This window comes from Arachis hypogaea, chromosome 15 (assembly GCF_003086295.3).
Source record: "Arachis hypogaea cultivar Tifrunner chromosome 15, arahy.Tifrunner.gnm2.J5K5, whole genome shotgun sequence".
NCBI lineage: Eukaryota > Viridiplantae > Streptophyta > Magnoliopsida > Fabales > Fabaceae > Arachis > Arachis hypogaea.
The window spans coordinates 152,594,180-152,666,268 of NC_092050.1; the positions used below are offsets into that span (position 1 = coordinate 152,594,180).

The 72,089-nt window shown below is 29.7% G+C and overlaps 4 protein-coding genes across 4 annotated transcripts; 3 read left to right on the forward strand and 1 right to left on the reverse strand.

Moving 5' to 3' along the window:
* Window positions 1-29,154: 29,154 nt before the first annotated feature.
* On the forward strand, window positions 29,155-33,638 carry LOC112751415 (mitogen-activated protein kinase kinase 3). The gene is made up of 9 exons (XM_025800551.3): window positions 29,155-29,632; window positions 30,067-30,324; window positions 30,728-30,946; window positions 31,027-31,164; window positions 31,254-31,421; window positions 31,919-32,032; window positions 32,188-32,295; window positions 32,535-32,626; window positions 33,090-33,638. Exons 1-9 carry the CDS (start codon window positions 29,525-29,527, stop codon window positions 33,448-33,450), a joined length of 1,566 nt encoding a protein of 521 aa, XP_025656336.1. The 5' UTR covers window positions 29,155-29,524; the 3' UTR covers window positions 33,451-33,638.
* Window positions 33,639-36,225: 2,587 nt separating this feature from the next.
* Window positions 36,226-41,701, reverse strand: LOC112751416 (uncharacterized). The gene is made up of 17 exons (XM_025800552.3): window positions 40,886-41,701; window positions 40,695-40,807; window positions 40,485-40,593; window positions 40,346-40,410; window positions 40,197-40,235; window positions 39,765-39,861; window positions 39,569-39,665; window positions 39,107-39,170; window positions 38,951-39,027; window positions 38,774-38,852; window positions 38,252-38,328; window positions 38,072-38,156; window positions 37,917-37,985; window positions 37,763-37,830; window positions 37,634-37,682; window positions 36,993-37,448; window positions 36,226-36,393 (listed from the first exon to the last, which is right to left on the reverse strand). The coding sequence occupies exons 1-16, from the start codon at window positions 40,950-40,952 to the stop codon at window positions 37,089-37,091; spliced, it is 1,515 nt and encodes a 504-aa protein (XP_025656337.1). The 5' UTR covers window positions 40,953-41,701; the 3' UTR covers window positions 36,226-36,393; window positions 36,993-37,088.
* Window positions 41,702-41,929: 228 nt separating this feature from the next.
* On the forward strand, window positions 41,930-43,322 carry LOC140179022 (uncharacterized). Its single transcript, XM_072217254.1, has one exon. It carries the CDS (start codon window positions 41,930-41,932, stop codon window positions 43,064-43,066), a length of 1,137 nt encoding a protein of 378 aa, XP_072073355.1. The 3' UTR covers window positions 43,067-43,322.
* Window positions 43,323-58,425: 15,103 nt separating this feature from the next.
* Window positions 58,426-59,601, forward strand: LOC112751417 (cyclin-dependent protein kinase inhibitor SMR6-like). The gene has a single exon (XM_025800553.3). The coding sequence runs from the start codon at window positions 58,903-58,905 to the stop codon at window positions 59,227-59,229; it is 327 nt and encodes a 108-aa protein (XP_025656338.1). The 5' UTR covers window positions 58,426-58,902; the 3' UTR covers window positions 59,230-59,601.
* The last annotated feature ends 12,488 nt before the right edge of the window (window positions 59,602-72,089 follow it).

The following is a 72,089-nucleotide window of genomic DNA, read 5'->3' on the forward strand; positions in this document are numbered from 1 at the left end:
ATGAATATGGTTCTGGCTAATGGGAGAATATTTCAACGGAAAAATTTCAGGGGGTTAACATTTTTTTATTATTTTTGTCTTATATTTAAACTAATTTCTTTTTTTTCACTAAAATATTAGTCTCCTAAATATTAGAGATATATATAATTATTTATGTTATCTCTTTTTATCAGTTTAAATTTTTGAAAAAAATAATTTCATGATATAATATTAAATCTTTATGTCCGAAAAATTTAGAATTTAATTCTTAATGAATTTTAAAAGTAAAAAAAATAGCATAAGACAAATAAAAAAAAATTATGTAAAAATAATTAACCTTAAAAAACTTTTGTTTAAACAAAATATTAAAAATATAATAATTTATGTTGCTTCTTTTTATCGACTTAAATTTTTTAAAAAAATAATTTCATGACACTAAAATTATCTTCATAAAATTGTCAGAATTTGAAGTGTCAATAATATAATATTAAGAAATTAAGTCTATTAGTAAAAGCCTGCTTGTTCGTCAAGAATTATATGAACTTTTTACACCAATAACTAATTTTTGAAGTGTGATTATATCATAATATAAAGAGAGGGTACGTATGTAACTCCTTACATAATAAACATATATACACACAAAATTTTGATTAAATATATCTGATGGTCTAATAATAGACATCGCTCTACCTTTAGCAAATAAAAACGGACTTATTCTTTTTAAGACTTTAAAATCATCAAAATAGACATGTGTGTCTAATATACTAATTTTTTAAATATGCTTCACAAGAAAATAAACCGTACCTTTAACTAACTAATTAAGTGCTAATTAAAAATACAGATAAATAATTAATTAGAAATTATATACGTATATACACCTAATTTTGAATCTTCTTAGTTAATAAAAGAATTTAGGTGATCAATAATAATTTTTAGTCATCATATAATTAAAAATTCTATTTCACTGCCTTTTCTTCAAAAATTAAAGTATAGTGTAGGATCATATTCGATTAATTAATTTTATTTGTTTTTTCTTTGGTTGGGTATATATTATCTATAAAATTGTTGGTAATTTAACATGACTCTATATATAAATTTATGTTTAAATTAAAAAATATTTTCCTAATTTTATAATATTATTTGAAATAAAAAATGAAAGGAGGAAAGCAAAAAAGTAAGGTTTATTTAATATATATGTAGGACAAATAATAGGAGTAGCCGAGTAGTGCTAGTGGAACTTTTATTAAAGTGGTATTTCCTTCCTCTTTAATTATTATTATATATATTCCTTTTTTGCTTTCCAAATAAGGTAATATAAATATATAATGAAACCTTTTAAGTTGCTTTGCTTTTGAAGTATATAAATTTGATTAGTTCCCAGATATACTTATTAGATATAGGTATCTAAGCTCTTATAAAGAAGAATAATATGATTAATAATTTATTCACGCTAATGATGCATTTCTCTTATAAGCGTGGTGTTAGTTGTTATATATGTATGTTCTTATGATACCCTAATTTATGAAACAAAAATATAGCTAGCTAGGAATCTAGCTCACTCAAGCTAAGGACTACTCCCAAAAAACTTAGAACGATGACATTTTTTATTTTTTATCTTTTCTTTTCATACTTCTACCTTTTAAATATGCCGTTTGATTGACTAAAAAAACACACTTTAGTCCTAACGCTTTTTTATTTCCTTTTTTTTTTTTTTTGTCATGTTGGAGGAATTGTAAAAATAACATGCAAATTGCAAAAATGGTATAGATTTTTCTACTAATTTTTCTAAAAAAACCGTTCAAATTAGTAGAAAAATTGGAGAACAAATGAACTGAGTAAACACCAAAAGAGTTTTGGTTTAATTCAGTTCAAAGGGCAAATATAGGGAAAAATTTCAAAAATATTTCTATTTCTTTAATTTTTCGTTCATCCCTTAATTTATTGGTTGATTATTAAAGATAGTTTTCTAGCAAAACTTGGGAGCTAACTTTTTTTCTAGAAATATCAATTAATTTTTTAAAAATTACTTTATTTATTATAAATTCTAGATCTTGAATAATAAATCTTTAATTTTAAATTTTAATTTTTTCAAAAAAAATTAAATTAATAAAATTAGCTAATATTAACTAATAACTAAAAGTTAATTTTCTGTAACTTATTATATATGTCATCTTTAAAAAATAAATTTGAAACGTAATATTTCATCAATTGATGAGTACAATTAGGGAAATATATTCATTTATTTGTGATTCATACCGGTACACCAGAAAAAAAATGTAAATCATACTACTATAAATTAGGGTGGAAGTAGGTCAAGCGGTCTAGCGGAAATTTTCTATTTTTAATCAAAATTTTAACCGTCGCGAAATGTTTTGCGGCGGTTTAAAATCGCCGCAAAACGGCTCCAAAAACCGCCACAAAGTATCAGTTTTGTTGTAGTGGGATGAGGAATTGAAATTGGCACCTGACTCATTTTTATCATTCATGAAGAGAACTGGAATGCCGTCAATTTTAACTCTCTCATTACCCTTAATTTCCACTTCAAGCGCTTTATCTGCAGCACCTTATTGCTATTGACGGAAAAAGAGAGCTTAGAGGAGACAGAGTCGTTTATCTTTGGAGGAGCCACAGTTGATTTAAAATGATGGTGGTGGAATAAAGGGTGTTGATGATGACATGTTCTTTCATGAGGAGGAGAGAATGGGGGATTGTTAGTGTAAAATCTGCAAAACTAATAAATAATTGACCAATAAATTATTATTATTTAAAGAAATTATAAAATTAAATTTTATAGTTTAGAATAGAAGAAATAATTAAAGTACGAATTTTGACACTAATTTTAAAGATTTTGGCTCAATATTGGGCCAAACGGGCCGTACCGGTTGAATCGAGTCCAAACCGAATCCAAGACCCAACCCATTTCAGCCCACACTTAAATGAACTTCAACATCTCCTTCCTTCCCTTAATGAAACACACTGAGAACTTTGGGGGAAAAAGAATATTGATTCCAAACCCTTGTTCTTCATTCAATTTGTCGTATCTTTCAATTTGGAGTTCTGATCGCTGCATCGTTTGCGACCACACGATCATCATGATGAACTCTACAAAACTCATAGAACAATTTGGTAATTAAGTACCTCACTATTTGTTGCTCAGTCACTTTCTCCTAATTTTGAAATTAAGGTTTTTGTTTTTGAGATTTTGTTGAATTTCAGTATTTAGGATCGTTTTAGCTTTGTGGACTTGTCGGGTCTCGTTCCAAATTTTCGTTAGTAAGGTGAGAAACCTCTAACTTTTGTGAATCCTTAATGACTATGAACCCTAATTTTATTTTGAGTGATATTATTTAGTATTAGATTGGATTATATGTATTGAAAACCAAATTGGTAGTGTTGAAATCTTGATTTTGGGACTTTAGAGACTGGGTCTTCTGTTTTGGTGAGTGTTTGGCGCCTTGGGCGTTGGTGAAACAGTGGTATTTGTGGCGTTCTAAGCTTAGGAAGGAATCAACCAAGGTATGATTTTAGTTTCTCGTAGATAACGTATAATGTAACGTGAAAACTTAGGCTAGTTGACCGTAGGATAAGTTGAACTAGGTGTGATTGTTGAGATTTAATGATTTCTAATGAATATGTTGAGTCTATTATGAAAATGTGAAGGTAATTGTTATTTATGAGGTTGATGATAGCTAATGATGATTGTAATGATTGATGAGGATAATAAATTATTATTGATCATATTTTAATGAATAATGTTTGAAATTGGGTTAGAGATTGTTGGGGAAAATTGATGAGATTGAATGCATTTGACAATGGGAAGTATTTGAAAAATAGATGAATAAGACTTTGGGAGCATTGGAGAGGTTCTAGATGTATAACAATGATATATGAGTTGAGGTTTTGGAAAAATAAAGGTTTTAGTGATTGTTGGTAAAACTTGATTTTTAACTAACTTTGGCTGTCCATATGTCGAGTCTTGGATTTTGGATTTGAATGAAATTAGTTTTAAAATGAAGATAATTTCAAGAGTTTTAAAACAGTTTAAAGTTTGTGAAAATTGGAGTTTTGTAGAAAAAGTTATGGACGTCGAAAGTTAGGTGCAGAAAACTGAAATTTCTCTAAGTGCAGAAAACCAAGATTTCTGGTGTGTGTGCTTACGCACAGAACAGGGAGTGCATTTTGGATTGTACGTGCGCACACTATGATGCATACGCACAAGCACGGGAAGGCTTGCTGTTGCGTGCGCAGGCACACCTTGGTGCGTACCCACACCACCATGTTTTACACTAAAGCCTCTGTTTTTCACTATTTGACCTTCTCGGCAAGCTTGTAAACCTCTAAAATCCACGGTTTTGATGAAAATTCATTATTTTTGAACTATCAACTATTCTTCTAATTTTTCAAACCTCTAAAATCTCTGTTTAAGTTTATTAGTGAGGTTTTGGGTTACGAAATAACGGTTAATGAGTGGAAGAAGATATAATTGCTGGTACCGGAGGAGTTGAAAAAGGGGATATTTGATTTGATGAGATGATAAAAGTAATGAATGGGGCAATTTTGAGAATAATGCCATATTGAGAATGATGAATGAGACAATTGATGATGATAATGATAATTGATAAATGATGAGTTAAAAGTCTATTTGGCTTGCATATTTGAGACAATTGTTGACCCTCTATACATAAGATGTGACCGGACACTTTAACTCTCCGAGTTTTTCTATGGGCATGCACATATATATGAATTGAGCTTGGGGTGTTGTCTTCCCCATGTCAGCTTGAAATTCTTCCCATGGATATTTTTTAGCTTGGGGTGTTGTCTCTCCTATGTCATTTTGGGATTCTTCCCATGGTTAATTTTGAGTTTGGGGATGCGCGTACAAAGGGACTGTCCACGGTTAGCTACTAGGACATGTCGGGCTAGGTATGCAGCTGACAGATGATATCATTAGCCATAGAACAGACATACATCATATGCATTTGAATGATATGCTTGAGTGTACATTATCTTGGATTGCCTAATTGTTCACTTATGTCTAATTGCTATTTGCCTAATTGTCGTACATGTACTCTATATGTGTGTGTTTTCTCTGTATTGATTATGTTTGAACAACTAATAGGCCCCTCATTTGGCAGAGGAGTGACGAAGGTAGTTCTACTAGAGTTTCGAGGGGTTGGAGGAGGTAAAGGTGAAGTGTTGAGTTAGTATTAGATTCGGAATTGGAGAACCTTAGACAGTTTACCTAAATTCTGGTTTAGCTTATTCCTTAAGTTTTAAATATGAGTGTCGGAGTTCTAGGATTGCCTCTGACTTTCCCGAGACCTTATATATTATTTATGTGGACACCATTACCATGCTGAGAACTCTCGGTTCTCATCCTATACATGTGTTGTCTTTTTCAGATGCAGGTCGAGATACACCTTGGTGAGCGTCTGGAGGTTTCTATGGCAAGCGAAACTGGGATATTATATTTTGGGCTATTGGTTATGTATTTATGTTTATATATTCTCCTATGTATATATATAACTTATGTTTAATCCTCCTAGAGGCTTATTTTATATCTTTTGGGATACTCTGGAATATGATTATATGTATGTGTAGGCCTTGGCTTCGCAGGTCGAGTTTGGAGCTTGATATCCTATTATTTTGGTACTTTATTCTATATATATATATATATATATATATATATATATATATATATATATATATATATATATATATATTCATGTTTTATCCTTCTCTGTTTTATCCGGTTTTACGTTTTCGAAGGCGATGCGCTTTTTCCTTTTTGCGATTTTGCTTAATTTTTCTTCAAGGTTCCTAGTTACAAACTCTTTCAATTATATCTATGTATATATTTTATTTTTAGAGGTCGTAATACCTTACTATTTTTGTTTTACGAACTTAAGCATAAAATTCTGTGTGGTAGGATCTTACAGTTAGTGTGAATATGAACAGGAAGAGAGAAAATGGAGGAAGAAGAAGAGTGGAGAGTTCTTTCTTGACGTGTTCTTTCAGAATATGAAAGACTTTTATGTGAAGCTGAAAGGAAGAGGAAAAATGAGAAATATGTGGTGAGTTTGGGGTTGGATGACGACGGCCGTGGTGGAAGAAAATTACAGTGGTGTGAGTATTGTGTTATGATTTTAAAGAATGGAGATTTGGGTTTACTTCACGATCGAGGAAGAAGACAAAGAGAGAGAAGGGAGGGGAAAAACAAATGTGTCACATCATTTTTCCGATGATGAAGTTAGACGAAATGACTAATTTGAGTCACGTCTTAAAAATTCATAATACAATTTAAGTTAATTTAAAATTAAAGAACCAAATTAGATTGAGGATTAAATTTTAGAGATCATTTTGAGTATTAACTCATACTTTATTAATTTAAGCTCATTTAAGTTTTCAACAATTTTAAATTTTTTTGTTAACAAACTCGTCAATGAATTTTGTATCAAGTTAGATTTTTATACAGAATCAAGCTCATACTTCTAGAAACTTTTAATAATCACAAATCAACAGGAGAGAGAAGGAATAGGAAGAGATTACTCCATACTCATCGAGAACTATCAGAAGACTGAGAGGTATAGAACTACTCGAAATTCATTTTAAAGAAAAGCTAAGGGGTCGAAGTTGATATTTAATTTAAGAGTAATGCTACGAAATTAATTTTTATTAGTCAATATCCAATATCAATTAATTTTTTAAAATTATTTTATTTATCTTAATTTATAAACCTTAAATCATAAATCTTAATATAAGTTCTAAACTAAAATATTTAACCCTTAAAATCGACTAATGTTTACTAATTAAAAACAAGTTCCCACTACTTTCTGTTAATTTAATTAGGAAGAATGAACTGTATATCAACCACATTCCATGTTAAACAATTGGAAAATGTTATAAAATTAGCTATTTTATGAGATTTTATTTTTACACACAATTAAATTATTGGAGCGTTTAACTTACTCACACTAATTGAGAAGAAAGCATGTGTGCTGATGGAGCAACAAACCATGGCCACTACCAGATTACTAATTTTGTGCTATTTTCTTGTATTTATAGTTTTATTTATTTTTATTAGCATTTGATGGATACGGAAAGGGTATTTCTGCCCCGGGAGGTTTTTTTATTTAGTTTTTTTTTTTTACTTTAATTTTGTTGTTTATAAAATAAAATATAAAATAAAATAAAATATTATTTCGATCCTTAATATTTGGATTAACTATTAATTTAGTTTCTAACGTTTTAAATATTTTATTTTAATAGTCTCAAAAAATTTTAAACGTCTTCTTTCAATTTTAATAAATATTGAACAGTTTAATACTGTCTTATCGTTAAATTTGACATGAACAATTAGCAAAATGAAGAGTCAATAATATTTTATTTCAGTACATAAATAAAATTGACCTATTAATGATCATTTATGTAATTTTTTTTTTAATTCTAAAACGTTAATGATAAATTGATACAATTTGAAATTTTTTTTACAAAAAAAAAAGATCAACAAAAAAATGTTATAACTTATAAAAAAATTTTGTTTATATTTTTTAACACACAAAAAAATATATAATTTAAAAATAACATTATGTTTATATTTATCATTTTATTAATTATTAATATCAAATTTAATGATAACACAACATTAATTCTATTTAAAATGTATAAATCATAAAGAATCAAATTACCATTCAGCTCAAAAGTAAAGAACCAAAATAAAACTTTACAGCAAAAAAAAAAAAAAAAAAAATCACTTTCACCGTCTGATGCATGTTCTTATTAGCTTCTTCCTCTTTATTCCTTTCCTTTTTGCAGAGATCACGGTTTGCTTTTAAGGATTAGAAAACATATCCCATGCAAATCTCTGTCCTCCGAAATTGTGTACTTACTATTGACCCTCAATTATTGTGAAAACCCTTATTTATTATTTATTTATTATTATTTATTCACTGTTTAGCTTCCATTATTGATTATCATGCATGCACCATCATCATCATCTCTAACTAACTATGCATGGTTCACGGTTCATATATACACATACAAACAAGAGGCTGCATAGTTCAAAGTCAAATTAATTAACTCGTACCACATTATGCCACTTGGATAGTCAATATGATTGAATCTTTTCGTCCCCTCCAAAATTTTATTATTTTCTCAGTTTTTAAATGTTGATACATTTATTATAATTTAATGCATTTATTTAGTTAAACATCTAAATAAATGCGTCAAATTTTTTAAATTTATCGAACTTCTAAAAATTAAAACGATGTAATCTTTTTATAAAAATAATTAATGTTCCATAAACTTTAATTTATAAATAGTAATCAATTATTTGTATATATTTGTAAATATTATTTTATATATTTTTTAATAAAATAATAAACCATCAGAATAATCAAATTTAATTTTATAATAACATAATAAAAAAATTTATAAACACAATACATATTTTTACATTACACTACTTCTCGCAGCAGTAGTTATGGAATCGGATAGCGACAGTTTTTAACCGTCGCAGAACGGATAGCAGCGATTACTATACCAACCCACTTAAAAATAAGGTGTGACAAAATCTTTAGTGGCAGTTAATAGTAACCGCTGAAATAATCGCTACTAGTTGATATTGTGCCGTGCATTGTTTTAACGGCGGTTCTAACCACTACTAAAAATATAACAAAACTTATTTGCAGACTATCAAAATACTATGTTTCTATTATAGTTACGAATTTATAACCGCTGTCAAATAACATATTATAATTTTTTTTAATCTAAATTTTTTAATATATGATAATTCTTTAATTCTTTTTACATTTTTTCACTACCTAAGTTGCTTTGATTTAATAAAACAAACAACAATCAATTAAATTAAAAAACAAAAAACAAAACAAAAATATATACGCAAAAGTCAATCATTATATTAATAATTTATCATAAGTGCATCAATAACTGTAAACTAAAAATAAATAATTCAAAAATAATTAAACAGTAAATAATTAAAAAGTGATCAAATTTAAATATATCTATTTTTGTTGAATAATATTATCATCTAACTTTTAAATTGGATCTAAAATTACGGTCGAATGTAAATGGAATAATTGTAGAAGGATTTTTGTGAATATTCTACATTAGTCTATCCAAATCTTCTCTAAATCTATTATATCTATTATCTATTATATCTATTATATATCTCTAATTTTACAACTAAAATATGTTATATGTCACTTTTTCATTATAATTGAATTAAATTTTTTCCTTCAAAATTAAGGAATTCTCATCTCCTCCTTACTAATTTTACAACCAAAATGTGCCACATGTCATTCTCTCATTGTAATTGAAATTAAATATTTCCCTCCAAAATTAAAGAATTCTTCCCTCCTCCTTACTAATTTTACAACCAAAATGTGCCACATGTCACTCCCTCATTGCAATTGAAATCAAATCTTTCCCTTCAAAATTAAAGAATTATCCCCTCCTCCCTCTTCCTTTCTCTATTTCTCTCATTCCTTCAACCACCCTATCTATTTTATATATCATTATCAATATCAATGACTAATTACTAATTTGACAATCAAAATGTGCAACATGACATTCTTTAATTATGTTAAAATTAAAATTAAAATATTAAAATTGAAATTGAAATATACCTATATTATGTATCATATATTACTATCTAATTTAATAATCAAATGTGTCACATGACACTCTTATTAAAATTGAGAGAAAATATTTTTTTTCAAAATTAATAAACTCCCTTCCTAAATTCACTCAATCTACCTCTCTCCATTTTTTATTTTTCTCTATTATTTTTACTCTATATATAATTTATATTTTATATTAGTAATTTGACAAATCAAAATATGTCATCCGATATTTTTTTACGATTAAAATAAAATTTTTTCTTCCAAAATTAACAAACTCTCACTCTCACTCTCATTCTTCATCTTTTATTTTTCTCTCTCTTTTCTCTCATTCTCTATTTTTTCTATCTTTCTCTTCTACAGAAAATAAAATTAATAAAATAATATAATTTAAATAAAAAATATTATTATTATTATTATTATTATTATTGTTATCATATACATAGTTTTTATTTAGTTTTAAATTTTCACCGCTTATCTTTCTAATCTATATTTTCATTTCTCTTCTTTCAAATATTTATTACATATAATTTGAAGAGAATACTACTGTTATAATTAAAAGTTAGAATCAAGATTCAATTGTTTTAAAAAAATTAATTTTGAGTTAATTTTATAAGTATTAGTATAATTTTATTATGCTAATATTTAATTATATTTTTTATATACACAGGAAGAAAAATATTATTTTTAAATAGCAAGTATAAAATTAACTATTTCTATTTGTGCAACAAACTTAACAGTTAACACATAATTAAATGTAAAAGTATACATGTTAAATTGTTTTAAATTTTAAATAACGAATATTAAAATTAATTATTAATAAAAAATAGATTTCTTCATATAAAAATAATAACTAAAAATCTTATTATTTAATTTTTATCTACCTTAGCCAAAAACTTTTGTCAACCTACAATTTTTTTGTTATAAAAGTAGTTTAATTTTATAAATCTTTTGTGCCATAATAATCTATACTGTTAGAATAAAGTAGACCGTAATTTTAAAAAAAATTATATTTCCATAATGTTATTACGGATAAAAATACTAAATTACTTTCTAAACACTATAAATTAAATAAACGGTTTAATATTTGGCAAATGTATATTTAATCTACCATAATCATAATTTTATATTACGATTGACTTAAAAGTCGGAGTATTCTCTTGCAAGTATACGCTCTCACCATATGAAGATGCCAAATCTAAACAAAAAGATTCGTCTCTTATATCTCAATCTTACAAATTTGTATTCTACAACTATGACATATGATCTAAACCTAACAATAATATCTAATTTTGTGTGTGTTTATACAATACATATATAATTTTTTATTAACGTATCCCAATTATAATGCGTAGAACAATAGTTATTCAAAAATTTTAAGGCTATTTATTAGGGATAGGTCGGGTGAAACTGAGTTTGATGTGATTCAGATCCGACCCGAAATATATACCGGGCCTATTTGTTAGACCCGAACCCGACCCTAAATCCGATGAAACCTATACACTTTCGGGCCACGATTATATCGGGTGAAAACCGGGCCGTTAACATTATATTACCTTGATACCTTCTTGTAAGTTAGCATGTAAAAATATCCAAATTTTCAAGACTCCAATCATTATTTGACATGGTAAAATTCACTTAGAAAAATATAATAAGAACCAACTCTTCTCTAAAATTAAAGCATAACCATAATCAATACTAATATTGTCTAATAACACCAAATATTTAAATCAATACAAATAATACAAGATTATGCATTAGTCTAAAGTCTTATGCATTTTAAACATAAAATATTAACTTATAGTCTTATATATAATGACTAATAATACAAAATATTAAGGTTTACAATACTTAAATTTCACATAATAATAGCCATCATCCATCACTAATAACACAATATTAATTATGTATGATGACCGGGCCACCGGACCGATTTCGGGTGACCCGAGCTATGGCCCGGATCCGACCCGAAATAATAACCGAGTCTATTTTTGAGACCCATACCCGACCCTAGGCCCGATGAAATCACACCAAATTAGCCCCTAAAGTGTTCGGGCCGGACCAGATCTTCGGGCCGGACCGGACCATGCACACCCCTACTATTTATGTCTAAAACTAACATTAATTTATAGCTAAATAAAAAAAATGGATTATTACTTCGCTCATCAATCACACACTCGCGTTAAAATTACATAACTTGAAATGAAAAAATATATAAATAAGAACAACTATGTTATATATATATAAAATATTAATTATTAAATTAGTTATTTGTATACAATATATATTAAATATATAATAATTTATTTAATAATTAATTTTTGTATACAGATAATATTTTTAAATGCGAGTCTTTTGGAATAAGGATGAGTTGCCGACGTAGAAAACTTTTGTTCCGATGAGAATCATAATTAGCATCTCTATCTTTAACGATGTCAGCATATCAATTAATCCATGGGGAAGAGTCAAGTCCATCATTTCTATTACTCCATATATAATAATTATATATACACACAAGAATATCCCTCTTTTTCTTTTCTTTCCTTTTTACCATAAAATAAATTATTCAAGAGTTATTTATCATACTCCACATAATATAATGAAGAAATTTCCTCCACCAAAGAACATGCATGCCGGGTCTTTCTCAAAGGTCACGCATCATGCATTTTCCACAGGACAATACCCAAATGAGAAAGGATAGGCTAACACGTTTTTTTTTTAAACAACGTAAATAATGAATTTAAAATTTAAATCAATTAAGTTTATTCATATTTAGTAGATCTGATGTGTAGTCTATTATTCACATTGATTACGTTTGTTTCTAAAAATCACACAAGACAAGACATTGGAAACAAAATATAAAAGATAACGACATAGAATTTAGTATTTTTGTATTATGTTTAGTGATAAAATAAAATAAATTATAAAAATTTAATTTATTCTCATTTTTTTATTTAAAAAATGTAAAAAAATATATTATAATAAAAAGGTGAATGTTACTCAACTTCTTCTAAAATAACATGTAAGTTACCCTTTATTATGTGTCACATTGCAATTGGTCCTTATCTTAACCATAGTTGGAGTGCCAATGTCATCGCCATCTACTGCCCTCCCACACAACATCTCTTCTCAGTATAGCCAGCGTCTCTTTTTGCCATGGATCACTTCTTACCCACATAATTAATGGTTAATTTGGTTATTAAATTTTTTTATTAAAAAAATATATCTTTATTTAATTACGTGATGAAACATATATTTATATGTAAAATATAATTAAATAATAAAGTATGAATAAATTAAAAATTAAAAGAATAAAAATACTATAAAAAATACTTGTAAGAAAGTTAGATTTTATCATTTTAAACTTGTGTTATTAATTTTAACAATTTATTTTTTTAAAAATAATTTATGTACGATAAAAAATATGTTTTTTCTGATTTTAATTATACTTTTAAGTACTCTAAATAGAGTTATTATATTATATTTTACATATGAATATATGTTCTATCGTGTAATTAAATAAAGATTTGTTTTAATAAAAAAATTTAATAACCAAACTAAACATTACTTAGGTATGTATTTCATATTTATCTCTTAAATATTTATATAATTTATTTTTTAAACTGTTATATTGGTCTCTTCTCTAATATAATACAAAAAATAAATTTTCATAAAAATAATTTGTTTAATTATTAATTAAATAATAAAGTACTAATAAATTAAAAATTAAAAAAATAAAAATACTATAAAAAATACTGTAAAAAAGTTGAATTTATCATTTTAAATTTCTGTTATTAATTTTAATAATATATTTATTTTTTAAATAATATATGTATAATAAAAAAATATGTTTATTTGTTTGGAGTACAAATTTTATTATTATATTTGTATGTTCATAATTTTAATTATATTTTTAAATATTTTGAATAGATTTATTTTATTATATTATATTTTACATATAAATATATGTTCCATCACGTAATTAAATAAAGATATATTTTTTTAATAAAAAAATGTAATAACCAAATTAACCATTAATTATGTGGGTAACAAGTGATCCATGGCAAAAAAAGGCGCTGGCTATACTGGGAAGAGAGGTTGTGTAGGAGGTAGTAGATGGCGATGACGTTGGCTTCCCAACTATGGTTAAGATAAGGACCAATTACAATGTGACACATAATGAAGGGTAACTTACATGTTATTTTAGAGGGGGTTGGGTAGCATTCACCAATATAATTACGAAAAATTAACAAAAATAATAAAAAAATAAAAATAAATTATATTTTTTATTAGTGTCTCTGTATATTTTCTATCAAAATGAACACAAGATATACTAATTTAATGTTTCTAAACATAATATCTTTATCTATATCTCTTTTTTCAAACACATTTTTATATTTTTGTATTTCTCTTGTTCACAATCTCTATTATCCACCTAGTAAAATTGTATCCGAATTCGTAAACTCATAATCAATAATAATAAAGAAGAGTTCAATCAATTCAGTTGCTTAAACTATAGTTATTAATTTTTATAATATATTAAAAAAATTAGAGTTATTAATGAAGCCCAAAAAGAGAACCTAATCCAAAAGATTAGTTTATTGGGCAGAAAAATATATGGGTTAAGCACTAATCATTGGCCCAATAAAATCTTGTTATTTATCTTAATCCACCCTACCAAGAGTGTTGGCATATATGGACCTAAAAAATTTTAAATATTACGTGTATATTAAAAATTAATTATGATATATTTATATATAAATATATATTATTTAATTTATTTTAATATATATTTTATATAAATAAATAATTTGATAATTAATTTTTTATTTACATATAATATTGTTGCTTAAACTTTTATCTATCCAAAAAAATCTTAATTAACAAATATTTTCATACTAATTAACAATAATGATTCCATTGGCAACACTACTTATATATCTAAATCAGTGTAGCTAGTCTCTACCTATATATTCCAAGTCCTATACCTTCAACCAAAATAAAAAAGAAAATATTTTTCATTTGCTTTTTCTGATCTTTTGCCACGGCTTGACGTAAATTGACATTACACCCAATCAAAATAAATTAAGTTGAACTTATTGGCAGCTATATATATAATAATTTGTTTCCTTTGATTGAAAATAAAGAACCCTACCTATTCGACTTGATAACCTTGCCGAAAGGCCTAAAATAAAGTTGCAAAGATTATCATATGATCATCACAATCATTAGAAATTAAATATGGTTACACAAAAATTGTATATGATGATGATGGATTTGTGAACTCACTTGATAACATACTAAATTAACAAATAATACTAAATTAACAAATAGCGATGATGCATCATTATTCTTTGCTATTATCATCCCATTCTTAAATTGAGATCCTTTTCAATGGTAGGCGATTTTTTATTAATAAGCTGCAATATTACTTTTAGGGTAATATAGTTTTTGTATTTTTTTTATAATATCTCCTAATTCTATAAGCTAAAAATTAATCTATCACTATTAGTTAATAGATTATTACAAATATAAGATAGGATTCAAATTTCCATACTTGATCAAAACTAATTTTTAGGATAATAGCTGAAAATACAAGGATTTTGAGAAAATTTACTTTTAAATGATATTATATTATAATAAAGTCTACTAGCAGGCCAAACAACATTCCGTCACCTTATTTATTCATTCATTCGTCATTAATAATTTACCACTCTTTTTTTTTTATATTCTCTAGCTATGAAAAGATTGACATCAATAATATCACTTGTTTTAAAAGTTTTTTTTTTATAGTCATGCTGCATGTTTAATTTTTTTAGCGACTAAATTTAATTAAGTTGGCCCAAATCCAATAAAATTCATTCACATGACATGCGCATGAAATTACATTGTTCTTTTTTTTATGTTTCTTTTTCATATTTTTTGTACGTCTCATTTTTGTTCTTCTATTGGTGATGTTGTTACTGCGCTTTATTTTTTATTTTTTTTTCTTCTCATCTTTCTCATCTGATATTATCTTCTTTATTTGATTTATTTTATTTTATTTCTCTTAAAAGAGTAAAACAAGAAAAAATATGAAAAAATAAAATAAGAAAAAGAAGATGGAAAAAAATGAAAAAGAAAAAAAAGCAGCAAAAGATGTGGAAAAAAAAGAAAAAGGATTTTGAATTATGCAGAATTTATCAAAACAAAAGATACCGAAATTTTTTAACAATAACACATAAATTTCTAAGTTTTGACACCAAAATTTTGCTATAAAAACACAAAAACGTCTTCTTTAATACTGTAATTTTTTCTTTCTTTTTATTCTTTTTTTCTGTTGCTCTTATTTCTTGTTTTAGGAGCATTGCTACTCATATTAAACTTGAATGAACATGTATGTATTATATTGTAATCTTATTTAGTTGAATAAAAGTAGGTTCTTCCTCTTCCTACTGATTTTGCAGCCTTATATGTTTTGAGTTATTATTAAGTAAAATGTGGTTGTTTTGTAGTGAGTTTGTTTGTGTGTCATCATTATTAAGTAATTTTGGTACGTTCTAGATTTAAATAAGGTGCACTTTTGGTTTGAACTTACTTTAAATTGAGTTTGTTGGTGTATCGTCATCATTAAAAAAATTTAGTGCATTCTAGAGATTTGAATTGTTATACATATAAGAAGAAGACGATGATGATGACAACAACAATAACGATGATGAGAATAATCATGACGGAGGAGGAGGAGAAGGAAAAAGAAAGAAAAGATCGGAGAAATTCAAATGAGAAAAGGAAGAAGAGGATGAGGAGAAGATGGAGGTTGTGATGTGGTGGTAATAAAATTGTGAAAGAATAGAAAAAAAAAAGAAAAGATGAAGAAATTTTTATTGATTGTTGATTGATTGAATTATGAAGGTAAAACTAAATATATATAGAGTATTGCCTATGAAAGATAAAAGTAAAGATAAGATAAGATAACATAAAGATAAGATAAGATAAGATAATAAAGATTAAAATTGTAACTGAATTTATGTATTTTGTTGGGCTGAATTTGTGAGTCGCAAGACTTCTTTATTGTTGTCATAGGTTAAGGTGGAAGAGTGGTTTAATACGCCCCCACAAGCTGGTGGATGAAAGATGTCAAGAACACCAAGCTTATTGAGATTAAGGGCTTGTTTGGGTGAGTTTTTAAGAAAAGATCTTTTTTCGAGTTATCTATTTTTAAAAGATCTTATGAAAAAGTAAAAGTAATTTTATGTTTGGATATGTCATGCAAAAAGATTTTTTTATCTATCAATTATGTTTAGGTATAACAATATAAAAGTACTTTTTTGTTTATTTATTATATGAAAAACATCTTTTTTTAAGGAAAAAATATTTTTAAAAAAGACGTAAATTACAGCTTCTCAAAAAAGATGTTTTTTTTTTATTTTTCTAGTGATTTTTCTAATGATCAAAATAACGACGCCCAAACAAGCACTAAGATGGAAGGGTTGAGAAGATAAAGGCTTGGTGAAGATGCCAGCTAGCTACCCAGAAGAGGGAATGGGGAGAAGTTTCATCACTCCAACTTGAGTTTTTTGTCGAACCAAGTGGCAATCAACCTCTAAATGTTTGGTTCGTCCATGAAAAACCGGGTTAGCAGCAATATGAAGAACACTCTAATTATCACAATATAAAACTGGTGGGCGGATAGGAGAGATGCGTAAAAATTGTAACACATTTAGTATCCATTGAAGTTCACAAGTTGTGTTGGCAAATGCACGATATTCTGCTTCAGTGGATGAGCGGACAACGGTGGTTTGTTTCTTGGTCTTCCAAGAGACTAAAGAACTGCCTAAGAAGAAACAATAGCCCGTTAAATATTGTCGAGTGTTAAGACATCCGATTCAATTAGAATCATTGAAGTCGAGAAGCTGAATTTCTAATTCTCTTGAAAAAAAAATTTCTTTACCGGGGCTAGTTTTCAGATATTGTAACACATGCTTAGCAGCTTGAAGATGAGATTCAGTAGGAGATGTCATAAATTGACTTAATTGTTGAGTGACATACATGATGTCTGGTCGAGTAGTGATGAGATAGATAAGACGCCCAACCAAACGGCGATATACAAAAGGGTTAGATAGCAGGGGACTTTTGCATGTCTTGATATAGTCTTGTGGTACTATCCATTGAAATAGAGGCATGTTTAGTACCTAATAAACCAGAATCCTCCAAAAGATCAAGACAATATTTTCTCTGAGATAAGCAAATTTCCTTCGTTGATTGAGCAACCTCAATACCCAAAAAATATTTTAATGGACCTAAGTCTTTAATTCAGAAGTGTTGGTGCAAAATAGACTTAATGACAGCAAGTTCAGAAATGAAATTACCAGTGAGAACAATATCGTCAACATAGACTAGAAGGATAGAAATTTGAGTACCAGTGAATTTAATAAATAGACTATAATCAAATAAAGTCTGCTGATATCCATGAGATAGCAAAACATGAGAAAGTTTATCATATCACATACGACTAGATTATTGTAAATCATACAATGACTTTAGCAACTTGCAGTATTGATTCGGTCGAGGAGATGTAAACCCGAATGGCAGAGTCATATAAACATCCTCAGAAAGATCTCCATGTAAGAAAGCGTTATTGACATCCAACTAATGTATGGGTCAATGCTTCATAGAGGTCAATGTCAAAACTAATCTGATAGATAGTGGCAGGCTTGACAACAGGGGAGAATGTTTTTCAGGAAATCAACACCTTCAGTCTGAATGAACCCTTTAGCCACAAGGTGTGCTTTATATCGATCAAATGAACCATCAGACTTGCATTTGATGCGATAGACCAATTTACAGACAACCGGCTTAACGCCTGCAGCGCAATCAACTAGACGCCAAGTTTTGTTCAACTCAAGAACATCCAACTCTTCTTTCATAGCACTACGCCAATTAGAGTGTTGATTGGTATCCTTAAAAGATTTTGGCTCAACATCAAAATGTAGAGATAAAAGAAACTTATGATGAGAAGATGAAAGAAAAGAAAAAGGCATAACTAAAGATAGAGGATAATGACACTTTGAGGGAGAGAGATTTGTGGAGGTGAAAGAGGAATTACACAAGTAATCAGAAAGATGTGCTAGAGGTCGGTGAGGTCGGTCGGAATGACGAGGACGGGGTTGCTCAGGTGACGAGGAAGGTGACGTGGGATGAAGAGATAATGGTGGGTTAGTGTCTATTATGGAAAGAGGGGGAGATTGTATGACTTGAAATAGATTCGAGGGTCATGGGTTCAAGTTGGTCAGGACACGACAGTGAGAAAGAAAGAGGGGTTGTTGGAGAAGAGAAAGAATTTGATGGAAGTGAGTCAATAGGTATGGGTGAGGGTCCAACTGGAAGACTAACTGAATCTTGTTTTTGAGAAGATGTGTTTGGCAATGTTGGGCTGAGTGTATGGAATTGGACATTTTTTGTGACTAAAGGCAAGATCATTTCATAAAAAATCACATTTCTAGAAATCTCAATTCTTTTATCTTCTAAAACATAAACAATATATCCTTTAAAATCATGTTGAAAACCAATAAACACAGACTTTTTAACTCTTGGATCAAATTTTGATCTGTTTGCTATTAAGGTAGAAACAAAACATAAACATCCAAAAAATTTAAGGTCGTAATAATTTGCTGGATGATTAAATAAAATTTCAAATGGTGTTTTAAAATTAATTGCGGATGATAGAACTCTGTTAAGTAAATAAACAGCATGTTTAACAACATACGACCAAAAAGATGATGGTAAATTAGATTGAAACATAAGAGCACGAGTTATATTCAAAATATGTTGATGCTTGCGTTCTACCCTTCCATTTTGTTGAGGAGTTTCAACACAACTACGTTGATAAATAATGCCCTTTGAAGCATAAAAATCATGTAAAATGAATTCTAGTCCATTATCAGAATGAATAGCTTTGACTTTAGAGTTGAATTGTGTTTCAACTAAAGTAATAAAATTTTTTACATGATTTTGCACTTCTCCTTTTGATTTTAATAAAATAACCCATGTAAAGCGATTAAAATCATCAATATTAGTAAAAAAATATTTATAATTATGAATAGAATTTTGTCGAAACGAACCCCAAATATCAAAATGTAATAAATCAAAACTTGCATTGGCTTTATTAAAACTTTGAGAAAATGAAAGTTTCTTTTGCTTAGAAAGATGATAAACGTCACAAGCCTCATCATGATGCATAGAGATAAAAGGAAAATGTTTATGTGAATGATTAAGTCTTTGTCCAGAAATGTGTCTTAAACGAAAATGTCATATATTTAAAGATGTAATGGGTGGGATTGGATGAGATTTATGGAATGTGTAATGGATAGATTTTTACTGAAATTGGGTTCAAGAAGATATAATTCCTCTCTCATTCTGCCCAAATCAATCGTCTCCAAATTGTTGCTTTGTAGAGTGCAAGAAGAAAATAAAAAAGTGAGTATATATTTGAGTGCCGAAGTAATTTTTGATATGGACATAATATTAAAATTGAAATGAGGTAAATAAAGAACATCATGAAGAACAAAGCATGGTGAAAATTGAACAATGTATAAAAAACAGTAATTTGAGAACTATATGATAAATGAACAATAATAAGAGAAATTTGTGTGTAAAAAATAAACCAAGATAAATTTGATGCAATGTGATCTGTGGCACCAAAATCAATGATTCAAGTATTCAAGAATAAATCTCTATTTGAAAAATTGTTAACAGTAGAAAAAGTACTGAAAAAACAAAGATAATGAGTAGTTGGACTTGACAAAAGTCCAAGTTGGTTTGAATGACGAGTTTCTTTATTGAAAGAAAGTGCCATGAAAGAAGAGTGCTAGGCTGGCGAGAGGTCCAAAAGAGGCTCCTGGTGAAGTTGCTGGTATACCTTTTCTCCTTGACCTAGGACAGAGTAGGGAGGCAGCTCAGCAATTCGAAGAAGGTCTAAATTGGTTGGTTTATCCATGGATGTCAGCAAAGCTTAAGAGGAGCTCTTATACCATAATAAAATTGTAAAAGAATAGGAAAAATAAAGAGAAAAGATGAAGAAACTTTTATTGATTGTTGATTGATTGAATTGTGAAGGTAAAACTAAATATATATAGAACATTGCCTACGAAAGATAAAAGTAAAAGTAAGATAAAATAAGAAGATATCACAAAGATAAGATAACATAAGATAATAAAGACTAAAATTGTAATTGAATTTATGTATTTTGTTGGGCTGAATTTGTGAGTCACGAGACTTCTTTATTATTGTCATGAGTTAAGATGGAAGAGTGGTTTAATAAGTGGTGGTAACAACGATGATAACGAAAGAGAAAGATGAGGAAAAAAGAGAAAGAAGAGGAGAAAAAGAAGAAGTAGTAATATCAATGGGGGAGGAGAAGAAACGCGAAAGAGAAGAAAAAGAAGAAGAAACGCAGGATGTTAAAAACGGTTATAACAACTTAATTACGTATTTTGCTTGATTATAGAACTTTATTCTTTTTTTTAATAAGTCAATAAAAAACTAACTCCCAAAAGATAATGGTTATTTCATATTTATAAACTTATAGAAATTTTATTTTTAATAGATATAAAATTTATAACTTAATTCTAATATAATATTACCAGAATTTGTTCTATCCAATGATATGAGATTATCCATCCATAAATATTTATTTCAAATAATATTTTTTGGCACGAAAATTATATATTTATAGTTCTCATAAATGAGCTGATTTTTGTAATGTTTATAACTTCTTCCCTTCTTAAATTAGTTTTTAAAGTAAAATTAGATTCGCTGCTTAATTATAAATTTATAATATTCTCTCCTATGGTTTTTACTCACAATTCTAATAAATTTAGATCATCCATATTAAATCACTAAAAATATATGATGTGAAAGTATATATATATAAAATTACGGAATCGACTTTGATATATTAGGGACCGAAATTTTGAAATTACTATTTATATTTGAGTGTGGTACCTATTAAATCTTAAAATCTAAATAAAATAGTATCTCTAGTTTTATTCTCATTTAATTCTAAATAAAAAATAATAACAATTTATTAAATTTAATATTAATGACAATAAATGAAATCATTGTTATATAAATCATTTAATGTGAAATAACTTAATTTGTGATTATAATATATATATATATATATATATATATATATATATATATATATATATATATATTGCTCATAAATAAATTAAAAAATTAATAATTTCCTAACACATACTACTAAAAAGGTTTTTTATATCTTCGTTGGATTTTTTGTTATGATAAGATGGAAAGAAAAAAATCCAAGATAAACAAAATTGACTATAAATTCGCAATTACATGTGTAAGGTTACATATTACAAATGTAACTCTTTCTCCATGAGTTAATATTCAATTTGTCTTTTGAAATTTGAAGTTAGATTTTAATTTCACTCTTAAAATTTTAATAGGCTAAAATTAGACTTTGAAATTTATAATTATAACTCACATTAACTCTTGAACTAATTTCTGTTAATGGCGTGTTAACTTGGTATATTAATTTGTTACGATTTGGATTTTTCGTCCAGATTTTATAATAAAAATTTATTAGAACTCTAGAAACTTGATTGTTGCTTTCAGAACCGCAAAATTTTCAAATTGAACTTGTTATTGTCGTCTTTGTAAGAATATTAGGAAGCCAATCAAACTTTTAGGAAGTCTAGTAGGTCTCAATCACATAAAATTTAGTCGAAAGGAGTCCAAATCTTAACAAATTAACGTACAAAATCAACACGTCGTCCACAAAAATCAGTTTAAGAACTAACGTGAGTTACTATTATAAATTTTGGGAGCCAAATTGAGTCCATCTTAATTTTAAGAGTCAATTTAAGTACAACGTCAAATTTTAAATACCAAATTGAGTATTAACTCCTCTCTCCATCTCTTCGGCACTCTCTTCCAAACTTTGCTATCCTCTCCATTCACACTACCATCTGTTGCTGTCGCCACCCTTCGTTCACCGATTAGGGTTCTTTAAATTTTCGATTAGAATTTCTTCTAATTCTAAAGCGGATCCTCTTTAAATCCGTGATCTCTAAATCAAATTTAGTTAATCTGAAAATCGTTCCTTTTTTTTATGTTCTTCAACTTCAAATTTGATAACCTCAAATTTAGAGTTCTCCATGTTTGTTCAACTGTCGCAAAAAATTTAACTAAAATGAATAAGTATAGGTCCTTTTTTGAGAGTAACTCACATAAAAAGATGTGAGGAAACAAATCAATTAAAAATTTTGAAATTTTTTGAATTGAACATTTAGTTTTTTTTTTTTTACCCTTTGAAAAAATGAAGAAAAAATTGAAAAAGAAAGAGAAAGAAAGAGAGAAAGGGAAAGAGAGAGATACGAGCCTAACTTCCTCTTGGTTCCATGATTTTCATATGCTCTGGATGAAACTGAAGGTATGAAATAAATTTCATAGATGTTCTTTATAAAATGGTATGATAAGAAAATTTTGTTTTAATGTTTCATTCATTGTTTTTGTCAACATTGTAACTCTATTTTTTATATCGTCATTTGTTAAGCAATTTCGACATTAAAACTTTGAATTAGTTGTTATTGGAGTTTAGAATTTAAAAAAGGTGGGAATGATTTTCATTATTGATAATAGAATTGGATTGAAGGTTTTAAAGTTGATGATGATAGTTTTGTAAAAAAGATTGATGATGATAGGAATAATTTAAAAATTTTAAGTAATTTTTTAATAGAATTAACAAAAATTTTATGATCGAATATTTTTATCAAATAAAATTCATCTTCATGAGCATATTTTTAATTTAAATTTTTTGTGATTAATTTTATCAGTATTTAAATTTTTGATGGTTAAAAATAATTATTTACTAAAAAATTTTCTCATTAATTTAATAGAGAACTATTACCAGAAAAAAATAATGAAACTAAGAAAACGGAAAATTTTGTAGCATAGGGGATTTGAAGAAAACGGTGACTGTGGTCAAGCCATAGGTCTGGGAACGTATAGTTGCAATCTCCGGCACCAATCTTTTAATACAGGTCTTTCTCTAAGAGTTTTCGACCTTCGAGCATACTCCTCCATCTTTAAAAAAGTGAGTTTTCTAGTCCTGCATTTAATATAGGATAATACTATATATCTAATTTTTTTTATTAATTAAATTTAATTAAATTAATCTAATAGAACAAAAATAAATTATGATTAGTATTATTCTAAATCTTATTATTTAACTTGATTGAATTTGATTCATAAAAAAATTTGAGTATATAGTATTACTTTTTAATATATTGTTGTAGCAATATTTTTTTTTTTTAAGAATTTTGACTAGTAGCTAGTGTGGTTGAGTTGATATTTTTCCGCACTATTTTATAAGTAATTGACCCTGAGGTAAGTTAGATAACATTTAGAAGAAAGACAAAAATTAAGAGATAAAAATTAAATTAAATTTTTGTATTGTATTTAGTATAATATTTTTTTTTTGGTGACTGAAATAAATTAAACAAAGAAAAACAAAAGAAACAAAACAAGGAACTGCTTAAATAGAGGGACAGTCTCGTTTAAGACTACTTTTAAACTCCTCCCAAGGTGAAAGAAGCTCCACATGCGAAAGTTGTAACTTCATCGCCATCTTTGCCATAGTATCTGCCACCGTGTTTGCATCTCTCATAATCAAACGAAAGTCAACACGCCAATTCCAATGCATGATATCTCTTATTTTGAGCACCAGTGGATCAATAAACCCAAAACCATCTTGAGTAACAAGATTAAATGCTTCCACACAATCCGTCTCACAAATAACATCTCGTTGACCCACATCCCAAGCTAAGAGATATCCTCTCCAAATAGCAAACAATTCTCCTTGAAGAATACTATTACTCTCAATCATTCCCAAACACCCCCTTTGTCAGCTCCCATTACAATCTCTAATAACACAAGCAAAACCAACACTATCACCCGAACCAAAATAACTAGCATCACAATTAATCTTAAAAGTACCAATGGATGGGGGATTCCAAAAACCATTTAGAGTAGAGGGAAGGGACATACGTTGTAATTCAAAAATATTTCTAAGCTCCTTTTCTGAAGTTAATGCCAGACAAATGACTTTTTTCGGAGGCCAAGTTTCATGGGGATTAAAGATGTCGTTATTCCTTGCTCGCCATATCCACCAAAGTCCCGAAAAGAACTTGAACGGGTGCTCTCTGCTATGATACAAGAACCAGTTCTTCAAATCCAAAGGATGACAAGGAATATCCAACCTTTGCCAGACAAGCCGAGCTTTTGGACAATCCCGAATACAATGTATAACCGATTCCTGGCTAGAAAGACATCTTGGACACCTATCCGATGACGACATCCCTCTTCTAAAGCGAAAACTTGCAGTAGGAAGAGCCTCCTTAAGACACAACCAAGCTAAAAACTTATGCTTTTCCGGAACAAGCTGACGCCAAAGCCAAAGCCAATTCTCCCTCTCCTCCCAACCAAACAGCTGCTTACACAACCACAAGTAACCATTGCGTGAGTCATAGACTTTGGCAGCAGACCCACTCCAATACCAACCAACTTCCGGACCTGCTTGTTCATCTGGATTGTAAGAGAGAATATTATCTTTCAGATTTTGAGATAAAGGAGAATAAAGAGTATCCAAATGCCACCTACCAACCAACCAAATATCCTGTATCCGGAGATTCGAATCAGAAATGTGGACATAATCCATCTCATTAGATAACCGTCCTTCTCTCCTCCAGCTAGAAAACCAAAAATTTTGGTTCAAGTCTCCAATACACCAAGCAAACCCATCCTTCAACACTTTCCAAGCCTTGCAAAGACACCTCCAAATGGGAGAGTCCTTGTTCTTAGGATAACTAAAACAGTCATATAGAGATGATCGGTATTTGGCATCCAATAATTGGACCCATAGCTTGTTTGGCTGCTGGAAAAAAGTCCAAACTAGCTTCCCAAGAAGAGCAATATTTACACAATAAGGATCTCTAATCCCCAAACCTCCATATTTTTTTGGAGTAACCAGTACCTTCCAACTAACAAGATTCAATCCTCTTCCATCAACTTGTCCTTTCCAAAGAAAATTCCTCATCATAGACTCCAATTTACTAATGATTCCTTTGGAAAAAATAGAGACCTGCATCTGGTACGTGGGAATAGCAGCGGCAACAGAATTAACCAAGCAGAGTCTACCAACCCAATTGAGTAAACTCCCTTTCCAGCTTGCTAGCCTACTCCGAATCTTATCCAGGACACCATTGAAAGCTGAACGAGTCACCCTAGAATGGCTAAGGGTAACTCCAAGATACTTGCCCAAATCCTGGACAAATCTGATAGAGGATACCCCAGTGAAAACCTCTTTCCTTGTTGCAGAGACATTCTTGGAGCAAAGCGCTTTAGACTTCTCCACATTAATCTTCATCCCAGATGCTTTGCAAAAAGTCTCTAAAACCAACATCACATTTTGCACTTGTCTCTTTGTAGCTTTACAGAATAGAAGCAAGTCATCCGCAAACATTAAATGGGATATTCTTGGTCCCTCTCTAGAAATAGCAACCGGCTCCCACAAGCCCAAATCAACCTGATGACTAATAAAGCATGCTAGTCGCTCCATACACAACACAAAAAGATAGGGTGACATAGGGTCTCCTTGTCTAAGACCTCGGTTAGGAGTAAAGCCATTCAGACGACTCCCATTCCAAAGAATAGATAAGGAAGAAGCAGTGACACAATTCACAATCAAATTAAGTGTAGGAATAGGAAAACCAAATCTCTTAAGGGTATGAGCTAAAAACCTCCAGTCAACTCTGTCATAAGCTTTCTCCAGATCAATCTTAAAGGCCAGTGTGCCTTTCTTTGATTTAGTCTTCTTCATAAAGTGGAGGACTTCTTGAGCAATAATGATGTTGTCAGGAGTTCCTCGTCCCGGAATAAATCCTCCTTGAAGCGGGCCAACAATCTCCGCAAGATGAGGATGAAGTCTATTAACAAGGACCTTCGTGATGATCTTGTAAACTACATTGCAGAGACTAATCGGCCTGAAATCTTTCATAGATACCGGTGATTCAACCTTTGGAATGAGAACCAGTAAAGTCTCCAACATTCTCGGATCAAGAGTAACACCGGAGAATGCCTGCTTAACCATCTTCCAAACATCAAGACCAATGATCTCCCAATATTCTTTGAAGAAGAAAGCTTGAAACCCATCCGGACCTGGAGCTTTAAAAGAGTTCATGTGAAAAACAGCTGTTTTGACTTCTTCCATAGTAACTGGTGCCGTAAGATTATTGCAAGCTTCCTCATTCAGAGAAGGAAGAGGCACATCACCAAGGCAACCCAAATCAACATCATCCAAATGACAGAATAAGCTTTTATAGAAAGACTCTGCTTCTTGACTCAGAACCTCTGGATCAGTTTTCCACACTCCATCCTTGAGAAAAAGGCCATGAATCTTATTATGCTTCCTTCGCGCAAGAGTTTGAATATGAAAGAATCTTGTATTCCTATCCCCGAACCTTACCCACTGCTCTCTGGACTTTTGGAACCATAGGAGCTCTTCTTGCACTAGAGTATTATTATAATCATCAAGCAACTGTTGCTCTTTCTGACGCAAATAAATACTATCCACCACTTCCAAACGCTTTTGTAAATAATTAATCTGCTGCTCTAATTCACATTTCTTAACAAAAATGTTACCAAATACCTTCGAGTTAAACTCTAGTGAATTCTTCTGTACTTCTGAAAGCTTGCCATGAATTCCTCTATTACCAGACCACCATGACTGGTTCACAATATCTTTATACCCAGGATGAGTAGCCCAAGCAGCAACAAATTGGAAAGGTCGATTCCCTTTAGGCTGAGGACGACCTTTACAACGCACCAGAATAGGGCAATGATCAGACTGAAGCCTATTTCAGTATAATATACAAGATTGAGTTATGTTTTAGTATTTTATTTAATTTAACATAAAAATAAAAATTTAAATAAATAAAATTATTAAAATATTCTTACTAATAAAAAAAATAAAACAAAATCATACTCAATCACTCCTTTTTTTCTTTTCCTTCGTGTTCTTTCTCTTCTCCCTCTCTTTCACTCATCTAAATCTTTCTCCTGAACTTCAAGAAGATGTGATTTTACTCTAGTAAGTTCTGTTGTTATTGTCACCTTCACTTTGTACTAACCTTCACGTGAGTTCTGTCGTCATCGTTACGCTCGTCTTCCAATTACAGTCGTCGTTGAATGTTTCACCTACATAACAAAAATAAATCAAATAAACTCTCAACAATTAATTTAAAGTAAAAGTAAATTAGTCGATTATTAATTAAATAAGAACAAACTTTAACGGTGAGAGAAATGGATTACAATATCATCGTTACTTCGTTAAGTGGTGGTGACATTAAGATGCCATATTGTGATTTTGTGAGACGCATGACTTATGGGAGGTTGAGGAACATAAAAAAAGGCATGACTGGGATACGGCGTGACTGAGAGACGAGGACAACGAGAATTGCCGTGAGTAGGATGAAGACGTGATTGAGACGAGAGGAGGATGCGGCATGACGGTAACGAGAAGAAGATAATGACGCACCTAAGAAGCGGATGGCAGCTTGACTGAGAAGAGAAAGAAACAACGATGTTACTGTGCTGCCACCGGAGAAAGAAAGCTCGCCGACTGTCTTGCCAGTCCAGCTTTGTTTTGTCTTGTGGGTTTGGAAAAAAGAAAGGGGATAGAGTTGGACATTAAAAAGTTAAATGAGGATATTTTAGAAATAAAATGTTATTAAAGTTTCAGTCATTGTCTTCAAAAATTTCAGTCTTTACTTTCTGGAGATACTAAAGAAATTGAAATTTTGTGTCCTAAGATTGAAATTTTAGTTTCAATTACTATCAAATACAATACTAAATTTCAACTCCTAGTCTCAGTCCTAATACTCCAAAATAAACGTTACCTTAGAGTGTTCAAACTTCTTCCTTTCTGTTTTGTTAGTATCGGTCTTCACTTTTCTCTTTTTCAAAACTCATCAATCTCTGTTCACATCTTCATGAACTGTGATTCGAAGTTGAGCATTACTCTATATAATTCATTTTAGCAATTAATTATTAATGTTTTAGAATTAAATAAATTTCTTTATGATGTTCATCGTTAGTTAGTCGATTTTATTTATGTAGTAAAATAAAATATTATTAATTCTTCATATACTAATTATTCATATTAAATTTAATGTTGAAGCACATTAAATATGCTTAAAATATTTTTAAAATTAAAATAATTCAAAATTCGTCTTGTGCATGTAGTGATACATTAACTAATGATAGACTTTTAAATAAAGTTCAGTAATGGATTGAAAAATATAATAAAAACCAAAAAATAAATTATTTATAATTTTTTAAAAAATTTATCTATTTTGTACTTTAAAAATATAAATTAAGATTATAAATTTAAATTTTTTATTAAAATATTTAAATTTTTTCACTAAGAATTTATGTGTTAAAATCACATGTTAACTAAACTTTTTTAAAAACTGAAATAAGATATTTATGTCATTAAGAACCAAATTAAGACAAAATAATACTTTACCCTGACATATGAATTTAACCGCCGAAGATCTAAATCCACAAGCACGATGGAAAAACAAAAACCTTGAACCGCACGGGCTCGATCTTTCTTTTCTTGTTTTCACTTTCCATTTCCACCATAACTCACACAAGCCTTAAATTGAACAAGAATTCGTGAAATTCGATCCCCTTTTCTTCTTCTTTCACAGAATTATGCTCTTCCTAGGTAGCTTTCGATCGGTCTATTCTGTCCCCAATAACATCGGGCACCTGGGTCCTTTATTTTTAATGTTTTTTTGAAACCCATTCGTTTTTTTTTTTTTTTTTGCTGTAAACTCATGTCAATGACTGGGTTGGAGGAATTGAAGAAAAAGCTTGTACCTTTGTTTGATGCTGAGAAGGGCTTCTCAACAAGCTCAACCTTGGACCCTTGTGATTCTTACACTGTAAGCCCCTCTTTCTCTCTATCTTCCAATTATGTATTTGTGTCATTATGTATTTGTATGTGTTTGTGTTTTGGACCTTTTAAATTAAGCATTGAAGTCCTGAGTTTGAATTTCGCTTTGTGTACGTAACAACTTGTTGGCTAGTGACAGACGTTTAAATCAAACTCAGATCTGTGACGGATTAGTCCTTAGTATGCCAAGTTGATATATACCATGGAAAACCCAAAAAAAGATAAAATTAGGCATTGAAGACTCAAGAGTGTGGCACTATTGAGATTGTTCAAAATGTTTTTGCACATGTTTGGACTAGCTTTATGTGTGTTCAAAACAGCTCATAATTTGAGGTGTTCTTAATTATGCTTTTTTGGATTGGTTTCCACATATGCTCTATTATGACTTTGGTTTTCTGGTTCTCAATTGATTCGGTTGTGAAGTTATCCGATGGTGGGACCGTGAACTTGTTGAGCAGATCATATGGGGTGTACAATATCAATGAGCTTGGGTTGCAAAAGTGCACATCTCGATCTGTTCACGAGACTGCTGATCAGAGTGAGAAAACATATAGGTGTGCCTCCCACGAGATGCGAATATTCGGAGCAATTGGTAGTGGTGCCAGCAGTATTGTCCAGAGAGCTATTCATATACCAACACATAGGATTCTAGCTTTGAAGAAGATTAATATCTTTGAGAAGGTATTTCCTTTTTCTTAAACTTCATGGTGTTTTGCTATAGTTTGCCATTTACAATTTTACTGAGTCTGATTTCCGCTGCTAAACTTGGCTTCTTTGTGTTTCTGTTAAATTTATTTATGATTAATATAAACTATATATGTGATCTACCTATCAATATGTGGCATTCAGTTGATGCTAGGTAGTATAAGTTCGATTTGAACAGTTTTTGAAGTTTTGGAGTTGCTAGACACTTTATTATGTGACTCTTGCTATTGTTTGCTTCTTCATGGATAGAAAGAGCAATGTAGCAACTAGGCGATAATGAATGATATACCACCCTCCCCTCGCATTCCCAAACAAATTAAACAGTATATAATGATAATAACTCGTTCACTAACAGCTGTACTTTTTTTGTGCTAATTAGGAGAAAAGACAGCAGCTCCTAACAGAGATAAGGGCACTATGCGAAGCGCCTTGTTATCAGGGTCTTGTAGAGTTTCATGGGGCATTTTACACTCCGGACTCTGGACAAATAAGCATAGCTCTGGAGTATATGGATGGAGGATCGCTTGCAGATATCTTGCGAAAGCATAGAAGGATACCTGAACCTATTCTTTCATCCATGTTTCAGAAGCTCCTACATGTAAGTAGAACATTATTTTATATACACTTTTTGTTATATAAAATACTGAGACGTGTACTCTGTGTTTTATCTTTTGTAAGGGTCTAAGATATCTTCATGGAGTCAGATATTTAGTTCACAGAGACATAAAGCCTGCCAATTTACTCATAAACCTCAAGGGGGAGCCGAAAATTACTGACTTTGGTATCAGTGCTGGCTTAGAGAATTCAGTGGCAATGGTTAGTACAGATAATATTACAGCATCAGTTTACCACTATTATCAAGCTGTGGAGTTCATATTCATTCTTCAATGATTGTAACTATGCAGTGTGCTACATTTGTTGGAACTGTTACGTACATGTCTCCTGAGAGAATCCGAAATGAAAGCTATTCTTATCCAGCCGATATTTGGAGCCTTGGTCTTGCTCTCCTCGAGTGTGGAACAGGAGAATTCCCATATACAGCTAATGAGGGTCCTGTAAATCTTATGCTGCAGGTGTGTGCCATTTCTTATCAATGTTTCCTTTCATTTGATTAGATGTCCATGTCTGAAGAAGGATATATTTGCTGACTAATTTTGGTTTTTCGCAAAAGTTTCATGTTGGAAAACATCATCATCTGATAGTATTTGATAGCATAAATCACACAGAAGAAGCAATGTATATCTACTTTGTTGGTTCAACCTTGTTTGATACAGAAAACTTCTTCCTGTTACAATAAACTCACGTAGACACGCGCACGCGCAAACAATAAGTCTCCTTAAAATTCACCTAAGAACATTAGGAAAAACAGTAGGTTGGCTAAAAATTTGAAAATTCGACCTTTACAATGTTGCCATGTGAAACTTTAACTATGTAATCCGAGATCCTTGAGAGAAAATGATATAATAATGGAGCCAGTATCTTATACTCATTGGATAAGTGATGTCAATTCTGGTAATGTGATTGTGCACATGTGATTTTGTCTTATAATAATTATGCTTGTTTGTGGCAGATTTTGGATGATCCATCACCATCCCCGTCAAAACAAGTGTTTTCGCCCGAGTTCTGCTCTTTTGTTGATGCTTGCTTACAGAAGGATCCAGAAAGTAGGCCAACTGCAGAACAGGTGAGAAAAATTATATGATCTAGCATTGGTGGAAGTTTGTCGCCGTTGGATGTTAGCATTTATTCATTTATCTCCTTTGATTTAATTTCTGTGATCATTTGTTTCTCATCTGGTAAATAGTATAGTCTTTTCACTTTTTCATTGTCCTACTGCAGCTTCTTTTGCACCCTTTTATTACAAAGTATGAGAATGCGGAGATAGATTTAGCGGCATTTGTTCGAAGTGTTTTTGATCCTACACAAAGATTAAAGGATTTGGCAGATGTAAGTAGCCGGTCGTCATTATTTCTCTCCGTCAAACATTCGTTTGAGTTCATTTCATGAGATATTATACGATAGTCCGATCCACCTAGCTGATTCCACCTATTACAACAATACTTGGTGGTTATTCTTGTTGTATTCATTTGATTTCGTGAAGATAAAAAAAAAATGCATTTTGCTTAAGTGTCTGTTGATGCTTATTTTTGGTGAATGTTATACTCACTCTACACTTTTCTCTGCAGATGTTGACATTACATTATTACTTACTATTTGATGGACCTGATGATTTGTGGCAACACACAAGGAGCTTGTATAATGAAAACTCAATTTTCAAGTGAGCGCTATTTTTTATGTTTTAATTCTCCAAGTAAATCCATCATTTTTCTATGATAAATAAAATAAAGAGTAAATGCCCTTTTCCGGTCCTTAACCATTTGACCGATGGACTTCTCACCCCCTAAGAAATCTAAACACCCAAATCGGTCCCTATCTACTTTGATATATGTACATTCCAATCCCTGGTTAGGGACCGGAAATGGCATTTACTCAAAGTAGATAAGGACTGGAACGTACATATATCAAAGTAGATAGGGACCGATTATTACAACAGAAATTATCTGCTTCGGAGAAACTTTCGGCTATGGGGTTGATTATTTGTTCCTAATTCAGCAGTTCTATATATCTGAAAAGGAACTATATTGAATTACCAAGTATTGAGTAACATGATTTCTGAAATTTCCCTTATCTGTGTTATTGTTGGAAAAACTCAAGTGTATATTATCCTTCAATATTTGCAGTTTCTCTGGGAAACAACATGTTGGTCCAAACAATATCTTCACAACCCTATCGAGTATTCGAAGTACGTTACTTGGCGATTGGCCTCCCGAGAAGTTGGTGCATGTCGTTGAAAAGCTTCAGTGTCGTGCTCACGGCGAAGATGGAGTCGCAATCAGGGTCTCAGGATCATTCATAATTGGGAATCAGTTTCTCATTTGTGGAGAGGGCATTCAAGTAGAAGGCTTACCAAACTTCAAGGATCTTGGAATTGATATTCCTAGCACGAGATTGGGTACATTTCATGAACAATTCATAGTGGAGGCAACAAACCTAATTGGATGCTACAACATTGTTAACCAAGAGTTGTATATTTGCCAATAATGTACTCTAAAAATATCAAGGTTTCAATAATGTTTATACTATGAACTTGTAAAAAAAAAAAAGAAAGAGAGAGAAAATATGTTAATAGTTAAGATGAATTCTCATATCATGCCCAAGGGATGTTGTATCATATTTTGAGAGAAATTGCATTCTCCATTGATAAATCCAACCAACTTGGTTTATGATTAGATGTATTTTAACTCTTGGAGATTTTTTGGTATCTTGAGGAAAAGCAAACAAATAAAGAAGAAAACAAAAGGAAGAGAGGACAATGTATCCTTTCTTGTTGAACGAGTAGTGCGTTTGTTTTTGTTTTTGAAGATAGGACAGAAACATAGACAACGAATGTTTAAAAAGTATTTGGAGATAGAGACATGATACTGAACACATTATCTCAAAGACAGTTTTTTATATTTTTATGTCCACTCTTTTATAAAGGACAACCATGGACACGGAATTTAGGAAGATGGACTCGGACTTTTTAATGAATTTTTTTTTTGTCCAAAGATATTTTTTATTATTCTATTATTATCCCTTCTTATTTTCTTCAATTTGAGCTTTTTCTCTATTTTGCGTTCTTCTTCTCTCTATTTTTTTTGTCAGGTATGGATAATTACTTTTTTTTATGTTATCGTTATTACTTCAATACCATTTTTATCTTGTTAGTTCATAGACCAATTCTTTTTGTAATCTCCTGTATTCCTACGTAAGTTAAGTACGTATTCTCATTCTCTATTAAATTAGTTTGCATTTGATGCAGAAAATTTGAAATTACATGGCTATTTTAGTCATTTCATATAATATTTTAGTCTTGTCCATATGTATTCAAACATAATACTGCATTACATTAATGTATTGTACACCGTATCTAAATACAATACACAAAGGATAATTTTTAGTATTCTATTCTGTCATGTCTCCATGAACAAATGCAGCCTAAGTGAACAAAGAGTTTTCAACCACGTATTTATTTCTCACCTTTCACCTCTTTCTTTTGCATTCACCCCTATATTTATATATTTTCAACCATGCTGCTATGTGTATATTAAACATCAATCACTCATGTAAAATACATGTTAAATACACATTAAAATAAATTAAACACATATTTATAACATATACAAATATAATTTAACATATGTTGGTTAGAGACTAGCATGCTTCGTTTAATTTGGTGCTGTATTTAGAGGTGGCAAACCGGGTCGAACTCGTCGGGCCAACCCGCCGAACCCGCTAAAAAGGCGGGTCAGGCTAGATTTTGGAACCCACCAAATAAAAAAAATTCGCCAAACCCGCACCACCAAATTTGCGGGTTTTGACGGGGCGGGGCGGGCCGGCCCGTCGGGCCAATGATTTTTTTTCTTTTTTTATTAAATAAAAGAGTGATTACTATTACAAAATTAATAATTACATAATTTTTAAACGCTTTTTTTCATTTTTTATTTTTATTCTTCTTTTAGTTATTAACTTTATTTATTTTATTTTACAATTTCGTATATATGCTTGTGACTTATTTTTTAAAATAAAGATGGTTCTATTGATAAATATTATTTTAAACAATTTTATTGAAATTGAAAATTAAAAAAAAAAGATAATAAAAAATTTATATTATAATTTAATTATTTTTTATTTGTATTTAATTTTTTAATTATTATTTTTGATTAATTTTAATAAATTTTATTTTTCAAAAAAAAAAAAAGAAATAAGTGGGTCGCTAACCCGCCATAAAGCAAGTCGGACTAATATTTTGAACCCAGTTTAGTTGACGGGACAGGCCTATGAGCCTAGACAGGACGAAACAAGTTGGGGTGGGTCGACCCACTTTGCCACCCCTAACTGCGTCCTTAGCCAAAGAAAAGAAACTGCAAGGCATAATGAGCCTTATAAGGAATGGACTACTGCTAAAATTTAGGAAAATTTTCAACTTTTTAGTTGGGGATTTGTTATTTTCTTTTTGTTTTTCTATTTTTTATCAGACACCAAAAAAAGTACTCAATATTTTATGTATATGTAATATTTTTAAAATGCTTAACATATTCTTTCACACAAGAATCTTCTGTACCATGTTAATATCATAAAACGATCTATTTAAAATTTTTAAATTATTAGATAAATATAAATAAATAATTATATATCTAACATATTTCCGAATCTCAATTAAATTTACAACTTTAGACCATTCAAAAATGAAAATACTCACGATCCAGAATTTGGTTTCTAAACCGTAGTCTAACTTCCTCACGGAAAACAAAGTGACTCGATCAAAATTTATCTTCATTAAAACATGATCCTAAATATCACAATGTAATCATTATTTGTATGTTAAATTCTTAATTTTGGTAACACATTCAAATCTATTTTTCCACCAGCTTGACTCCGTCAAGCAAGCATTCAGTGACATTAGTGCTACATTAATCCATGCGCTTTAAGTGAAACGATTAATTACAAGATATCAAATTAACATACACTTTTCATTATTTTTGCACTCTACAAACAAGCTCCAAAGGACCATTTTTCACTAATCAAGAATCAACTACGTGCTATTTTGATCAATTTTAGCAATGTAATGTTTTCATCTACCAATCTTGCTATTCATGAAATGATCACTGCCAACAAGATAAATCAAAACTAGTTTCAAAATCCCGGGATCAGGGATTGTGATGCACCTACCAAGCAACTTAGGCTTAGGTTCATATAGTTTAGTAGGCACCAATCTTTAACCTAAGTGTTGCTCAGAACATTGTCACAACCACATGTCAAAGCTCATCAAGTAGATATCGTACACACCCAATGTCTTTAGAAAATCAGTAGAAATATACATTTGTCCATCATGTAATCTTCCCCCTCCCATTCTTGATCTGAATTTAGGATTTAAGAATCATCCAACAGACGAAGTCCTATACAACTAACAAACCCTTTTAAGCAATTTACATTTCATATAACCTGCAGAAATGATAACAAATGACTTAATAAATGTCTACAATAATTTTAAATAGGATAAAATATCATTTTTGTCCTAAATGTTTGAGCTAAATATCAATGTTTTCTCTAACATTAATTTCATCCTATTTATTCTCAAACGTTAAAAAATAACTCAATGTTATCCCCAACTTTATCTGCATCAAGAATACCAAGAATGTATATTATATAAAACCCCAAGGTTTTTCCATAATTTAGTTGAAAAATGAAATAGCTGAAGATTGGGAAAGGCCATAACATAATTTAAATTTTTCATCGTTTAATGTTCCTTTAACTTTTATTGTTTAGTTTTATCTTTGAAAATATTCAAAGGTTACATCATCAAAGTTTGCCAGAACAGACATTTGGTGTCTATGTCACCATCTCCACTAGTGATTTTTGACAGAGTAACCAATGGAACAACATGGAGTCACTTTTGAAATATTTAAAAACCTAAATAGGTTAAGAAAATCTCAAGGACAATATTGATACTTTACCTCAGATTTTTTAGACAAAACTAACACTAGACCAGTTCAAATAAAACAAAACAATGCTTTAGGAAACCTCAGGAAAAATATGCTTACCAAAAAATATGATTTGATGAATTCCGTACCACTCTTGCCACTGTGCAACTTGTCAGTCGACAACAAAATTTAGTTAGTTTAACAAGCATATTAGATTCATGAAGATGCCAAAAAGTAGTCCCGGATAGTTCTTTTCAAGGAAGATGGAGGGTTCAAAACAGATGAGGGGCTCTTCAAAGCAGATTCTGGAGTCTTTTCAGATGATGAAGTTTGATTGAATCCTGAGGGCAGCTTGTTCTTGTGCCACCCTTCAGGTGCAAGAATTTTAGGTGGTGTGATTGGAGTGGCTAACTTAATTGGGGGATCTAATGATTCATTGTCTATTGACTTGAGATACTTTTCTTCATTGTTCAGTAGAATTTTGCTTTCTGTACAAGGCATTGCCATTACTCTTCTGCGGATGGAACATGAAGTCTTTTTGTCGCAGATATAATTGGTTTGGTTCCAAATCCGAACCTAGAAATGGAAATTGGTAAAGTTAAAATGCTAAAGCAATAGAGGCAGCATTGCTACTAAAAATAGGTTATAGACAGTAAAGGAATTAACATTGCAATTTGGAAATGATAATCTGGTTTTGGAACCCAACTTGGTCTCAAATTAAATGAACTAAAATTAATAAATAAATAAATAAATTTGCTTACTGTGCAATCATCTGATGCAGTTGCTAATTTACCAATCTCAGAGTGGTTCCTGTAATGTAACTATTGTTAGAAGTACAAATTAAAATGAAGAGAACTAAAATTCTAAACCACACTAGAGTTCCTATTTACCAGTCAACTGCTGTAACCTCCGCATCATGACTTTTCAAAATAACAGGCGTCGCTTGGGGCTTGTTAACCTGATTTTTGGAAGTTTTCAGTAAAGTCATATCACAATTGCAACCTATCTTGGTAAAATAAATCATAAAAAATATAAAATTGTTACCTGCCAGACATAGGCATTTCCATTACTAGAACCACTGACTATTTGAGACGCATCTGGGCTAATGGCAGCCTGGAATTGCGCAGATCAGCAATAGGTAAGAAAATTAGGAGAACAGGATGCAAAACATTTGAGAATACTTGTTTTGTTTAATCTACCTTGACAAAAAATGATTCTATGGGACAACCAGGAAAAGATCTGAAAGGCCCCTTGTCAAGTTGAAGGATGTTATACAGATAAATGCTGCATAAAAAAGGACAATATATTTTTATATTTTACTTGTCTTCTCAACCGTATTGAAAATTTTCATGGATACAAAGTGTAAATGGCTGAAATACCAGTTATCCATGCAGGATGCTGAAAGAAAAAGACCACTTTCATCTTGGGACAAGCTAGATATGCCATGTAATCTTTCCTGAAATAACAATGAAGATTACTGTCAAAAACTTTATCTATCAATTTAAGCTTTCTGAATAATAATAATAATGATAATGATTATAATAATAATAATAATTAGGTGGAAACTCGGGTGAAGTTGACTTCACGTGAAGTTGATATCTGAGAGCCGTTAGATGATTTGACTGATTTGACTAAATTTTCATCCAACGACTCTCAGCTATCAACTTCACGTGAAGTCGACTTCACCTGAGTTTTCACCTAATAATTAACATACTAGTGACATGAAAAGCACAATATAGTTGACAATTTCTACCAATATACATTTTCACTCCAAAGAATGGTGAATTAATTATTTTGAGAACATTTAACCCCGCAGATAGCCTCATATTACATATAAGATAACATGCTGACTGTATAGAAACACAAAAAGACTTCTACTTTGCAGTACATTTAAAACCAACCTTTTCTGTTGACTGAGGACGAGGAGATGCCTGTGTAACAAAACTTTTCAAATTTCTGGTATCCCAAAACTTCAACACACTGAAACCAATTGCAAAGTAAATTCAATTAGTTCAGCAAAGAAAATAAAAAAATAACAAATCCAACATGCAGTTTCATGAGTAATGATTCCAACTAACCTATCCACTGCCCCTGCAGTGGCTATGGAAACCTGGTCCTTAAGACAAAGAACAGATGTAATGCTCATCGACTTGGCCTGACAGAATAGAATCATTGTTAACAAGGTTAGCTTGTGACTCAAAAGAACTACAAAAATAAAACCATAAGCAACTAACCTTGCCCTTTCTGACACGTTTTGCTTGAGATGAAAGATGTGCTCCTTTGACAACAGCCGTTGAACTAGTGAAGCAACCCAAAACATTGTTACAATAAAAATAATGATTAGGATAAAGTATACATTTTGTTCCTAAAGTTTGTAATTTTTTTCAAAAATATATCTAACGTTTAATTTTATTCAATTTTGTCCCTAACGTTTTCAATTATTTCAACTTTGTCCCTAACATTTTTTATTTATGTCAAAATTATCCTTGGAAGTTATCAATTTTGTCCCTACCATTTTACATGAAATTAACGTTCAGGGTAATTTTGACAAAATCAAAAACGTTAGGGACAAAATTTAACATAACTAAACATTAGGAGTATTTTTGAAGAAAATCACAAACTTACCCTAATGATTAACAGTCAAGGAGGGGGGAAACAACTTTGGAGGAGGTCAGCAGAAATATAGAGAAACTTACCATATGCTAACTTCTCCATGTCTACCCCTAGTTGCCGATTTGCATCTTAAGTCCCAGAGACAAAAGGATCCATCTCTTGAACCAGAGACAATAATATCTGTCATTTTGGAGATTAAAGGTAGTAAGACACGTAAACAGCTAATATATCACTTTGCAGTTGCAAACATTCCAGAGTTCTGGATGAATGAAACATTACCAGCATTATTTGGATGAGCACACATAGACTTCACACTCCCTGTGTGCCCCGTCAACACTCCAATACATTTCTTTTCTTGTACATCCCATACCTTCATCTGTAAATGTTCAACATAGTAACATTGAAAACGGAATTAGTTAGAAGTGAGCTACTCATAGTACACTACATCTATTCGTGGAGTTTTATGAAAGCCTAAAAACTATGGGTGCATAAGATGAACAGAAATGATGCACTTAGAATGGGGATATCTAATGCAAACTCAAGGATATGCAATGCTGTTGAGTGGATACCTAGCAAGTAGCATGGCAACAACCTATCCGAAACAAAGCAACACATTCTCAGCTCAAAAATTCATGAATTCATTCAAATTGCACATATTGTTTTAGTCAACAGTAGTAAACTAAACTGATAGCCACAAACATAATAACTTACTGTCTGATCACCAGAAGCTGTGAGTATCTGTGTGTCTTCCTGAAAAGAATTGTAAAGCATAATCTTATGAGACATTAGTATAAAGACAATTAATCAAATTAAAATTCAAAAAGAAAATGTGAATATATGACTGCATAATTGTGGGTTACCTTAATCCAACAGATATCAAACACGGCATTAAGATGCGAAACCCACTCACAGATCTTCGCTTTCTCTGAGATTAAAACAGTGTAAAATTCCCACCAAAAGTCATGCAAAATTCAAACAAGGAACAGAAACAAAACAAACCTGCATTTTCTTCAAACGAGGATAATACGGAGAATTTTTTACGCGAATCAAATAAGCTTAGGTATCCATCTTCATCAGATAAAGCCAGAATGTGTGAAAACTTGGGAGTCTGAAATTTGAAATAAGTAAATAATTTTGAGCCAACAAAAATTAGGGCTTTGGTCTGAATAAACAAAGTTGAGAAGGTTAAGGTTAGCAATGTGGTGGTACCTTACAGAAAGAGAGGGACATGGGAATGGTACCATCTTCGCTGTGGTGAACTCCAACAGCACCGTGTTCCACGAATCCAGTGACGAATCCATCCATGTAAGGCCGTTTGCGAACTGAAAAGAACACACAATGAAAATCGTAAGGGGAAAAAAAACAGAAAAAATGAAAGCTTTGAAGTGAGTGATGGAAACCTCGGAAGGAATTGAGCTCCCTTGAAGTGATTTGGGTGAAGACGGAGCTACGTTTTGTAACGTCCATCGTGATTTTGGTTGAAGGATTGAGAGAAGAGCGAAATGAGATGAAAGAGGCAATGAAATCAGAGAAGAAGAAGAAGAAGAAGAAGAAGAAAGGAGATGGAAGACGGAAGATGCGAACAAGTAAAAATGAAGATTTTAGCGGGACATCAATCAATGGCGGGAAAATCGAATTCTTTCTCTTTTTTTTATTGTAATTTTGTCGCTGACCAAAAAATATTTCGGTGGTTTACCCATTTTCTTTTTTTTTTCCTCATGCTCTTGGATTCGGCCGGAAAATAAACATTCATTACACTAAAGGCTTGTTTTTTGTGACAAAAGGCTTGTTTGAATAACTACGTTGGGCCAAGACAAAAACAAACAACTCAGGGTTCACGAAAGAAAAAAAAAATCAACTTGGGTTGGTCGAGTGGTCAACTCACTCGTTCACTTAAATAAGTGCCGATAGTTCGAATCATATCTTATGCATGCAACATAAAAGGGCTTGTTTTAATAAACTTCTAAAAAAACATTTTGAAATGTTTTTTTTTTTAATAATTTGATGTTTAGATATATTATATGAAAATATTTATTATTTAATTCCTTTTTGACATTCTATTCATGTAATTTTTGTTCAAGCAACGCAGTATTCCTTTTTAATTATGTGTTTGGTAAATATGGGCTAGGCACAATATTGTTGCAACTTCAAAGACATATATGCAAATTAAAAAAAAAAAAGAACTTAATCAATTTACCAAAAACTAGAACCTTATCAATGTCACGAAAAACAAAAATACCTACCAAACCAAAAATTCCTTCGGACAAAAATATGACGTTCATCAGTCTCTTAAAAAAATGAAGTGCATTTGAATCCAAACTTAGGTAACGAACTTGCCTTAAAAAAAAAAGAATTAGGTAACGAAAAACGTCATGTGACTAGTCATATGTTATTAAATACATCTTACGGTGACCATCTTTGACTGCGTAACATCGGTGACTTCGATGAGAGCGGGCTATGTGAGAAGGGGAGCCTCTCGTTCCCATGAGCCTCGTGAGAGAGATCGAATGAGGCAAGAAGGTGAAGCCCTCCACAGAATAGGAAAAAAGGCCCGAAAATCGGGTGAAGGGAAAAAATTTTCAGGAACGTCAGCTGTGATACCAAGAGTGGAAGAGTGGATGATAACTGAAGAAGCCATGGGGGAAGAAAACAAATCTGCTGAAGTTTGTGTATTAAGCCCCAACAATGTTGTTGAAGCACAAAAAATCAAGAACAACCGATCTTTTGCTTCAATTGTGAAGACAGGAGCCAATCCCACAGAATCTGAAGATGTGATGATGGCACAAAGAAAGAAAGATGTTGAAGAAAATGAAGAGAACACCCAAGAGGTAACTATCGAGAAAATCCCTTCTGTTCTGTTTAATTTAATTATAAGTGAGACTGTAAAAAGGGAAATTCGAAAAGAATGGTGGGACTCTCTTATAGTTAAGTTATTAGGAAGGAGATTATCACTCCAAGCTATGAAACGAAGGCTAGAAATTATGTGGGAAAAAATGGAGAGTTTAGATGTCATTGACTTAGGGAATGATTTTTTTCTAGTGAGGTTCTATAATTCTGAGGATCTGGATTTTGCTATCACAGAGGGACCATGGAAAATTCTAAATCATTACCTTACTATTAGATTTTGGAAGCCAGATTTCAACCCTTATACTGCCACTATCGATAACATAGCGGTCTGGATAAGGTTACATGGACTTTCCATTGAATACTATAACAGAACAATTTTGGAAAAAATTGGAAACGTAGTGGGGCGCACTCTTAAAGTGGATATGAATACTGCTGAAATCTCCAGAGAAAAATTTGTTAGGATATGCGTGGAGGTCAACCTAGTAGATCCTTTGGTGTCTCAATACCAGATTAATGGAGTAACTCACACTGTGGAATATGAAGGCATTCATCAAGTTTGCTTTCAGTGTGGTAAAGTAGGCCATGAGAAGGGATCTTGTCCTGATTTACTGAAAAATAACAAACAGGATGGAGGGGAAGCTCAGCAGACAAGGATGGAAGTTGAAGATGAGGGCGCTCAAGGGAATTCAGGAAAAAACAAGGGAAAATCGGTAATTGAGGAGAATCAGGAGTAATATGGTCCTTGGATGTTGGTCCAACGCAGTACACGTGGCAAGAAATATTTGAAAGATGGGGAAGGTACGAGCTCTGAAGGAAAAAGAAAGGAAAAGGATTCTAGGAACGTGGGTGGAGAACATTCTACCCGTTTTGCAGTACTGAGGGAAGAAAATCTAAATGAAAACAACGGTAATGATGAGGCTCAGAAGGATGACGTTAGGGGAACAAAGGACAAAGCGGTGAAAACGACAAAGAATACCATAATGGATACAACAACCTTTAAGAAGAATCAAGCCAACCCACCTAGACCGAAAAGCCCAGAAAAAAATATAGCCCGCTAACACCCCTTAAACACAGCCTCTAACCCCAGCCCAACCACTTTGGCCTAATCTGCACCCACTAGAACACAAAACTTGACCCCCACCAGCTTCCAACACAAAACAACGTCAATTTCCAACCAGCCCAAAATGTGCAAACCTCTCAATCTCAATCCACACAAAAAATCCTTCATAATATGGCCCAACTTTTCCACCCAACTAAATTCCATGAAAATTGGATTTCTCAAAGTTTGGTGAGTCAAACAGATTCTCAAAATGCAACTGATTCTGGAGAGAACATTCACTCAAGAGAAGACTCTCTAGAACCAAAACCCCCGGATTTTGGGACAATTGACACTAATGAGATGATACAAGCAATTGAGCAAGTTGAACAGCAGTGCCTGCAGGGTGAAGAACAGAATCAAGAAGGAGAACCTCTAACATTAGAGGACATGCAATGTGCTTGAGGAGCTATGTAGCTTTTCTCTGTTTCTTCCTACTCTCTCTTTTCTTCTATCATATAATGATTATTATCGCTTGGAATATAAGAGGGATTGCGAATAAGGTGTCAATTCGCATTCTCAAAGAAATAAAGCGCCAGAAAAATCCACATATTGTTTTGCTTTTCGAGACTAAGTGTAGTGGAGAAAAAGCTAATGCAGTTGTCAGGGATTTAGGCTTTCAGTTTGCACACAGGGAAGAGGCAAACGGTTTCTTTGGTGGCATTTGGGTTCTTTGGAGTAAATAAGAACTCAACCTCAGAATTGTTAGCTCACACCATCAATTTGTGCATATGGAAGTGAATGATAGAAAGAAGGGTGTATGATTCCTCACTGCGGTTTATGCAAGCCCACAAGACGGAATTAGAAATGCATTTGCTGAGGAAGTGCTGAACATTGCCAACAACATGAATTCCCCTTGGATGTTGATAGGTGATTTCAACGATATTCTAGATGATACAGAAAAGAAGGGTGGAGCTAGAACAGATATTCACGCTTGTCGCCGCTTCTGGAGATAGATTGAAGATTGCAAGCTTATCGACTTAGGTTCTGTTGGTACTAAGTTCACTTGGAAAGGTGGAGTTAGGGAGGGTTTAGATAGAGTCTTTAAAAGGTTAGATAGGGCTCTATCTAACGCTTCTTGGCGGATCAAATTTCAAGAGGCGAGAATTGAAGTTTTACTCAGGGTGAACTCTGACCATCATCCACTTATGGCTAATCTTTTTCCCTCCAGAGTTGACAGAGGAGAAAAGCCGTTTAGATTTGAAGCAATGTGGAAAATTCATCCGAATTTCAATAATTTTGTTAGTGAAGCTTGGAAAAAGAATCTAACCATTCCAATGGCCCTAAAGTCCCTCTCTGATGATATTAGAAATGGAATAGGGATGTTTCTGGACACCTCTTTAAGGAAAAAAGAAGGCTTCTTAACAGGATAGCTGGTATTCAAAATTTTCCTTCTTATGGCACCAATCCTTTCCTAGATGACCTCGAAAAAGAGCTGAGTAGCGAGCTGGACATTATCCTATATAGGGAGGAGGTCTTTTGGCTACAAAAGTCGAGACACCAATGGATTGTTGATGGAGATCGAAATACACGCTTTTACCATACAAAAACTCTTATTAGAAGGCGTAAAAACTGTATTGTGAAACTTAGAAGCAAGGATGGAGCTTGGATTGAAGACCAAGAAGAGATGAAAAGTTTAGCTAGCAATTATTTCAAGGAGCTGTTCAAGGAAAAGGATCATTATAGGCCTCAATTTCAACTTAACACGACATATCCAAATATGAATGCTACTCATCAGAAAAACATGGTGAAATACCCATCAGCGGAGGAAATTAGACAAGCTTTATTCAAGATAGGCCCTTTCAAGGCACCGGGTGAAGATGGCTTTCCAGCATACTTCTTCCAAGACCAGTGGTATGCCATTATACCTTCCCTTTGTCAATTTATTTCCATGATGTGGATAGATCCGAAAAATATAGGCATTGTCAACAAAACACTCATTGCCCTTATTCCAAAAGTCCAACAGCCTGAGTTCATTGTTCAATTCCGGCCAATTGCTCTATGCAATGTGGTTTACAAATGCCTAACAAAAATCCTGGTAGAAAGAATTAAACCCACACTTAAAGACAGGATCGCACCAAATCAGTCAAGCTTTATACCGGCAAGGGTGATACATGACAACATTATTATTGCTAAGGAAATGGTGCACACTATGAAGAAGTTGAAGGGGAAAAACAAGTTTATGGCCATCAAAATAAACTTTGAGAAAGCCTATGATAGATTGAATTGGGAGTTTTTACAAGGCTGCCTAAGAGAGTTTGGTATTCTGACTCAGATGGTGAAAATCATAATGGCTTGCGTCTCATCAGTTTCTTATTCTTTGCTATGGAATGGATGCAAATCAGATTTTTTTCAACCGTCTAGGGGTATTAGGCAAGGAAACCCAATCTTTTCCTTATCTCTTTGTTGTTGCTGTTGATAAATTATCTCAAGCTATAGAAGAACAAGTGGAAAGCGGTGAATGGAAGCCTATGAATGCTGGAAGAGACGGCCCTCCTATATCCCACCTGTTATTTGCCGATGATCTTCTTCTTTTCACAGAAGCTTCCAGCAAGCAAATAGAGGTTGTTATGCAAACGCTAAACTCCTTTACTCTAGCATCTGGCCTAAAAATAAATGCAAACAAGACCTCAGTATACTTCTCAAAAAATGTTGAAACTGGGACTAGGGAATATATTAAAGGAAGAAATGGATTTAAAGAAGTAGACTGTTTGGGACGCTACTTGGGGGCCTTGTTCACTAATCAAAGAAGGGGGAAGGAGAGGTATAAATCGGCTATTGACAGAGTAAGAAACAAGTTGAAAGGGTGGAAGATTAACTGTCTATCTCTAGCAGGACGGGTCACTCTTGCCAAATTTGTTATAGGGCCAATCTTAAACTTTGATATGAGTTATGCTCGCATACCAAAAGGAGTTTGTGATGAGGTAGAGAGATTACAACGCCAATTTATTTGGGGGGAGAAAGCCAATAGAAGAAGAATGCACGCTGTGAGATGGGAGCTTCTGTGTAAACCCCCTGAACTGGGGGGCCTGGGGTTTAGAAAGCTTTCATGCATGAATGACGCCTTTATTATGAAAACTCTTTAGAGGGTTTTAACAAGCCAGATGAGCTATGGGTTTCAGTCCTTTATGGGAAGTATGAAAGGGGCAAAAATCTTCTGCAGGAATTTCCTATATCTCTAATGATTCAGACCTGTGGCGTAACATGTATAAACTTTGGAATCAGGTTCGAGACAATGTCATCTTTGCTATGGGCAATGGCCAATATATTTGCTTTTGGAAGGACATATGGATTAGAAAGGAAAATCCTCTGCTGGAATACACGATGACACTTATTGAAGCAGATAACACTAACTGCAAAGCCACGAAATATGTGCTCCCAGATGAAAATTGGAACATACATTTGCTTTGTCAACTTCTTCCGATGAACATTGTTGAAAAGATCAGAGCTCAAATGCCCCCCAGTGAAGATATAGGGACAGACAAAATAATGTGGGGCCTTAACTCTCATGGAGACTTTTCGATTTCAAGCGCTTACAAAAGCATCTATCAAGCCCGAGGAGTACAGCATGGAATTTGGGAACTCCTTTGGAGGTGGAAAGGGCCTCAAAGAATTAAAATGTTTAACTGGTTGGCCTTACACAAAAAACTCCTAACCTCAGAACGTCGTGCACGTCTTTTTGGCGTCTCCCCATATTGTCACATATGCAATGGATGCCCGGAAACCTTGGAACACGTTTTGAGAGACTGCCCTAGTGCGTCAAGTTTATGGACACGTTTAATTCACCCTTCTAAGGTACAATTTTTCTTTAGAGCTCCCTTCGATGTCTGGTTTCGTTGGAATTTGACTGAACAAATTGGAAACCACAACCAAAAAGATTGGACTTCAGATTTTCTTATCTCTACCTGGATGCTCTAGAATTGGAGGAACCGTGAAATCTTCGATCCACCTTTTAAAAGACCGGAAGATGCTCGACCAGTGATATATAACTTTATAAATTCAGTGCATGCAGCATTTCAAAGAGATTTGAGCATTAAAGGAAGAATAATGAAAATTGAGGCAGAAATCCGGTGGAACCCCCCACCACACGGATGGATCAAAATCAATACAGATGGTTCCTCTCTAGGAAACCCGGAATTTGCTGGATGCGGAGGACTCATTAGAGATGAACACGGCAGATGGGTAGCAGGATTTATGCACAATATTGGTACTTGCTCTGCTTCTCAAGCAGAGATGTGGGGTTTGAGAAATGGCCTTAATATGACATGGGAACTTGGATTTAGAAAAGTTGTTGTGGAGATGGATTCGAGTGTTGTCCTGGATTTGATTTCTAACAAGAGCAAGCACAGAGACCAACCTGATCCCATAATCAGAAGTATTGATGGTCTAATAAATAGAGAATGGATGATTGAATTCAGGCACACCTTTCGTAAAGGCAATAGAGGTGCAGATTTCTTGGCTAAGGAGAGTCTTAAGTGTCCTCCAGGCTTTCAATTTGTAGACCTCCCTTCCCCCGCTTTACAGCTCATTCTAAATGATGATTGTAGAGGAATTTCTATCCCCATATTAATCTCAGTTTTGTAATCCTTTTTGGACTCTTAGCCCCGATGTTTAACAAAAAAATGTTATTAAATACATAGAATTTAGATTCTCTAAATTTTAAATTTGTACTATAGATTGTAAAGTGTGATCTTTTACCCTTAAATGGTTTCTCTTTCATATTTATTCTTGGTCCCATCTATAAAATAAATGGAGAGATTACACTTTACTCTTTAAAGTGAAATTCAAACTTTAGAAAATTCAAATTCAAATATATAACTCAATCTTTCTTTTTTTTTTTAAGTCAGAATTTTTATTTATTGGAATAAAATGTAAATATTTGGTCCAAATAGGATAACAGAATAAAAAAATGGTATATCACTATATAAATTAATTTTAACATCTAAAAGATAATAAGATATATATATTCACAGCAAACAGGCCATAGTACTTTCATAAGTCTTTTTGCTGCTAAGATAATTTTAGAGCTCGTTATTAGGGGTGTTCAAATCCAGACCGATCTAAATTAAACTGTTTATCCAATCCAATTCAAACAAAAAATCGATTAAAATTGTACTAATTCGAATTTGATTGGATTATATTTTTTACAAACCGTTGGATCGGATCGAAATTTTAAATTAACTTTTCATAACTGATCTAATCCAATTCAAACCGCACAATGTGCTATAATATTATTATTTTATCATTATATTTAATTATTTATAATTATACTTATAACATATTCCATTTGTTATACATTTTTTATGTTCAAAATGTTATTTATTTATTTATATTCACTAACCAATAATTTTATTTCTATTGCATGTTATCGTTGGCTTTTTAAGATATTGTTGAGACTTATTATGTCATTGTTGATTATTTAAAATTTGATATTGAGACTTATTATATGTATTTAATTAATTTTTTTAAATTTATAAAACCGCAAATTCAATCCAATTCAAACTGCTTGAAATTGGATCGGAGCGAATTGAATTTTTTCAAAAAAAAAATCATCCAATCCAAACCGCAATGCAAATAAAATTAGTGTTCGGATTGGATGAGTTTTTTACTCAACCGATCCAAACCGTACCGCGAACACCCTTACTCGTCACCACCTTGTTCTCAAACATCTTTTGGTTCCTCGCATCCCAGATTTTTCAGAGAGTAGCAGCAAATAGGCTTTTCATTATTTTTTCAACCGAGCCATTTCCAAATCTTTGAGCCATGTTCCTCTACTATTTTTCGGAAATTTGAGTTGTCGCCAGGTAATGTGAGGGCTTCAATTTCATTCCAGAGTTATTGAAACGACTCTTGACAATAGATCAAACAATGCATTACAGTTTTATCTTCCAAGTTGCATATAAGGCATGTGGCTGAAATTGTTGGCATTTTGAAGCTAACTTTTTATTTCACAGGAATTCTTTCGTGTGCTGACTTCTATAATAATTTCGGATTTTGGTTGGAGTTTTGAGTCTCCAAATTAATCGTCGCATATCTTTTTGTTTAAATATCTCCAAAAAAAATTCTAGTGGTGAATGGAAGGATTGAAATACTAACTGATAACCATAATTAATCGTATAAGTATCTTTTCAATCTTTATCCCAAATTAAACAGTCCTGTCCTGTTGTTCTTTGTATTTGGAGAATAGCTTGAGTCGAGAAACTTATTGAAATTAAATTTTCATTCTAAGGTTTGGTTTGGTAAAACTTTTTGAAAAGGCACTACAACAATTCCGGCAGATAGCAGCGAAAATTTGGTGATTTTATAAAACCGTCGCAAAACAGCAACCTGCGGCACATATAGCAGCGGTTATTGGTTGGGGTTACAATAAGGACTACATTTAGCGGCGATTTTTCTCGAACCGCCGCTATATGTACCGTCGGGTGAGTTATTGTTTTACATTTTGCGGCGGTTTTGTTTAAATACACCGCCGGAAAATACGTATTACCACATATCGCAATATTTTCTTTAGTAATAACCATCTGTTTATAATCTAGTTAAGCAAACACTACTATCTTAAGCTACATATTTTTAAATCGTTGTTACTTAAACTCGTAACACTTTTTCTACATTCGTTTTACGTAAAACAAAAATTCACAAGTTAAATAAGATATATATGTTAACTCATGTGAACAAATTTACCAATAAGATTTTCTTGTTCACTTTATTGGCATTTAAATTTACATTCAAACATGGATGTAAAAGAAGAAAATAAAATCATACTCTGAACTAATTAAAAATCAAACATTTTCTAAAAATAATAATTATAAATATTTTCTATAAAATATTAAAAATAATAATTAAAAATATTTTCTACAAGTCATTAAAAATTCAAAATTTTATAATTTTACGAAAATTATAATTTTAAATTATAATTTTTTTTATTTTAATACCTAGGTGCTTGTATTTTTTAAAAACTCAAATTCTTCATTTTGTGTTTGGTAAATAAAAAATGTCATGTGCTTGTACTTGTAATTTTTAAAAGATCGGAGTATAAAAGCACTTAGAGTTTTTTAAAGTTGGTTTGTACTTTTCAAAATTTAAAAATTTAATATAACCTCATATGTTAACTAATTTTCAAATTTAATACTTATATTTATGTCTATCGTAATACTTTTAAATTTTAAAAACTATTTTACCAAATATAATTATTATTGTTGCTTGTATTTATTAAAAGTTATTTTTAATTTAATTTACTAAACATAAATATTATAGCATTTAAAAAATAAAAACTTTACCAAATTAACCCTAAATTTTATCTGTCTTGATTAATTGGCTTACTCATTGCAGTTGGTGTTATTGCTTATTAATTAATTTCTTAGTTTCTGCGTTGTTTCTCCGTACATAACTCAACTTCGGGAAATAGGAAATTTATATATATATATATATATATATATATATATATATATATATATATATATATATATATATATATATAAAAGAGAATGGAAAATGAGCTGAAAATCAAGTAGAAGAAGACCATAGGGTTAAATGGAAGAAAACTAAACAATAAATTTATGAATAAAACGATTATCTTTGGATTAAGAATAAAGTAATAAACAAATCTATCTTTAATAGCTCAAGTTTTTTTTATTTTGTTTATTATTATTTTTTAAAACACATTTCTTGACACATAGCATGAGCCTCCAGCTTTGACATTCATGATTCAACTGTACTTTTTTTTTCCTTAAAAAAAATTTAAAAGTTGATAGTTTATTTGCTGAGGTGAACCGTGACCAAGGTTACTTTGACACATAGGTAGCGTTTGTTTTGAGGTACTGAGACAGAGACTGAGAGACTGAGACTCAGTATCGTGTTTGTTAGTTCAGAGATTGGTACTAAAATTTCTGTCTCTGTCTCTAAAATTTCAGTATTTCAGTACTTCCAAAAAGTAGGGACATAGGGGACTGAAATTTTTAGAGATGGAGACTGAAACTTTAATAACATTTTATACCTAAAATACGTTCATTTCAATTAATTAATTCCAATTTTACCCTTTGTACAAATTAAATTAGAATTTCATTCTTGTTTTAATTCCTGTCTCCCATTTTGCACCAAACAGAATACTGAGATTTATTTCAATCCTTGTCTCTTAGTCTTTGTCTCTCAGTCTCAGTCTTTCCGTCTCTGTCTCTCCACCAAACGCTACCATAGGTAATACTGTAATAGTTTACTTGTTTGAATTAGAATTTGGTTGGAAAAACCGAAAAAGTGCTTAATAATACACTTACTTTGGGAGAATAAAAATATAAAATATGGAAGCTTTGATTATTTAAAATGTAGCAATAATTTATTCCTTTATTGCCATTTCACTCATTCTTATTGATTGGTGGAATATAACTTTAATCAAGCTTTATCAATTTATCGTTCCCTCACTTGTAAATTGTAATTCTTCTATGTTTGCAAGCTATAGTTATTAATTTATTATAGCTTACCATATATGCACAAGGGACAACTCTTCCCTGATTTTTTTATATTTTATTTTTAGTTTTATTATTATAGGAATAGTTTTAGTTTCACTACAATTTGTTTAGCCTTTTTTTTCAATCTAGGTTTAGGTTCTATAGTTCTCTTTACAGAAAGCAGGCTATTATGATAACTTCTTTTAAAATAATTATAAAATGTATCTTATTTCGACTAATTTTTTTTTATATAAAAAAATATTAGTATTTTTGTTGAAAATAAGATTATTTGGTATAATTAAGTAGGTAAATTTTATAGATAGAGAGTCAACATAAAAAATACATGTTAGATACGTGTCAATATTTTGGCCAACACGTAAGACATATTATTTACACATCTATAATACTTTAATACACTTCAAATATCAATATTCAACCAAAATATCATATTCATCTTCATATTAAAGATAATTTCTGTCTTATTTCTTATGCTAATTTTCATAAAATTTAAAACTACTCTTTTTTTTTTTTTTCACGTTTTGTAGTTTTTACTTCGAAGTCAATTTAAGTAAAGTTATATCGTTCATATTTTTTATAGAATCTATATTTTATCAATTTAATCATTGAATCACAATAATATAATAACAGATAATAAAAATTATTTATACTAAATTTTACCAAAACCCGTCATCAATAAATATGTAATTGAATTTGAATTAGAAATATCTTACATTAATATTTCAGTGCATAAAAAACATAACAAATAATTTTAAATTAACATAAAACTTTTAAATATAATCTACTATAACATTTGAATTTCTAATCCAATAGTTAACCTTTTTTTAAAATAATTACACGAATTAAAAATCTTTAAACGGTGTGATATTTAATTGAATTGTTACAAATATCATCAAAATATATATTAGGATAAAATATATCTTTTGTCTTTAAAATTTGTTAAAAATTTAAAAAATACTCTTAAATTTTATTTTGTTTGAATTTTATCCCAAAAATTTTTTATTTACATCACATATACTCTTAACAGCTAATTTTTTAAAAAATAAGACCAACTATCAACACAAGTAAATAAAAAATAATTATCATATATTATTATTAGATTAATTATAAAATTTTTAAAAATTTTACCGTTAAGATTTAAGAATAGATTTTATATAAACAAAAAAAATTTAAACAAAATAAAACTTATAAATATTTTTAAAATTTTTAAGAAATTTTTAAGACAAAAAATTATATAAAGAAGCTACCTAATAATATCGTCCCATAATTGTTTTGAGCAATGTATGCCCTGACACTGACACTACTGAGAAAAAAAGACTCTTAACTTTGCAGTTTGCAACTTCACAATAACATGGGGTATCCTGAGAGCCTTAAATCATGGCCGTTAGAACTACACAATGGTTTTTTTTTTTTTTTTTTCCAACTCCATCATCCTCTTAATTAATTTGCAACTATAAGCTTAAACATTTTTTCTTCCCTCAATTTATGCTACATATATAGCACGTACATTGTAGCATAAATTAAGGTAGTATTTTGAGGAGTCTACAATATTGGTTGATGATGAAAGCAAGTAGCTAGATCAATCTAGGTTAAGTTTTGGAAGAAAGCTAAGGTTCATTGTACTATACTATGCTACAACACATGAGTACATCACCATGTCCAATTAGTGTTTCAACTATATATGGACCACATTTAGTTTTATTCAAACATTATGTCCTTTTTCTTTAATACTATGTGTGTAGAACTATATATACATATTTAATTTAACTACAGTGTATCTATGTCCTAACCTATTTCATTTTAGCCTCTTTGCATTCTTCCTAGCTATATGTTTCTTTTGCCGGTTAGTTGTCTTGTCTTTTTGCAAAACATAAAAATAGATATATAATTTTTTTTCAACTCTCAAAATAATGAAAATTGTTGTTGCATTGTTATATATATTAGGTTAGAAATATAATCATTAATGTTTTTTCTCGTATCAGCTTAAGTTTTTAGGATGAGTAATTTCATGATATGGTATCAGAATTTTATATCTAATAAATTTAGAATTTGATCTTTGGTGAAATAAAAAAGTGAAAAAATTAGTATAAAACAAATAAAATTAAAAAAGAAAAGAAAGGCTATGTAAAAATCAAACAAACTCAAACAAAAATTTTTGTTTGAGAAAAAATATTAGAGATATAACTATTTATATTACTTTTTCCTATCAACTTAAATTTATGAGATGGGTGATTTTATGATATATTAGTTCAAAGAGACTTACAAAAAATATAATTTTATCTATCAAATGATATAAAAAAAATGTTAAATACACACTAAAAAATATTTGTTATATGATCTATACGAATAGTTAATTCTTTTTATGTACATATAATATGATTGGGATAATATATACTATATGACCAACTCTTAAAATATGGGCATATTACAATTATATGCTCACGTTCTTATTAATTGATATTTCTAATTATTTTGTCAAAATCATCATTTTTAAGCTATTAATTAAATGAAAAATTAAACAGATTCTATTTTAATTTTAGCTGAAATTATAAAATATAGACTTAGAAAGTGTTTTATTTATTTGAAAGCATGCCTCAAACGGATTATTAAGTTCCTAGTTCCTGAGTTATGAAGACTAAGACTATATATATATAAGATGAAACAATGCAACTAAAATTAATCATCTGATTCACTCCCATTCAATTTTGATATTACTAAGAAAACTAATCCTTTTCCACAGCACAAATTAAAAGAAAAATGTTACCCGTACAATTTTTTTGAACTAAATTTAATTAAGTTGAATAATAAAATTTGGATGAGTAAAAATAAAAAAAAAATAATTTTTATTAATATTAGATCAACTTTATTAAATTGAATTTATAAAAAATTTGTATGTGTAACATTATTTTAAATTAATATTATTTTTATTATTTGGATCTTCTACTATCTTATCATAATAATCATTGATTCCATTTGTTTTATGTCTTTATAAATTATAACATAAATATGCCCATTATTCTTAGTATAGTCATTATGATTCATGAGATTCTCAATATTTGATTATTCTCCACTGCAAAGGGTACAATACTTTTATCTTTGAATATTTTTACTTTTTTCCTTTGAAAAATGATAGTACAATCTTAATATTTAAATATGCACTTGCTGCATGCTGGAAGCAGCTCTTGCCTAATTAATCTTTTTCTTTGTATTGAACATCTAACAAAAGCAAAACATTAACTACACACACCAATCAACATATTCACTTGTTTCCATTAAATTGCAATTTCTGGCTAAATCAAATAACACCCCATTTATTCATGAATCCAATTTTTATTCTGTCTTTCTTATTTGATATCTAAACTCTGTTGTTGAAAATTGAATTGATATAATAGTTTGATTTGGTAATTTTTTTTAAAGATGTGTTTGTATTTTGAAAATACAAAATTTTTATTTTGTGTTTGACAAAGTAAAAAGACTAACTCGCTTAGAAAGTTTTTAAAATAATTTTTTTGAGCTTCTAACTTATGAAAAATAGTAGTATTAATGTTTGGTACAATTTTTAAAATTAAATTGTAATTTTTTAAGAAGCTATTTAAGAGCCTATAGAGAAGTTAAAAAAAAAAAAGTCTTCTCTCATAATAATTTTTTTTTTCACATTTCTTTTAAAATAAGCACTTTTAGAACTAAAAACCCAAATACAAAATAATTTATTTATAAGGTACTTTTAATATAGTCATTTATTATTTAAGCTATCTTTTCAAAATCAGCTTAATTAAGTTGTTTATCCAAATTGAGTCTAAGTGCTTATACTTGCAGCTTTTAAGAGATATGAATATTTTTGAAAGTGTCTAAAGTAAAAAATTTTAAAGTTGGTTTGTGTTATAAAATTAACAGTTATGCTACGCATCCAAATCTTTAATTTTTAGCAACTAAATTTAACTAAGTAGGTCCCAATCCAGCAAAAATCATATTCATTAGTGTAGGAGTGAATCCTCTCCAGTGAAAAAAAAAAAACTGGATGGTATCAATTGTTTAATCTCACCCTTCATTGCTCTTTCTCATATTTATTTTTTTGTCTCACTTATAAAATTAATGGTGAGAGATCACACTTTATTCCCTTAAGTGTTAAAAAAAATTGAGAGGACCCAACTACATGAAACGGTTCTCGTATTCTCCTTCTTCTTCTCCTCTTTCTCTTCTTCTTCTTTTATTGTTGTTACTGTGTTTTTTTTTTCTTTTTCTCCTCTTCTTCTTCTTCCTAGTGATTTTGCATCATTATGCATTTTTTTAATTTTTTTGTTTTTATTCTTATTAAGTGAGTAAATGAGAAGGTAAAACAAGAAGGAAAAAATGAACAAAAAAAGAAGAAGAACAAAAAAGAAGAAGAGGAGTTTTGAGTTATCATTAAGTAATTTTAGTGCATTCTGGATCTAAATAAAGTGAAATTTTGGTCTGTGTTTGTTTTAAATTAAGTTTGTTTGGGTGTTGTCATTATTAAGTAATTTTGGTGCATTCTAGTTTTGATTTTCGGTGCATTCTGGATTTAAATAAGGTGCACTTTTTGGTCTTAACTTGTTTTGAACTGAGTTTGTTTGTGTGTCATTATCATTAAGTAATTTTGGTGCATTCTGAATTATTTAAATAAGATGTACTTATAATATGAAGTTGTTTTAAACTGAGTTTGTTTGTGTATCGTTATCATTAAGAAATTTCGGTGCATTCTGAATTTGAACTATTATACATATAAAAAGAAGACAACGATGATGACAATAACGATAATGAAAGGGAAAAAAATGAGGAAAAATGAGAAGGAGAAGAAAAAGCCGGCAACAACTTCTTGTTCAAGTGTGTTAAAAGTCATCTCAACTTTTGTGATAAACAGACACAAAAATATCGAAAACTTATAAGCACGACACCAAAAAAAATTATATATTACACCAAATTGTGTTTCAAAATGCATCGAAACTACCATTAAATGTAAAATAAATAGATTCATCGAAAAAATAAGTCAAAACTCTAACATTCCATTCAATTTGAAACCTTTAATCATGAACACTGATTTTTATAAAGAAAAACGAAACTATTCAACTCATAGACAAAATAACTATACCAGCATCAACTACTAATGAACTACATTAACGAAGTTTGAACAAAATCTCATCCACTTGATTCGTTTCAAAATAATAATCGAATTCGCCCTGGTTTAATTGACGGTGTAAACTTACATCATTCATTATCTTCGAAAATAAAATACATATTCAAACCTGATTTCAAAAACGATATTAACCTGATTTGTTATTTCACAGCTTTATTTAAAAAAAATGATCAAAATTTTTAAATCAGATCAAAAAGCATTGATCATAAACGAAAAAAATATAAAAAAGAAAGAGAACACAGAAAATATAGAATACATTGAAAAAATTTGAAAAAAAAAACGGAACCTACATAAAAAAATGCAGTTATATATAGTGGTGCGTTAAATCAAAAGGTTATTAGAGATAGTGGTTCATAGAGCTGAATTAGGTTATAACAATTTAATTAAACTTGATTGATTAAATGACTTAGATATAAAACTTTATTATAAAACTAAAAAGTCTAATATAATCTCATATATTAATTAACTTCAAAATTTAACTCTTACTTTATATTTTTTAATTTTAAAATATATTTTATAAAATATAATTATAATACTTGTTCTTATTAAAATACAAATGATACAACTTTTAAAAAATTACATTTTAAAAAATAATTTTTATAAATTATTTTAAAAACGTAAAAATTTTACAAAACTAAGCCGATGCGAAAATATGCGACTGATATACAAATTTCCAATCCTAAGTTCAAGAACCCAAATAGTATTAGGTAAAAGATAGCAGCTTTACTAATTCTACTTAATGAATTGAATAATAAAATTTTAAGTTTTTGTATTGAGATAAAGGTAAAATCTAAGGAGCCCCATAAAAAAAATACCATTTTTATCTTTCAAAACATTTTTATAACAAAATCAATATTTTAAAGGTCAAATATCTTACTCTTACCCAGCATATCCAACACTGGATTATTTTGGTGTTGAGGTTTATGAATTCAAAATTTAAATTTCGGCAAGACATTTTAGAAAAAAAGAGAAGTGCTCAAATTTTAGGGATTTGAATTTCCATTTTGGGTGAGTACGTGTTGTATAGTGTAACCCTGCAATGCACGTGCATGTTACAAATTTGCAATGCAATTCAGTGTTATATTCCATGGTGGCCCCACGTGACATGATCATGATTGATAGCCTTCGTCAAACGACGTCGCATCATTTCTATTTCTTGCCTTCCCTGTCACGCCGGTCATTCTGCCCAGACTCCCTGCACCACCATTATTTCCTAGAAAAAATAAATACATAATATTTAGTTGAATTAATTAATGAAAAAAAGAACCAAGGGTAAAATGGGAAATTAACATGAATGAAAAATCGTGGCGGGAAATAGAACCGTTGCTGCCAAAACCAATGAAATTTTGGCGCCAAAAATTTGCCTTCTCTCTGGCTGCCCGTAAAAGCCCGGGCAGTACTCTTTCTCTCTCTCATATTCCCAACCTTTCTTCAACTTTCTTTCTGAGAAAATTTTTTGCTTTCTGATTTTCGTTTTCCCCACGAGAAAACTCGACCCTTTTTATTTATTTTGCTCCTCATTCTTTCTTTCTTATTACATTTTTCATAACTCAAATCTTCTATTCTCTCTCTCTCTTACAAAGAGAAACCCTTTTCTCTTATTCTCCTTAAGCACCCAGAAAATTTTTCTTCCTAACTTGTTCTGATTCCACCCAAAATCCTTTCTTTTCAAACACCCTTTGCATCCCTCTCTTCTTATCTCCATTAAAAAATCCATCTTTTTTTCTTGTTCTTGTTATTGTCCCTCTGTTTTTTTTTTTCCCCTTTGGTTCTGATCAACACCCATTCTTTCTTTCTTGTGGTTCGGCAAAAATCGAATTCAAAGCTGAAAACTTTAGCCAAAAGGGTGATTGAATCTCAATGGGGTTTTCGAAGAAGACGCAAGGAGACGCTGAATCGGAAGCGAAGAAGTGGGTAATTGCAGGATTCTCTGTTCGTTCTTTGAAACCAATAAACACGAAGGTAAAAGAGAGACACCAAGAAGAAGAGGAGGAGGTGGAGTTTGAGTTTTCGACGACACCGACGGCGAAGGAATCGAGGATACCGAAGAAGTTGGCGCCGCCTCCGCCGCCACGGAAGCGACGGCCTTCAAGGTGTCACAATAGCAGCTTCAATGGCGTTAGAGAGTTCTTCAACCCTCCTGATTTGGAAACAGTGTTCAAGTGCAAAGTTGAGAAAGCTAAATGAAAATTTTCGATGCTCATTCAACTAACAACAACAACTACTACAAAGATTTTACCAAATGGTATGAAGAAAAAAAAGTGCCACCAATGAAGCTGATGGATTGAGTTTAAAAGGAGTTATGCTATGTTTATTTTCCATGTGTTTTTTGTAATTTGGCTATGAAATCTGAATGCTGAATTTCTGTATAGAGTGAAAAGTTGTAGTCTTTTTTAGGGTTTTTAGTTTTTTTTTTTTTTGTTTCCTTGGTTTATTTGCTTAATTTGATTAGGTATTTAGGTGCTATGTAGTTTTAGTTAGTTTAATTTCTGTTTTGATTTAATGAGAAGTTTCTTATATTTTTTAATTAATTATTATATAATTTGAGTCTTCTAATAAGCATGAAGCAAGCATTAGTTATGGTAGTAGATTTTGTCGGTGAAATGAAGAGCATCGAATATTATTACTATTTCTCCTTGCGTGTGTGAAAGTTTAAGAGCCAATGGTGTTGTTCTTGGTTTTTGTGCTTTCCTGTTTGCAGTGTTAAGTAAAACTAGCCGAGGGGGCTTGTCTCATGAGCATTCTATTCTATTCTAATTTTTTGTTTTTCCCATTTTCTCATTTTCATGTTTAGGTTGGTTTGGATACATTTTTGTTATCCGAATATTTAAAAAAAAAAAATTTAAAATTTATCTTATTTAGTATTGATTTAAAAATATAATAAAAAATAATATATATTATATTTTTTTATAAGTAATAAAAAAAATTTTATATTTAACAAACAATTTATTTATTAGATCTAAATTTTTGTGGTAACATTTGAATAAATATTTAGAAAATATACAAAAATTTGGAATAAAATTTGATCTTTAGATTTTTTTTATTTTTTAAAAAATATAGTTATTCATAATAAAAAATATTTTTTAAAAAATTTATTTGACAAAAATTACTAAATTTTAAGAATGAAAAAATATTTGTTTAAATAATAATTATAAAAATTTGCACCAAATTTTGATTTCTAAAATTATTTTTTATAATAAATATTTAATATTTAATATTTTGTTGTGTTTTTAAATCTTTCAAGAATTTATTTGTCATTAGCGTCTTTTGAAATTTATTTTGTCAGCGATACGAACTTTCGAATACTATTTTGGTCATTTACTCTTTAGCATTAAATATTAAATAAAATAAGTTCTGTCTGTTTTTAGTTAATTCTTTTTGGTTAATTGTTGTAACAATTAATCTCATTTCTCTTTCTCTCTGTATACAATATTAAAAATGTTTAGAAATAAAAAAAGTAAAAAATAATTAAAATTTATTTTATTTAATATTTATTAATTATTGTTAAAATTAAAATAAATATTAAATATAATAAGTTTGTAAAAAATTATTTTTTATATGGATAAATATGTGGTGTTTTTGTTGAATATTGTTATTTGGAGTATTTTACAGAAATGTGAAGTTGCAAAAATACTACCCAAACATACACCATACATATTGAATTTGCAGAAATTTTACGCAGAATTTCGAAATATTTTACCAGGAATTTCCAGCAAAGATTCGCTACGTGTCAAGTAGAAGACAATACACATCCTACATGTTGGAGGAGCAGAAATTTCTCACATAATTCCGAGACATTTTTAGTAGTGATTTCTTGTCATGTGTCGTGTATTACGTAACACGCAGTCTGCGCGTTGGAGGTTTTGAGATACCTTTAGCAAGGGTTCTTACCACGTGTCATACAACGGATAACACGTATCTTGCGTATTGATCACTTGTCTAGCTGGTCTCCATGTACCCGACAAGCATGTTCTAGAAATTGGCTTGCGTATTAATGGATACCAGCCTTTAAAGGGGAGGAAAGAACTCGTTTGCATGCTTGGTTGAGGCTTCATTGGTTTCATTCAAATTTCACATTTTATAGAAGGTTATTGAGAGAGTTTGAGAGTAGAAGAAGGTGATTTTTTGTGATAATAAAAGTTCAGATTTCACATTTTATAGAATATTATTGAGAGAGTTTGAGAGTAGAAGAAGGTGATTTTTGGTGACAATGAGAATAAGTAGTGTATTTATTAAAAATGATACGAGATTATACAGATCTAATATAACATATTGTTAATTATTTGGGACAACCTAATTATATAAGTTTATTATTTTTGTTAATTTAAATCTTAGTATTTGAAATGTATTATTTTTAATGTGATTATTTTAGTTGATATTATTATTAGCAGTGGTAATGAATTAAATAATTTGAATACTTATTGTTTATTTTTTTTTGTGATAATATTAATAATTTTAAATATTTTTTGTTATTAGTTTTTTTTGTTATAAATTATTGTAATTTAACCGCTTTTTATTTTTAATATGGGGGAAGGGTTGGGGTGTAACAGCATTATGGAGAATAGGGGTGCTTTTCATGCATGTGGTGTCAGGAGGCTGAAATCGGACCGAGCGATTTAGAGTAAGGAACTCGGACGGTCCGATTAGAAGAGATCTACAAAAAAATAATTTTTTTATAAAATTCGGACGGTCCGTTTTGATTTTAAAAAAAAAAAAAAAAAAAAAAACTAAAAGCGGAGGGTCCGTTTTGTTTTAAAGGAAAAATTAAAAAAAAACACAAATGAAAAACTGAGGGTCCGTTTTCAGTTTTTTTTTAAAAAAAAAAAAAACTGTAAACGGAGGGTCCGATTTCATGTTAAATAAATAAAAAAAGAACAAAAACTAATCGGACGGTCCGATTTGTGATTAACGAATTTTTTTACAAAGAATTCGGACGGTCCAATTTCTCCCTATCCCACACTTGTGTCTAACACCTGTATACACCATAACCAAGCACAACTCACACACTCTTCCAATATCAAAAAAAATTAGCCTAATTTAACTTGTTAATCTGTAATTATTAAAGTTAAAAAAAATATTGATAATTTTTTTAGAACTTCCGTTATTATATTTTTTATTTCCGTTTATTATAAAAATTATTTTTATTGAAATTAGTAAATCTGATAATTTATCATGTAATTTTTAAAATTAATAAATAATATAAATCATTTTTTAGAATTTTTGTTAATTATGTTTTATTTTATTTTATGTTATAATATTTGTATTTTATACTAGTTGGTAGTTATTAATATTCATAAATAACAAATATAAAAAAGCGATCTTTCAAATTTTATATAATTATTTTTAATTTTGTGTTAATGTTATTTTTATTTTATTGTAATTTAAATTTTATTAATTTTAATAAATAATATTAATACTAATACAAATTATCTGTAAGTATTTTTATTTTATTTTATTAATTATTTTTGTATTATTTTTCGAATTTTATGTTGTTATTTTTTATTTTATTTTTGAATTTTTATTTTATTTTATTTTATTTTCTGTGGCTCGGATTCATAAAGAATAATGTAATCGACTCCTCTAAAGATCGTGTAATTCCGAATTGCCGCAATGACTGATTTTCTAGAACCGTATTCCATTCCGATCCTGAACTCCCCTTCCTCAAAATTAGCAACACCTATAAAAAAAATAAATTATCGCTCATCGATCTGTAAAAACAAAATTAAGGAAATATACTACCCACTGATTATGTATCTATGTTAGCATATTATTCGAGAAACTTCGGTGCATGCATGACGTCAAAATCTAAGCTACGCATAAAAGGTGGAATGTCCATCGGTTGACTAACTGCGGGTGGAACTACTAAAGTTTCTCTAATTGTCTCATGTCTCCTATCGTCGTCCTCGTCCTTGTCACCGGCTTCGTACCTAACTTCGAACTCCTCATCGCTATCATTGTTCATTCCTTCATACGTTTTAGCTCTGTTATCTTGCACATCTGGATCATGTTGAACTTCATCCGCAGCTATAAGTTCAAACTCAAAATACAACTCAATCCTTGGATGTTGCACCTGAGTTTGGTGGTGAATATGAAACATCCGCTGAATATTTGTTTCGTCAATGATCAGCATAACCTCAAACTGTATCAAGCAGCCAAATACAACAACCAGACTCCTGTAGAGAATGTTGCTCAGCCTCTTTAAAATATCACTCTCTATGCTCTGATAGAGTCCGTATTATAGTTCCACGAACATTATAGTATAGTACACAGAATCGCAAACGAAAATGTATTCTCACACGCAAAACTCATCCCTTCATATGTATTTCGTATAACCTCACCGTTGTGGTAAACCACTATATTTGCAGTGCTTTCCATCATACCAATAGTGCAGGAAAACACCTTTCTCGCAATGAAGTAAAATGATAACGAGCTTTTATTTTTATAGACAGAGGATTAACCTCGTAGGTTACGTGTTGTAATGCCATTCAACCAGCGTTTAACACGTGTTTAATACACAAGGTGCGTGTTGCTTGGATGATCGCCACTTGAACAACACGCATGGTGTGTATTGCTTCTGATTTAAACACATGTCCATCACGCTGCATGCGTGCAGAGTCGGCCCATGACCTACGTATTGTACCTGCTATATCTGCAACGTCTACCCACCTATATATACACCAAAAAAACTTCATTTCCAACAAAACTCACATATTTTCTCCATATTAAAATTTTTTAGTTTGTATTTATTTTTTTAACTCCTTAATTTTTTTTTTTGGTTAGTAATAAAACTATTGTCATCATTTGAATACATACACACACACACGTGGTTTTCACAATTTAAAAATTTTTCTGCACTAAATTTTTCTTTTGAAGCTAAAGGTTACAGATTTTGGTGAATCTGTATAGTGTATATCCTCCTCTTGTGTGATATCTATTTAACATGCCTTTTTTTCTTGTACCTTCACATACAAACTACAAACTCTCCTTTCTTTCTTTTTTTTTAAAATATTTATTTATTTATTTTAGGTGTTAAAATTCTTTGATCTCATGACTCATGTCCCAGACAGGCAGACACACAGTATAAAAACGCGTAAGAACAGCTATTTTAATTGGAAAATGTGAAGGGGTTTGCTCCTTTTTAGTGGTAATTGATTGTTTTTGAAAACTACTAATAATTACTTGTGTTATGAAATAAAAAAAAAACCTTAAAAGATAGCAATTTTTTTTTTTAACCAAAGATATGAGACTCGAATCCGCAACTTCTTAATTGAATATGAAAAGACTATGTCATTTGAACTATTACTCATTAGCTTAAAAGATAGCAACTTGGTTAAAGTTTAACAAATATCTCAAGAGAATGTTTAATAATAAAAAAACATCAGTAAAAAATTATCAAAAATTATTATTTTTTATTTTATTTAATGTATCATATAATAAATAAATATTAAATAAAATAAATTTAAATTGTTTAAATCGATTTTTTTTTCTCTCTGTAATATTAACTATAGTTGGCTCTTCTGATTACCTTATCTCATTCTCTAACTCAGACTCAGCTCCTAGTTTTTTAATTCAATAGATTTTCTCTATCGCCTAGGCCCCATGGGAGCATAAAAGACCAAAGACACGGGTCAAACTCTCTCACTAACAATCTAATTTAAACAAATGTAATTATGTAAATAATAAAATAAAATTGCTTAAACATTAAAATGTTCACTAAAATTAAATAATACCTATACACTAAGTTTTTTAATTAATAGTTCTGATAAGACATATATATATTAGACATTAGTTAAATTTTTGTAAAGTAATATTATTATTTTTATTTTCATAATCTTTATAAATGACATTATATATATTTATATATAACATAGTTATTTAATATATTCAGGTAAAATATAATTAACAAATGCATATCAGATAGATAAGCTATTATATATTTATATATAAATATAAATAGTATTTTATATATTTTTAATATATATTTTAAGAAGAATTTTAAGTACGGATATTTTAATAATTTTAATTTTTAATTTTAATTATAAAAAATATATAATATATATTAATTAAAATTAATAACTTGAATCATCGAAATACTAATATTCTAAAAACATTTAAAAATTTCTAATATTTTATATAATATATATAATATTATATTTGAAGTACGAAAATATTAGTTTATTCAAAAGATAGAAGATCTTTTTAATGGCTAAGATGGTAAACAATCGATTGATATTGATAACCCTGACCTTTATTAGGGTGAAGCGACTTTGTGAGGGTATGCTTTTTTTTCATGATATTTTTTAATTTGATATATTAAGAATTAATCTTTTATAAATTTAAATTTTATTTAAAAATTTATCGTTAACTAATAAATTATTGTATACATAAAATAAAATTTAAATTTCTGACACTTATTTAAACGAACGAATGAACTGAATATTCGAGCACCAAATTTGGTTGATGGTATGCCAACCTTATTAGCTTGCCTTTTAATCTTGTGTTGTAGGGCCCACACTTTGCTTGATTGAAGTCTTGAGTACGAAGGGCAATGGTCATTTGGTCAAGCTCCTCATAATACTCCTCAGATTATTAAAAGCCCACTCCATCAGCATCCTATGTGATTTCTACTGTTCCAAATTAAATGCATGCTTTTAATTTTTAAACAACAAAGGTTAAAGTTAACAACAATGCACATTTGTGCGTTTGTGTATATTTATATATGTTATCTTATAATTTTCAAATAAAGTGATATATTATTTAAATAATCAAGTTTTTAGAAGGATAATAATAAATTTTTATAGCAATATAATTAATTTTTTATAAATACTAAAAATTAATTATAATCATAATTTTATTATAAATATAAATCTAATTTGACTATTATATATAAAGTTTTATATATTACTTATGAAATTTAATTAAAAATGTAAATATCTGGTTATTCTATATGTTTACTATATTATATATCTCTATACAGGTAGTTCATATTTTGTATTTTGCTGGAAAGATAATAGGATTTTTTTTTAAGTGATTTAACTATGTGAAAAGAAAATTGACAGACTGAATTAGGTAGAAAATACAAGGTGGCAATAAAATTAGATAGACGAAAAAAGTTTAAGAAAATTATACAGAATAATTATAAGAGATTTATGTATAAATAATTTTATTATAAACATAATATATGATAGTATATAATTACATTGTAATCGACTTCGATCTATAATGCACGGATACTAATACGGACACGGGATACGATACGATATAGGATAAGTTGACACACAAATTTTAAAATTTTATAAGACACGGGACACATATACATATAAAATATAAATTATTTTTTAGATAAATCGTAATGATGTTTTGATATTTTATTGATATTAAAATATAAATTAATTTTTATAATTATTTTTAATATCTTATTTTAATTATATCAAGTATTTAAAATATTTTTTGTTTTAATAAATAATAATATATACTATATCTATATTTATTTCAATAATAAGACTGAACACGCTGACATATGATGGTATTTAGGTGTGTGCAAACGTGTCCGGAGAATAATTTTTTATTTTTTATTAAGACACGGTTGGATATAGCTGACACGTGTGTCGGATGAGTGTCGGTGAATGTCGTATCCAAAATGTGTCCGACACGTAGACACGACAACTCAACGAAGTGTCTGTGCTTTATAGACTTCAACTAATAGAATAAAATTTTATTGTTGTCATTGTATATAAAATTAGGTTTAATTACTCTATTGGTCCCTAAAGTTTCGCGAAATTTTTAATTAGGTCTCTATACTTTTTTTTCCTTTTAATTGGGTCCTTGCACTAAATTTTTTTTTAATTAGATCCCTCTTGGTAGTAATTGGCTTAATTATATAGGACCCAACTAAAAAAAATGGTACAGGAAACTCAAATAAAAAAAAAAAAAAAGTGTAGGGACTCAATTGAAAAAAAAAATTGGTACAAAAATCCAATTAAAAAAAAAAGTATAGAGATCTAATTAAAAATTTTGCGAAACTATAGGACCAACAGTATTAAACCATAAAATTATTATAAAATTAGATTAGGATTGACGATGGATTGTATTGTGCGTTACAATTTATTAATTAATTTTTTGTATGTACATGCATCTTATTTGATAAATGATATATGTGGCATTTGATTTTTTTAAAATATCGTTTAGAAATAATTCCTTTTTGAAGAAAAAAAATTAAAGGAATGTAGGGGAGCACGAATAACCCAACAGAGGCTATAAAATTGATGTGCATGTTGTTATGATGTAGTACTAGCTAGTAATATATAATAGTATAGGTAGAATCTCCAAATAGTTTATGGATGAGGCAGATACGGATGCATGGCCAAGGGGATTTGTTTAAAAAGGTGATGATGATAGTTTTTACCTTATCTATGCTTTCTCCATGTTGTTACATAATAGGAAAAAAGTTTCTAGGGATTAGGTTTCTTTTAAGAAAGCACATAGTAAAGTTTGTAGTATAAGGTGATGAGTTATTAATTATTATAAATATGGTCTTAACTTTGTCACATTGTATTGTGCTCATTTTTTAAATTGGATATTTAGTAAAGAGAAGTGGTGTGTAGCTTGATTCTTTCTTAGTGGATATAATTTTAATTTTCTAAAAAAAAGAAAGAAAAAATATATATATTCTATTTTGCTTTTGACTTTGTCACTTGTTTCCTTTTGGAAATAAGTTAATTAGCTACTTAATTATTGTCAGAATTTAATTTTGATATATTAATAGTATAAAAATTTATATGATTATTCAATTAAATTTATATATTTATATAATTTTTTAAGTAGTAAATTACTCTAACAGTATGTGAAAATTAAATTAATTGTCTAAAATCCAAAGATTTTTTTATTTATTTTTGTTACTTTGTTATAAATCAACATTAATTTTTGGTAATTAACCGGCCGAATTAGTTAGCTAGGATAATTATTAATCCATGTCACTTTCTGGTTTCTGGTACACAATTGCCTGCCAAAATTTCTTCCTTTTTTGAATTTTTTTTATTTTTAATTTACTTCTAAACATTTAAAATAGTATACTGTTTTTAAAAATAATTTTATCCTATTAAGCACGGACACTTTGCTAAGTTGTCGTGTTCGCGTGTCGGACACATTTCGTACACGACATTCATCGATACTCGCCCAACACGCGTGTCTTAATAAAAAATAAAAAATTATTCTCCGAACACGCTTGAACACACCTAAATACCATCACGTGTCAGCGTATCTAATCTTATTTTTAACATATATTCTTGAAATAAATTTAGATATAGTATATATTATTTATTAAAACAAAAAGTATTTTAAATACTTGATATAATTAAAATAAGACATTAAAAATAATTAAAAAAATTTATTTATATTTTAATATTAATAAAATATCAAAATATTATTACGATTTATCTAAAAAATACTTTGTATTTTATATGTATGCGTGTCCCCGTGTCTTATAAGATTTTAAAATTTGTGTGTCGACGTGTCCCATATCGTGTCGTATCTCATATCCGTGTCACTGTGCATGCATCGTAGATTTTACCCTTTTCTCTTCAAATTTATTTACATTAAAGATAACAGCGAAATTTAAACTCTTAATCTCATTTACATATTATTAGATTTTTTGTTCTATTGTCTATGATTTGACCTATATATTATATACTATTATAATGATTCAAATGTACGTAAAATAATCATTTTTAGCGTTTATTTATTTTATTTTTAATATTAATAAAAATAACTATTAATATATTTATTGATAATTAGATATTAGATGTCTTTTATTTTGTAGCTAAAATATTTTAGCAATAATTATATAATTATCAAAAAAAATCTTTTTAATACTTCTAAAAAATATATAATTATTATTATAATATATAGCAATAATGATACAGTGGTCATTGTATTATTACTGCTAAAAGTAGTATATTGTAATGGTATAGTAAAAATGCATTAGATGTGAAATCATATATTTACAAATAAATCAAGATTAATTATATACTCCAATATTGGAGTGGCTGAACTTAATATGCTTCCAGAAATTAACACACGTGGGAGAAACTATAAAGGAACATTATATAAATATATTTTTTGTAGCTTCCGGTTTTAAGCTAAACCAAACATAATAAATAATGTCTTTATCATTAAGGACATAACTCCTTAGGGTATATCATTTTCGTTGATTGAATTTTGTTTTTTCAGTAAGTTAAGAAACAACATTGTGAAGAATGGCTTAGATATGTTGGTCAATATTTCAAAAGAAATTAAATAAGTCCTTGGAGCTATATATACATGTCCCTAATCTTATAACAATGTAATTTAATTTTGTGGGGACTCTTGGGAAAAAAAAAACATAAAAAAAGACAAACAAAATAAAATGTTCACATATGTAGTCACATGTATACTTTTGTTGAAGGAAATCTTTGTTTCTCAACACACTTAGTTGGTTTTGTTTTTTATTATTATTATTATTATTAATTAAAAAATATATTTAGCAGGCTAAGAGTGTGATATGAGTTAGGTTGACTCAAATTGATATTATATACAAAATTTTCAAACTTTTCTTCATTTTGTTAATAAGAAAAAAGGTTAACTCTAAATTATAATGGTAAAATTATTTTCTTATTTAAATATAGCATATTTTTTGTGTTAATATAATTCTGCACTAACCAATATTAAGTATAGATCCTTGAAAAGTCTAACTTGGAGTCTCTAACTCAATTTTTTTTATCATTATTTAAGACCAAATTAAATAAACAACTTAATTAAATTCTTTAAAAAAAAACTCAAAATATAAATATTTATATTAAAAATTATTTATAAATAAATTATTTTGTATTTGATTTTTTAATCATAAAACTATTTATTTTAAAAATAAAATAAAAAATTATTACAAAAAAGTTACTCTTTTAATTTTTTTTATAAATATTTTAAATAATTATTTAAAAAATTACAAGCTAAGTTTAAAAATGGTATCAAACACATTAATACTATAACTTTTCATAATTTAAAAATTAAAAATAATTATTTATAGACTTATTCAAATTTGTCCTTACATATTCAACTTTAATATATTTAAAAAATTATCTTAATAATAATAAAAAGAAAAGAGGAAAAAAGGTTCTAACCTGATAAAAAATAGACCTACATCCAGACTTAAGAAATAGTTATCAGTTTGGGCGGGTGAAGATAACGTTTTTAGTTTATTAAATTAATTATTTATTTTTAATTATATATTAATATCTTTAATTTTTTTATTTTATTTGTCAAATTTAGTATTTAGTAAATAATTTATAATAGACTAAAAACCAAACTCATGTCAGTAAAATTTATTGCATATCTAATTAAGAATGAAATCTGGTTTTTCCACCCTAAAAGGCATTAATATATCTGTTCAAATTATATTTTATTTTATTTTAAAATGTATTTTTATAAATGAAAGGACAGCTAGAAGGTAGGAAAACTGTTTGGTAAGACCAGTCTTGTTTGAAGTTCAAGCTCTTTCAGTGATATTTTTCTTCCCTCCGAAACAAACAAATTTGTACCACAATACAAGTTGATTCTTTAATTTATTACTGTAATGGGGCTTAAATGAATATTGGCACCTTTTATTTGTTGTACGGTTTATTTGGATAATTGAGGAGAGGTGCCACTTCTTGTATGGTAATGCCATAATATATTGGAAGGACATGTGAAATTCCCAAGAAACCTTAATTACTCCATCTATATTTTTTTTTTTCGGTTTCCTAATTACTCCATGTCTATGCTACTTTGCATTTAATTTATAGTGGAGAAATAGTTACAATATTAGAGTTAATTAGAGACCCAGCAAAACTAGTAAATAAACATAAAATGTCCCAATATATATATATATATATATATATATATATATATATATATATATTATCATGGTGGTTATGTAAAATATTTTGATATTATTAATTAATTATTATAACAAAATTTTATATATATATATAATATTACTAATATTTTTAATTTAAAAAATAACATATTTTTCAAGGACTAATTTAACTATTAACTTAATTAAATTATAATAAAAATATTAAAAATAAATTAAATTATATATATTTATATATAAATATATAATAACTGTTTTAATAACTAATTTTTTTTATGCATATAACATTAAAATCTAAACCAAAAACATCATCAATATAAAATATATATTGAGGACACAATATAATTGTCATGTACTCATGTTTCAAAGAATTTGAATTCTTTTATTTTTGTCCTGTTTCTTTTTGAATGGTTGTTGGCATTTCTTGTGTTGCTGACTACTATATTGGCACCATGTAAACATGTATAGGCGGTGGTGATCCATTGTGATTAAGAGTATCACAATTTGTACTGTTTATCAACATAATTTTAATACAATTCCATTACATCTTTTATAATAGACATTATTATTTTTCTTTAAATATAATAAAATGCTATCTTAATATTAATATTTCTTAACAACTAACACATTTTCTTTTTGTTTAGTTAATTATAAATAGTTTAAATATACCACTAATTAATTAATTAATTAATAACAACTATATTTGTATAGATATATTCAATTTAGTTTGTTTTATAAAATTATAAAATTCCTTGCCTTTGCAATATAAATTCTTTTAAGAAAATATGATCTTATTTTATTTCAGTGCTTTTAGCCATAAGCATTATGAACAAAAAATTAAAAATTATAATTATATCCCTTATTTTTAGACGTTCATACAATTTTTAAAATAAAAAATTTGAAAATAATAATATTAGGAATTGACTGAAATGAGAATACATGGAATGATGGCACATCCAATAACTTCAATTTCATATATTTTTATTATAATATTTTAATATCCCTTTTTGGATACATAATAAACAAAACTAAGCACATATCCAATATCTTTCTTTGAATCCGAACCGGTGGTAACATTATGTGACTAATTTTATTTATGTGAAAAAAATATTGGTATTTTTGTTACAAATAAGATTATTTTGTATGTGAAGGGATGTGTTGC

Bases quoted from the DNA above. Each gene is read 5' to 3' on its own strand.
- LOC112751415 (XM_025800551.3), top strand. From the start codon at position 29,525: ATGTCAATGACTGGGTTGGAGGAATTGAAGAAAAAGCTTGTACCTTTG. The intron at 30,947-31,026 runs GTAAGTAGAACA...ATCTTTTGTAAG, and splicing joins TGTTTCAGAAGCTCCTACAT to GGTCTAAGATATCTTCATGG. The intron at 32,627-33,089 runs GTGAGCGCTATT...CAATATTTGCAG, and splicing joins AATGAAAACTCAATTTTCAA to TTTCTCTGGGAAACAACATG.
- LOC112751416 (XM_025800552.3), bottom strand. From the start codon at position 40,952: ATGGACGTTACAAAACGTAGCTCCGTCTTCACCCAAATCACTTCAAGG. The intron at 40,411-40,484 runs GTTTGTTTTGTT...TTTTAATCTCAG, and splicing joins CTCGTTTGAAGAAAATGCAG to AGAAAGCGAAGATCTGTGAG. The intron at 38,853-38,950 runs GTTAGTTGGAAT...AATTGGTTTCAG, and splicing joins ACTGCAGGGGCAGTGGATAG to TGTGTTGAAGTTTTGGGATA.
- LOC140179022 (XM_072217254.1), top strand. From the start codon at position 41,930: ATGAGAGCGGGCTATGTGAGAAGGGGAGCCTCTCGTTCCCATGAGCCT.
- LOC112751417 (XM_025800553.3), top strand. From the start codon at position 58,903: ATGGGGTTTTCGAAGAAGACGCAAGGAGACGCTGAATCGGAAGCGAAG.